The sequence below is a fragment of the Ammospiza nelsoni genome, chromosome 6 (genome assembly GCF_027579445.1).
Source record: "Ammospiza nelsoni isolate bAmmNel1 chromosome 6, bAmmNel1.pri, whole genome shotgun sequence".
Lineage (NCBI taxonomy): Eukaryota > Metazoa > Chordata > Aves > Passeriformes > Passerellidae > Ammospiza > Ammospiza nelsoni.
In genome coordinates this window covers 33,837,797-33,894,989 of record NC_080638.1, presented here as the reverse complement: position 1 = coordinate 33,894,989, position 57,193 = coordinate 33,837,797, and the positions used below count along the sequence as shown (strand labels likewise).

At 38.6% G+C, this 57,193-nt stretch overlaps 2 protein-coding genes across 3 annotated transcripts; one reads left to right on the top strand and one right to left on the bottom strand.

Annotated features, from left to right (window-relative positions):
* Positions 1–1,442: 1,442 nt before the first annotated feature.
* FAM98B (family with sequence similarity 98 member B) lies at positions 1,443–18,582 on the top strand. The gene is made up of 8 exons (XM_059474980.1): positions 1,443–1,587; positions 2,327–2,475; positions 3,253–3,387; positions 4,083–4,261; positions 10,789–10,869; positions 11,253–11,369; positions 13,734–13,901; positions 15,366–18,582. Exons 1-8 carry the CDS (start codon positions 1,523–1,525, stop codon positions 15,732–15,734), a joined length of 1,263 nt encoding a protein of 420 aa, XP_059330963.1. The 5' UTR covers positions 1,443–1,522; the 3' UTR covers positions 15,735–18,582.
* A 935-nt stretch (positions 18,583–19,517) lies between these two features.
* On the bottom strand, positions 19,518–56,779 carry RASGRP1 (RAS guanyl releasing protein 1). 2 transcript variants are annotated; one of them, XM_059474504.1, is made up of 17 exons: positions 56,576–56,779; positions 54,196–54,365; positions 41,062–41,167; positions 38,867–38,929; positions 37,652–37,783; positions 36,845–36,998; positions 33,638–33,811; positions 32,791–32,907; positions 30,833–31,108; positions 29,554–29,634; positions 28,805–28,909; positions 27,700–27,809; positions 26,906–27,050; positions 26,151–26,187; positions 25,434–25,580; positions 23,850–24,226; positions 19,518–22,504 (listed from the first exon to the last, which is right to left on the bottom strand). In XM_059474504.1, exons 1-17 carry the CDS (start codon positions 56,605–56,607, stop codon positions 22,370–22,372), a joined length of 2,361 nt encoding a protein of 786 aa, XP_059330487.1. In that variant the 5' UTR covers positions 56,608–56,779; the 3' UTR covers positions 19,518–22,369. The 2 variants fall into 2 exon arrangements, with proteins under 2 accessions (XP_059330487.1, XP_059330488.1); XM_059474505.1 differs by lacking the exon at positions 29,554–29,634.
* Between the last annotated feature and the right edge of the window lie 414 nt (positions 56,780–57,193).

Genomic DNA, 57,193 nt, shown 5'->3' with positions numbered 1-57,193 from the left:
ATAATTTCTAGATTTCTGTCTGTGCATGTGGGAGGATGTCATAGCTGTCCTGATTCCTGCTTTTTAAAGCTTTGCACTCAATAAAGCCACATCTTCTGTTAAACAGAAATAATTAAAAATAGTTACTTCTAAAATTGTAGAGATTTCACACATTAAGAACATCTATGTTATAATTACTTTCATCTGATTGTATGCTTTTCTGGTCTTCATCATAAATTTAGCAACTGGATTTTCTGAAGGTCCATATAAGAAAACACTGGTTAAAAAAGGTCAAAAGGGCTGTTGTGGTTTTACACCACCTGGCAACCAAGCAACATGCAACCATTCACTTGCTCCCTCCTTCTCTCCCTCTGGGAGAGAATCAAAAAAATGGAAACACACATAGGTTGAAAAGTAAAGAGCAAAGGCCACAAAACTTGTGGGTTGAGGTAAAAGACCATTTAATACATAAATCAGAAGTTGTGCATGCAAGCAAAGCAAAACAGGAATTAGGTCACTGCTTCCCATGAGCCCACTAGGAGTGTTCAGCCATCTCCAGGACATGAGTTACTTGGGAATGCAAATGCCATTATCTGCAACTCCAAACATCTCCCTTTATTCCCTTCCCCCCCAGCTTTATATGCTGATCATGATGCCACATGGCCTGGAATATCCCTTTGGTAGTAGAGATCTGCTGTCCTGGCTGTGTCCCTTCCCAGCACCACCACTCCCTTCACACGTGGGCTACTATGAGAGTATGAGAAGCAAAAAAAGCCTTGGCTCTGTGCAAGCACTGCTCAGCAATAACAAAAACATCTCTATATTATCAACCCTGCTTTCAGCACTGCCCCCAAGCACAGTCCCATACAAGTCACAGCGGAGAGAGTTCACTCCACCTCAGCCAAAATCAGCACAGCAGGGCTGAGGCACCACCCCACAGAGGAAAACCTGCAGGTGCCCGGCAGATACGGCCTGCACCATCTCAGGCAGAATTTCTCAATTTGAGAGGTCACAGAAATAACCCAGAAGTCCAGGCCTCGACACCTGCTTTTCTGAAGCACGTCCCAGAGGGGGCTCGGGGCAGGGTGGCAGAGCTGGCTGCCCTGGCAGGAGCCATGTCCGGAGCCCCAGGGGTGGCTGCGGTCGCTCCCGGTGCCGTGCTTCTCCAGGCGGCTGGCGCCCGGTGGAGCGGGATAAGCGACTGCAGCGGGCAGTGGGGGCTTTGGGGCCGAATGCAGAGCACAGCTGCAGGGCCAGGAGGAGACGAGCCCCGCCGGGGAAGCGTCAGGGAGCCCGGGCGCTGCCCAGCACGAGAGCAAAAGCAGGGCCGGGCTGTATAGAAGGGTCACCCCCAGACACAGGCGGGGGCCGGCTGGCCCCGAGGCGCTGAGCGGCCCCTCGGAGCGGGGCTGGCCGCCGAGGGAGGGGCGGGGGCAGCCCGGGGCCGGCCCCCGGCCGGGGCTGCCGTGCGGCGGCAGCGGAACGCGGCGGCGGGCGCGGGTTGCGGCGGGCCGGTTTGAGGCGGGCACCGCGCGGAGCCGGCATGAAGGAGCTACCGCCGGGCCCGGGGATGGAGAGCGACATCTTGGACGCGCTGGAGGCCTTGGGGTAACCGGGGAGCAGCGGCGGCTCCCCTCTGCGAGGGGCGAGGGGCCGCGGGCAGCCGCAGCCGCAGCCGCGGGCGAGAGGCCGCGCCGGAGGCGGGAGCGACGGGGAGCGCGGCATCGGCGGAGGAACGGGCCCCGCGCTGCGGCGGCGCCGGGGCTCGGGGGCTCAGGGGCCGGGCTCGGCCGGAGCGGGGTCACGGCGCGGGCGGGGGGCTCGGCCGGGCTCTGGTGCCGGGGGGCGGGGGAGCCCGGGTGCTCTGGGGGGCAGGGCCGCGCTCGGCACCGCGGCGGGCGCTGGAGGCTGGGGGCAGCGCCGCGTTCTTTGGTGCCTGCCCACCTCCCGCGATGTGCTTGGCATGGTGAGGGACGAAAACTGTGCGACATTTTCTTTTCAGTTATGTCATTCCTACTACTGCTGGTCAGTCAGTTGTTACTGTTAGGAGGAAATTCGACCAAACACTTGAGTTAACGCCTGAGTTCTGAGAGATCAAGGTGTTTTCACATACACATGTGAAAGTGCCTGTCTCATGTTTTCTGCAAACTATTTTGTATATAAATGACCGGTAACTTTTTGGTGTGTTTAAAAGAAAGAAATACGAATTGTTCCTTGACAAAAGTAATGTCAAAAGAATAATTCCTTTAAATGTAGTTACTAACCAGCTTACAGTAAAATAATTTGAAAATATGTATATTTTATGTTATGCTTACTTCTTATTACTAATGTTTATCTGTCTGTGCAGGTACACGGGTGCCCTGTTGGAGGAGGAGGCCCTGAAAAAAGCAGCAGAAAATGGATTGTCTTCACCAGAATTTTTTGAGCTTTGCATTTGGTTAGGTTCCCAGATAAAGTCACTTTGTAATATGGAAGAAAGCATCACTGCAACAGATGGTATATCGATGTTAATTTAGTATTTGTTCTGTGGATTTAGACTCATACTGTTCAGCTAATAGTGAAATTAGTGTTGAAGTTTACAAGAAAGCTGAAAGGTAGCCAAACTCAGGCTGATATTTGGACATACGTGGCTCTTAGACTAAGATTAAGGTCTTCTGTTCTGAAGACTGTTTCAAAAGGAAAAAAGAAGGTGATTTGAGGTGGTTTTAGATATACATAAATGTGAAAAGTGCATTCATGTAATCATATTTGGATGGCATAAACTGCAGTGCTGGGTGTTTTCTGGCTGTTGGTCCAGCACACTGTTCCTGTCAGCACTGTGTGTGGATACCTGGAGTGCTTGGTAGCACTGCCTGATTGTTTCTGCTGTGTGCTGGAGTTTGGATGAGATTTTATATTACTTATGTTTTCACCAAAAAAGTAGTGGAACTAAAAGCAATCACTGAAAATAATGGGCTCATGACTCCTGTCGCTTCTTCATCAGAAAATGACACTGACACACTATTTAGTGACATGAACTGTTCACTTCCTTCTGATGGTCATTTGTGCTCTTCACAGACTGCTGTAGCATTATCTCATTCAAAACATGAGTACAAGGTGCTATTAGAAGGCATACCTTCTTGTATGTAAGACTTTTTAAAGAAAAATGTTACTGGTGTGGAAGGTGGTTAATCTTTGGGCTGTTGAAATCTGCAATAGAAGTGTGCATTAAAAAATTAGATAGCATTTTGATGTTTCTGTAACAAGCCATTAATTGTGCATTTGTTTCCATAGGAGTGAAAGATGTAGAGAGCTTCCAGCTTGAAATTAGTGGCTTTCTGAGAGAAATGGCTTGTCCATATACATCACTGGTGTCTGGAGACATCAAAGACAGATTAAGAGAGAAAGAAGATTGTCTTAAACTCCTTTGTGAGTAATAATCATTTTTTCCCGTTTATAATACAGTGTTTTATGTGCATGTGTTATCATAACTGAACTATTTACACTGCTGAGTTCTTTGTGTTTTCAGTTGATGTGTACAGTCCTTACATACTAGCTCAGCCTACATCAGCTCATTTGTGCAAAGTGAAAAATAGAGCAGCATTAGAAAGCTGTTTAGCAGAAACTAAAATTTCTTTTAAAAGTATGGTGCATCCTACTGAGGCCTCTTGATCCCTCTCTTGATCCAGTTGTTCCAGCTCACCTAAACTAAGACCTTGCCCCCTGTGTTTGTGAGAGGGCAGCTTGAACAGCAGTGCTGCACAATCTGAAGGTGCTGAAAGCTGAATTGAGGGAAGCAATGTCTAAATGTAAGCTGGACTTGGACAAAGAAGTGGCAGCAGGAACCAGTGTGGTAATGTGAAACTAGCCAAGGAACTTGGGATCTGGTGGCAGAAGGGAGTTGAACAGTTAAATGCAGTGTGTAGGCTGAAGTAGGAACTCAGGTGAGAGGAAATGGAGGTAAAGAGTAAGAAACATACTGACCTATTCAGGAGAGAACTGAGAAAGTCTCTCTTTTATCATAGTTATTTTACAAATGTAAGATATTGTAGCTGTACTGACAATGTGGATGCAGAAATGCTTAAGTGTCTCAAAGTCTGCTCTTATGATGCTTTTCTCTCTAGTATTTCTAAGTACAGAACTTCAGGCTTTAAAGATACTGCAGAGCAAGAAAGTTAAAGGCTCTCATTTGGAAAAGCACAATGAAATTATTCAGGAAATGCAAACTATTTGTGAAGCACTGGGTCTGCCAAACTCCTCATCTTCTGGTATTCCTCCCTTGTTAACCAGTGTGGAACAAAAGGTATGGGCTTTTACATCTTCTCACTACTGCTAAACTGTAAGCACTGTCCCTGTGAGCACTCATCAGAGTTCAGAGCCCAGCAGTCTTACCCATAAAAACCCTGTCTGACAAGTGCAAAAGAATTTTAATTCTGAAAACCAGCTTAGTCTTTTAAGTTAAACTGTTTGAGTTATGAGGTGAAGTATTTCAGCATTTCCCTGAGGTTGCAATATACCTGATCAGACATATTTTGCCATGCAAGTTTAAGGTAGAAGTTTTCCTCTTACCCATTCAGATGTGCTGTAGCAAGCAGAAAACTTTGGGTAATAACTGTTTGTGCATTTATATACCTGTAGTTGTTTCTGGAATGTATTTACATTTAATATCCAAAACTTAAATTAGTCCTTTTTAGTTTATTAATTTCTTAATTGCAAGTGTGGATTTGTTACAGAAGAGGATGAAAATGCCTGAATTGCCGGTATTCAGTGAATAAGCCAACTTAAACCTTAGTCAGCAAGATAGTTCTTTTTGTTGTATCCCTCCAGGTTTTAACTCATTTCACTGATGTGATCCTTACTCTGATTTCCTTACTGCAGAATGTAAATAGGCTCTTGAGGTGGAATTTATCTTCTCTGTCAGACAGCTGAAAGTTTTGCTCTTCATCTCTCTCTAGTGTTTGGGGAGAGAGTGACTGATCCGCCTTGTAGGGTGGAATGAAAACTCCCTCTGCTTCTGAGTCATTGAATTTAATAATTTGACATGATTGTGCTTGTTTTTTTCATTCTTCCTCATCAACAATTGGGCAGTTGAACATTCAGAGATTTTGGGGAGAGGGCCTGTTACTTGCATGATTTTCTTACATCTGTCTTCGATGTGACAAGAAAAAACCTTATATAGGTTAATTTATAAAAGACATCACCCAGGTGCAAGTGGAACTGCCTATTCCTACACTATATCTGTGCTTGATCTGTTTAGTTCTAAGAAAATCTTTACATTCAGTAAATATTTTTGAAGGGATGAAGAAACAATTCTAGCACTGTTTCGGGAATGAAAATGTCAAAGTTACATCTGATGACTAATGGCCTGATTGTGCTGATCTCCCTCTGTGAGTGATAGCTGTGTTTGCATCCATGTGTGTTCACAGGCTGTGCCCTTCCTTGCTTCATTTCTCTGGTGCAGATTTAGTTTCATTGCGTTGTAGGGACAGGACTCCAGTTCTGCAATTGTGGAACAGCAAGACCAGACCTGGAGTACCATTCCTTCATACACACATAGTGATATAGAACGTTTTCTTTGAGTTATTGGACACCTGGTGTCTGTCACCTTTTGCAAAGTCTGGCATTTCCTATCAGATAGCATCACAGGCTTCAGTTGTGCATGGTGTTGGCATCCCAGTTTGTATAAACTGTTACACTTTCAGAAGTACTAAAAATGAGCAGACTCTGAAAAGCGTTTTATCTTTGGTTTTGGTTGGTTGTTGTTTATTTTTTTTAATAAATGCTGCCTGGACTATTCTCCACTGGTTTTGAGGTCTGTCAGTTCCACAGTGGTCATACCACTTGTACTCACTTCAGAGTGTAGAAAGGTGGCAAAACTAGTTCCTTCATCTTCTGTGACTCCACATTAATAGTGTAATTTGTTCTCTGTGTGTTTCATCCCTTATGAACAAAGGATTTTTTCTTACTTTGCAGATTTTGTAGAATTTCTGCGATGTGTTTACTTGTCCTTCATCCATTACTTTAATATAGGACAAGTTTGATAGATGATAGAGTTAGAGACCTAAACTTAGAGGTATAGCTGCTTTAGAAAGGTGGTGCCACCAATTAAAGTTCATTGGCTTTGTAAATGTTTTTTTAAGAGCACCGTTTTGTTACTTTTTTAAAATATGAACACAAATTCACTTGAAACAGTATATTTATTTTTCCAAATATTTTTTGGCTTTTGATTTCGTTAGATTCTGCATAAAATTGCAGTGTTGATGTTTAGTATTATATCATTCATAATACAGACTTACATACTGATCTAGTATTTTTATTTAGTGTATCTGCAAATGTATCTGCAGCATTTCAACATGTCTACTCTTTGTCTCTGTCTAGCATCTTCAGCATTGTCAGTAGCTGTGGGAATAGTTCTGAGAATAGTTGGGCTGTGCAGCAGCAACCTACCAAAGGCCAGATCACACACTGTATTTTGGTATGGAACATTAGAACATTTATTGTTTTTTAAGTGATTTTCCAGTTTATTTAAGAGATTATTATAACATCAGGATTGCTTTCTTCATTCAAAATGAGTTTTATAGTAGCTCAAACTTTGAGTGTACAATTGTAGCAATCTTTTGCATCTCCAGTAATTACCTAGGGTTGTGGTTATCAATATACCTAGCAAAATGAGAGATAAATGGACAGTATTACAGCCTTCTATCACTAAGCACATCTTATTATACAGTACTGAAAAACTGATAGTAATTTTTAAGTTGTTTAAGATGCTGCTCCCCTGTAAAGGGTATTTATGAAGAGGGAATCTAGGAGTCAACCTGAAATTTAGTGCCAAAACCTCCATAAATTCTAAATGAACATTGATGAAAGATTCAGAAAAGTTTGTGCCAATGTTGTGCCTTGTAACTAGTGCTTACATCTGGCTGTTTTCCAATCAAGATAGTGTGAATTTCACACCTCATTACAAAGTGACATTCTAATACTGTTTATTTGAAAAAACTTTTAATATGATATTATTCAAAAGACTTCTGAACTTTTTTGGCCCACATTATTAAAAGTACTCCGCTACTTTTCACATATCAGGGGAATGAAAAGAAACTACAAAGGGCTGCTGAACAAACTAAGTCAAAATTAAGCTAAAATAACACTTAAATGAAGTGTGAGAAGAATATTTTTTAATATATTTGGGTAGAAATCCTAGAATTTATTGTTATTTAAATTAATGTGTTTCATTTGACTGTTGATCTGTAGTAATTTTACAGATGTAATGGTGCCTGGAGAGTAAGGATTAATGTAACTGAAGGGAGCAAGACCAAAGGGTTGTCCTGTTCACCAGACATCAGGTCAAACAAAAATGTATTTAAAGTTAGATAAATACTGAATTTATCTGCAGGTATATGAAACAGGCTTAAAAATATTTTGTGCTTAAGATTTTGGGTGATCTCTATGCAACTGTACAGTATACCTTATGACTAATTAAGGCAACAGTCTTTCCTTTAAGTGTTGCTATTTTAAATTAATAATATAACACCTTTCCACAGGTCAGGTTTTTTTCAAAATCTTGAAAAACTCTGGAGGTGCATACATATATGATGTTTTTCTGTGCAAAAGGTGTTAAATGTAAAAATTACTTCTCTGTTTTGACAGAGGATGAGGATATTTAATAAATACATTGAATATGGTAATGAAATGGGAGCTAATTTTTTTCAGTTGGACAAAATTACAAAACAAATGAGAAATGTCATGTTCAATAAGGATACACTTTATTTGTTAACAGTAGAATATCTGTTTATTTTATGCAGCAGATTTGAATTTGGTTTTTTTGTCTCAAGCAGATCCAATGGCTTGTTTTCATTTTATATTTAGAGACTGTGTGAACTCCCAAAGCAATCCCATAAAATTTTAGTGTTACCAAGGTCATTGATTACATGGTATGTCAAATAGTCAAATATACTTGTCTACATCTAGTTTTAATTATTTGGTTTTATATTTAGACCTGAATGTGTAAAACCATTAGGATGATTTGGCTATCACAGTTTGGTTTATGTTTCTTTGAGTATGTTTTCACTGCTCTTTTATCAGGGCACTGCATTTGGTTTTGTTTCCATTTGTATGTGCAGACTTCTTTCTGGGTTGTGGTGGGTTTTTTAAACTCCTGCTTATCCTTCTCGGTCCAGGGCAACTATCATGTGTGGGAATACAGGTTGTAGCATAGATTCTCACATCCATTGTATTTTTGTCCTCTGGCAGACTGTTGTGTGTCAGAGTTCCTGTGCTCATAGCTCTGTCCCCAGTCCTGGCTGAGCAGTGTGTTCTGCAGCTGTAAGGCAGCTCAGCTCGTTTTGCCATTATAGCTGTAGGAGTTCCCCATGAGCCCTGCTGATGGGGGTGAGGAGTAAGCAGAGAATCTGAGTATGACTCTACAGTGTGTCAAAAACATAGACCAGTTCATGAGTATAGACCAGTTCATCAGTGAAGAGATTCCTCCTTAACTGTTACTGATTAGTAAAGCTGTGCTGGGTAAAAATTACATAGGTGTTCTCTAACTTGGAAAGAAAACATTGCAGCAATTTGGGGGCAGTTTCTCAGTCAGTAAAGGATTGTTTCATTTAGCTGCTTTTGTTTCTTCTAGTTCTGATTTTCATTGGTTATCTTCCTTAATTGTTCTCTCTAAACTCCCTTTCACTTTTCAGTTCATGGAAATCAGGAGTATGCAGCAGATTGACTTGTGATGGCAGAATGTGGCTTTCATATGTGGAGTCCAGTGTTCTGTTCACCTCTTAGTTGTCCTTGCAGCTGCAGACCTAAAATAATTCTAATCTCTAGGTAGTATTCAGCATCACTGGCTTTCACATCTTCATTCACAGTCTAACTGTAAATTACATTGAGGATTTTTCATTTTGCTGTATTGGTTTTTGTTTCAGCAGCTGGTCTCATTTTGATAGACTCTTTCTTTCAGGCTTTGAGGTAATATTTCTGACCACAGTGGTATATGAGTAGCAACCTCTTGCCCCATAGAATTTTTAATTCATCTGCTGTTCATTCCTTCTATACTCATTACTGATCTGTTCATCTCTTTTTGTCATACTGATCTTGCTCTATTGTTGATTATTAGCTTTCGATTTTTGTTTTCAAACATTTGTTTAAATACAAACATAGTTTGTGCTTGGGTGCATTTGCATTTTGGAGTGGAATATGGCACCGTGTTCATGCTTCAGTAAAAAAAACTGGCTATATGCAGAAGACAGACAACCTTGGAGTGTTTTTTGTAAAGAAAAAGGTCACAGAGAAGCAGGACTTATCAGAGAGAAGGGAGTGTTGGGATCGGTATGGTACATGGAATTGAACTTCACCCCTTATTGTAACCTCTTTTGATATGAATTGAATACAATAACAGGGGTATTACACTAATTAGATTGCCACTTTTCAGACTGCTAGGCTGTCTTTTCTGTTGGAGTCAAAACAGTGTTCTCCCTTAACTCGTTCACTGCACAATATATTTACCTCAGACCTTTTCTGGGATATTGTGTTTTTAGCCTGGCAAAGTGCTGCCCAGCAGTGATGTCAAAAGAAAGACCAAAAACCTTGGTTTTCGCAGAAAATTTGAGATCAGATGTTTTTCTTCATATACACCCAAAAAAAATTGAGATAATTATAAAAATCCTGCCATATGAGAGTTGATTTTTTAAGTATTTGTTTTAAAAATTAACTAGGTGCTCCAGAATTTGGTTTTTGACTTTTGGAATTTTTCTGTAGCAGTAATTAGCGATATTTCTGTAACATGTGAAGCTCAAAACTGAGCTTTGAACCATGCCTTTGTGACAAATGTAATGTAAATGCCTGTGTGCCTGCATGAAGTCTTATAATCCTTGCAAATGTATCTAATGGCTGTCCCCAGTTACAGGTTTTACTGTAGATCATGCATTACCTTAATCCTTCCTTTGACATATAAAAGAAAATTAATTCTAGTTTTATTAATTTTGCTTCGTTCCCCATAGTTATTTACTAAAACAAATGAAGATGTAGTTCTCTCCATCAGACTTTACAAAACTTGCAGGAACAATAATATGCATGCAGTCAACTCCAGCTGAAAAATCAGTTGGATTATGTTCAAGCTATGTACAAGTGTTGTGGACATTCATGGTCATGATTTTAGAAGAGCTTTGCCAAAGGAAGTTCACTCAAGAAGAGGTGGGAGAGATTTCTTGTAATGAGAGAGGAAAATGCAGTGGTGTTTGAAAGGTAGAGAGAGCACATTTCATCTCCAATTATTGAGGGCAAGAACTAGTGGAAAAAGTATGAGCAAATATGATTTGGGGTGAATGCAAAAGTTTTAAACATAATGTTAGCTGGATCCAGGTGTAGGATTAGAATAAAATTATTGAGAGAGAATGACTGCCTGTCATATCTTCTGCCTTTCTTCATAACACCCATCACCAGATTTTTTGTAGCCCAGTGTAATATTTGGCAACAGAGCTCTGAACTTCCAATTGTTGTCATTCATCATTTAGTAGTATCTAAAATGAGTAATTTAGCTAGTCCTACTTCCTGTATGCACTTGATAAATTTGCTATATAACTGTTGTTCTGTTAATGGTAGGACAAGTGATGTGCCATAAAATATTTTTGTATAGAGGCTGGTCATCTTACAAAAGTACTCAGGAAATCTTTCTACAGTGGATCATAAGCTAGAAGATATGTGTTTGTTTTTATGAGTCTGCTAAAACAAACGTGCTGTGTTTGATCTTCTAAGTAGTAAAGTGAGATTGTAACAAATTTTGCTGAAATAAATCTAAATATCATTTGTGTTCTGAGATGTATGTGTTTTTTTCAGGTGAAGGACATTCTCTCCAAAGTTAAAAATAACCATGTGGGGAAATCACTGCTAACAAAACCTCTGAACTCTGACCAAGTGGTAAAGAAAAGTTTCTCCATTTCTTTTCAGTATTTAACAGGATGGTCAAAATAAATGCATATGGCTTCATTTAACTTTGCCTTTTTACAGTCACTGTTCTATTGCTGAATATTAATACTAAAATTCAATTGCTAAATACTAATGGTGATAATCAGGTATACTTCCAGAACTGACATTATAAAACAGGCCTTGTGTTGATTCATCCATTGCTCATTTTCAAATCATTTTGTACACGCATAGTACTGTAGCGTTACAAAGATGCTATGCAGTTTGTAGTGGTCACCTCGGGATAGACATCTTAGTTGATGGATGGGGTTAAGTTTGAATTGACCTCTATAACTTTATATATTTGTCTGTTTGAATTTCTTACTGTAACCCTGCAGGAAAGATTGGAGAAGATCAATGATGCTCTTTGCAGTGAGTACGAGTGTCGGCGGCGGATGTTGATGAAGAGGCTCGATGTGACTGTGCAGTCTTTTGGCTGGTCTGATAGAGCAAAGGTAAACTTGATGTATCTTTCGCTTCCTGTAGGTGGGAGTCTGCTACTGTTCACCAAGTCTTCCTACAGAATATGCATGCTATGTAAATACACAAATACACTTCCATCACTGTTATCTTTTTTCCAGCCTGTTCTCATCTCAAGTTGTAATATCCAAATCCTAGGTATTGAGGAAGGGGTTGGATTGAACCAGGCATGGCACAGTCTATCCTTTGTGACTGTTTATAGCTTCACAATTAGAAATTCTAGCATCCTTTGTAGGGGTTTCTCACTTTAATTAAAGTTCCCATCTCCTTGTTTTCTGTATCTAACACCCTCCAATGAAGTAAACTAGGAGGGAACCTCTGCACCTTGTGCAGATTCAAAAGTAAGACAAGTACTGGGCCTTAACATAAATTGGGTGTAAGAAGGTAGTGTTCATAAAGTCTGAGAGGTTACAGTGACTGCCCCCTATCTTGGATTCTGCTAGATGAACAGCTGTTCAGTTGAACAGGTTATTTGAATAGTAGCTTGCGTGAGAAAATCACACAATTGCTTGTAATCTTTCCAGTCACTAAAAATTCCAAAGCACTTCTCTGTCTTTTTTTCTGCTGGTATTGTTTTAATTGTGATAATTTCATTTGTACTGTTTCTTAGAACTCTGTATATTAAAAAATAGTCATGGTATTTCTGAGCTGGAAATGTGTCTTGTTTGTATCCCAAAGAGTAGGGAGATAAGACACACAAAGTTTGTGATTTGATGAAGACACGTGGGAAGCTGGAGGCAGAGGATTTTGTTCATTAGTGACAAGATCAGCTTTTCTTCCAAAGGTTTCTTTAGAAAGCTTAAGCTGAATAAATCTTAAAACTTGAAAAGCTTATTGAAAGGATGGATTGTTACAAGTCTTTGTGATGTCACAATTTGTCATTGACACGTGCAGAATCAGCTATGTGAAATTCACTAAATATCACTGGAACTCACCAGTCAAGGTGCTACTGTGCTACATTGGAGCAGCTCACTATTTAATTTCTGAAGGGGTTGTGAATGTTTCATGCTGCAAGAAAGGAAAAGGGAGGCATTTAGCTCAGAGAAGCCAGGAGATGTCCCTACTTGTATAACTTCCTCACAGCTGTACCAGTACAATTATGTACCTTCAAATTTAAAGTATCCTTCTAAAATGTAGTTGATGTGACTGATGACTAACTTAAGCAGACTAAAACTTTGTCACTTGCTATTGTTCCATAAAAACAATGAATGCCCTTTTGAAATAGAACAATAGTTTAAAGAATTTTTTTATGAGAAAGTAGTCAGATGATTCGTTTTCCTGTCTTGTAAAGACTGTTAGTGTGAAATATATGCAGTTACAGAAATAACCAGGTTACCTACTAATTCAAAATAACATACTGTTTTAAATCTTTTTTTTCCCCTATTTCTCTTGAAGGATGTTCATAACTTCTCTGAGAAGGTTTTGGGGATTGAAAATATTTTGGCATTGATGTAATTTAGAGATTTTTGGTTTTTTAAGCTGAGAGACAAATTGTTGTCTTTTTAAAAATTGGTAGCTTACCTTTTTTTCTCCACCATAAAATAGATATTGAAAAGTTTCTTTGCTTTTGATGGTATGGCATTTTGGGGATTTTTTTTTTGTTGTTTCTTTGTAACTTGTTCAGCCTCCAAGAGGGCTAAGTTTGCAGACTGAAATGGGTTCACAAGTGATGGAGTAATTACCAAGCAGAACAGTCTTGTAAAGGTTCAGCTTGATCTGGTCTAGCCAATAACAAATGTTTTACTTCGCTCTGAAGGTCATTCTAGATTTTCCCAGAAAGTATATTTATTTTCCTTTTCTGCTAAATAAATGAAGCATCAGAGCATGCTTGGAAAATATCTAATGTTGTCTTCTTCTCAGTCTCACTTTTTCATGTCTTGCAAAAGTGTTTTGCTGCACTGATATATTTTCAGTTTTTTCCACAAATTTACTTTATGTTGAAGCTGCTCTGTTTTCATCATGTTTAGAAGCAATCTGTTGAATATGGTTATGTAAAGCTCTTGAGAAAGCAGTATGGACTCCTTAAGTTTTAGTCTGTAGACATGTTGGAAGACATTAAAGAGTGTTTGATGCCAGTGGATAGAGGAGTTTCTTTTGTACTGGTGCCAAGTTTCAGCATCAATTAAACATAATCAGCAGCACGTTCTGTGTAACAGTTCCACCAACAGGAATAGAACTGCTGATAACTGGCACTATGGTTTGTAATACAGTTTGTATTTCAGAAGCTACACCTCACCTTGTGTTCAAATTGAAACTTACTGAGACCAGCACATGGTTTACAGTAGATCTGTTGGTGTGTTTGATACCTGGCAGGTGAGCAGTGTTTGGTGTTCTTTCAGGTAAAAACAGATGAGATAGCTCGGATCTATCAGCCCAAGCGCCACGCGCTGTCTCCCAAGTCCACCATTTCCCTGGCTCACCTTCTCGCTGCTCGCGAGGATTTGTCCAAGATCATAAGAACCAGCAGTGGCTCAACACGGGAGAAGACTGCCTGTGCTATCAACAAGGTACACTGTTCTGGCAGTGAGAAATGGACATGGGCATTTGCAGACCTCTCAAAAGGGATTCTGGAGTTAAACACTGGTTTTGCTTGGTACCCTAATTTCATTTTTTCCATTTAAGAAAGGAAGGTTTGCAGTATTCTGGTGAACATTGCAGAAAGTCCTTTTTTGATCTTCTTAGACAGTCAGTCATGCAACAGGATGAAATAGAGTAGTGTAGATGAGGGAGAAAAGTAGGGGGGGTGTATGTGTATGTGTAAATAACCTCTTGAGTCCAGTGGAACTGCACACCTCAAGGATAGATATAAGTACTTGTGATATCAGTTCCTGAGCTACCTTGCCAGGATATTATTGTTTGGTTTGTAAACCTACGTCTCTCGTTCATCGGTGTGTTATAAATCACAAAAATTTCTGTAGAAATGTCATTTTGATGAAAATTACCTAGTTTGCTGCAGTATTGAATCAACCTAGTGCTGCTTTCTTGTGGGTGATAAAAGCTGAAGCTTGCAAGTCGTGACATGAGTTTCACCATTCAAGTGGTGACTAAACCTGATTATATTGATCCTGTATTTACAGATTTTTATAATGTTTTTTACCTCATTTAGATACTTTAATATGTTTTGATCCTTAACACTTGGAAATTTCTTAATTATTGTAGGATCTCAGAGAAAGGTGGGTTGTTTTTTTTTTTCTTGAGAGGACTTCAGTTGGAGTGCCTGGGGCTGATCAGGGAATGTTAACATTGATCACAGAGAGTTTAGGAAATACAAAAGAAAAAAACAAAACACCTTACTTGGATACATTTTTGTTCTTCAGAGATGTTTGTTTTGTTTAACTTTGTCCAGTGCAGTTTTTCTTTTTATACACTGAGTAATACCTACCATAGTCAAGATGCCTTTTTTTTTCCCTTTTCTTGGAAGTGCTACTGCAGCCTGTTGCATATTTTGTTCATTCTGGCTCTTTACTGAGAGTCAGTAGTTTCTAATGTTAGCCAAACTGGTGTGCCTTTGAGAACTGCACATCAGGTTGCCAGTTGGGTTTTTTTGTTGGCTGGTTAGGTTTGAACTTGAACTTTGAAATTTAAGTAGAAGAGCCACATCATAAGGAGTATTTTCTGTATGAATATATATGTGCATTTGTATATATTATATATGAAGTGTGTGTGTTGCTTATTGCAATACTAATACTTCAGGTCTGCAGTGTTCTTCATTAAAAATTCACAAAAGTAATATGAGCCAGCTAGCTGCCATTATTTCTGTTTTAGAGGTGAAAAATGGGAACATTTTCAGAGTTCTGTTGTGGTGTTACAGGGACAGGAGATAGTGATTCTGCTGTCAGGCACTGCACTGAGGGGCCAAATTTCCTGAAAACAGCAGGCAGCGTTTCTCTGTTCACAGGAGAAGATCCTGTGTCTCTTCAGGTTATTGCTGCTATTTTGTAACTCTGAAAATTGCCTGTTTTTCCATACAGGTTCTGATGGGGAGAGTCCCTGACCGTGGAGGCAGACCAACAGAGATTGAACCACCTCCTCCTGAAATGCCTCCATGGCAAAAAAGACAAGAAGGTGGTGGAAGAGGTGGCTGGGGGGGTGGTGGTGGAGGAAGGGGTAACTGGGGGGGTGGAGGGGGTAGAGGAGGAGGAGGAGGTTTCAGAGGCGGTGGAAGAGGTGGGGGTGGCTTCCAGGGTGGGGGTGGCTTCCAGGGTGGGGGTGGCTTCCAGGGTGGGGGTGGCTTCCAGGGTGGAGGTGGCTTCCAGGGTGGCAGGGGAGGTTATGGTGGCAGGGGAGGCTATGGTGATCCCTATGGTGGAAGGGGAGGGGGAGGATACCGAAGATACTGAAGTACCGTAAATCTTACCAGAGTAACTGGCAGAACATAGTGGTGGTGTTTACTGGTACTAGGAATTTAGATCTGTTGACTTGGGTTTAGGTTAGAATTAAATATGACCATATTAGTAATTTCATTAGACCAACTGATGTTCTCACTGGGTTCTTTTAGTTAACTGATGTTTTATATTAAAATCTGATGACTGAAGTCCTTGTTTTTCATACTGCTTATATGGTGGTTTTTTTATATCATTTTATTTAAAATAAGTCTCAGAAAACTGAATAAAACCCTTTCTAAACAAACAGAAATATATTAATGGTCAGACCTCTCTAATTATTGCATGTTGCATGTCTACTCTCCTGCTCCAAAATCTTGTGTAGAAAAAACAAAGTAGGCCTAAGAACTGGATGAAACCACTTTTAAAAGACTCAAGAATGCTGCTTTCAGGCTTGTTCTCTTCATGTCATTGTTCTTCATTCATAGTTTTCATGAAAATTAATTCATTAATTCATTCATGTAAATGAATTTTCATTTCAAATGTTAAAATCTTTAAGGCTTTGGTGAAATTTATTCAATTAGATTTGATTATTCTTGCAGAACTTCACATTATAGTAACACTGTGATTTAATACTCTACATAAATTAATTGAATCAGGTTGTTTTTTGTGTTCATAATGTATCAGACACTCTTTAATGGTCAGAGCATGTACTGTAAACTCATCATAGTGAGGTTTGAGTGTCTTATTTTCATTTTACCTGTTTTCCGTTGTGGGTGTTTCATAAAAAAAATTTAAATCAGATTGGGCAGAACACCTGTAGGCATCATGTCTGGTATGAATTTGTGTGTATATCGTTGTGTATCAGCTTTGAGACACAAAGTTGGAATAAGCTTAGCTTTTTAAGAACATATTTCTTCTCACCTTGTTTTTCTTTCCCCTAGTTTTTTTAAATTATTCTGTTCTCCCTTGCCTGCTCTGTGTTTGGGAATCACCAGCTGTCTGGTTAGTTAACAAGACACCTCATGCAGCAGTTGCCTTTTCTCAGTGATTTCTCTCTCTGCCAACATAAAAGAAGCCCTGTCTTGACATGGTATGGGTGCCTTCTCCCTCACATTGTTAGTCTAGAAGGAGTTAGCTGACATACCATCAGGGCTGTAAATATATGTAGACAGGAATTAGATTTAGTGCTGTCACTTAAAGAAGTCAGGTTCTGCTGCCCAGTATCTTTTAGCTCTCCCATGTTGTGAGGGTGCTCCTGAGAACAGAGGTAGGGGGGGGATGCTGCCTGAGAGTGTTCTCATGACAGTGTTTGTCAGGGTCAGGTCACTGCAGAGAGATTCAGGAAGGCAGCTGATGAACCTGGTGTGTCTGATGATTAAATAGCACAGCAGGCTTGAAGCACTTGTAATTGTAGGCATAACTGCAGGTTGAACTTCAGGGTTTGATTTTGGATTTATGTTCCTCAGTCACATGTTCTTTCTGCACAATTTTCTATTGGTGTCCATTGGTATGCTTTAAACATGTTTTTTACCTTCATAAACATACATATATCCTGTTTCACTGGCAACTTCGTGCATGAATGTAAAGTTCTGTTCCAAATCAAATTACTGTCTTTCAAAACCTTTTCTTCTGTTATTTCCTCTCTCATCAGTGTGGTTGAGAATGCTGCTTCTAATGTGATATATATGGCTTTACCCAGGCTTTAGGGTTGCGGCAGGTGCCTGACAAAAAGCAGCAGCAGTTTTGCTTGCTAGAACATGTTGGCTGGGATGTGAACTGCTGCAGCAATTCCTTAATGTCACCCAACTGCTAGCGCTGTAGTTGCTTTTCCAATTTTTTTCTATGCTTCCTACTGGCCTAAGCTCTTGGCAGCCTCTGCAGTGGTTATGGAGAGACCCCTCATGGGAGCACAGTGCTGGTTCTCTTGGTTCTGAGCTTGGTTTTTGCCTAATGCTCTGGAATAGCTCCCAAAACAATGACATACCAAATGAGACAGCTGGCCTTGGAGCAAAGTGTTGGTAAGCAAAGGAATAGAGAGCAGCTTTTTAACAACCAAAGCCTTAAGATTAAATTCTGTTTGCTCATCCCAATGTTTCTTTCTGCTACAAGTAATCAGCAGTCAAGCACGTGGCTTCATCAAGGAACTGCACTTGGAAAAACAAATTATTTACTATGCTTAAAGGTTTCATTAGTCTTAGGGTTGCAGCAAGATGGCAGCAGTTTAGTTGGATTGTTGTAACTGCAGATGTGGATGTGCCTTGGTGTTTTTACACTCATCAGTCCATCCTGTTTGTTAGTAGGCAGAACAGTTCTGAATGAAGTAAATCATCAGATGAAGCAGGTACATGTCCACTTCAATTCTAACAGTTGAATTATTTCAGTATCATATTTCAGCTATGTGTATGTAGATCATGTAAAATATGGAAATACAAATAGGCTGGAGATTTTTTTTTTAATCTGGCCAATTCAGTCTTTCTTAAATAACTTCAAAATGTGAAGCCAGTAGTTTAAAAAATAAAGTAAGCACCACCATATTTCATGGAGGTATCCTTTGCTGTCCTTTTGTCAGAGTGTATGCTTTTAATTTCTCAAACAATGCAATAACACCATGAAAGTAATTGATTTCAACCTCAAGTTTTGTTTTGAAAAAAAAGTATTTTCAAAAATGCTGTTGTAAGTAAAAGATTTTCATATGTGTTCGTGAACATTTTTGTGTTTATTCACACTTAATGAATACCTAAGTTAATATTGTTTTGTTTGTTGAAGATCTGAAAAAAAAGGTTGGGGATTTTTTTCAGGAATTGAGAGACACTTTTGTCAACAGCTGTAAACATTGAGGAATAAAGTACTGTATTTGAAATTATTTCCATCATCTGTGTGTATTGTGATTTGGATCCACTATCATATGTTCCTCCTTTGTTTGTAAGAAAGAATTCCTGCTGGTGATTTACAATAGTGGTGAAACTTACTTTTTATGGTAATGGAAATAACATGTATTTTGACTAAAATGGAGAAAGCAATAGATACCTTGCCTGTTAAAATTTTTCTATAAAGTTATATCACAAGTCTGGGATTTTGTCTGGGATTACTAAGGAATCTCAGTTAGATTTTATCTTACTGAAAAAAATTTAAAAGCATAGTGATCTATGTGATCACTTCTTTTTTCTTTACGTAAAGAAATATCCTCCAATTACCTCTCAAGTTTTATTTTATTACTTTTCTATAATTATGAAAAAACCCACGACCTGTTTTGCATAAGACCGTAGAGCAGATTTGCCATACAAACAGGAGTTTCACCTCTTGTGTCTTCCCTCTCATCACTGAAGGTAACTGAGTGGGTGCCCATTTCCCTATATAAAAACCAATTTAGGATGTGGTAGTTTGAAGTTTACTGTAAGGTAAATAGCAAGTCTTTAGGGTGCCACAGTACTGCCTGTGCAACAGCAGGCAGCATTAGCAGACACAACAGAAGCCTTGCTTAAACTTGGCTACTGTGCTGTGAAATCTTCAAAATTAACATTCTTAACAAAAGTAAGAGGATATGATAGTGAAGATGGGTGCTTTGTAATACTTGGAACAGTGAGTAACAACACAGTGTTTTCACTGTGTCAGCCAGTAAAATACCCAACAAATAATGTGCAAATACCTAGCTTCCCAAGTTTCCCAGGCACCATTCCAAGGCTCGGAGAAGGTGAAGCTGGTCTAAGACACGGGCACTAGGTTAATGCTGCAGAAGGGTCTCAGATAACAGTCAAGGAAGATGAGTATCGGTTGTATAGATTTCTTGGAGATACAAAATCAGAGGTGGCATGAAATGCAATTTTAATATTTTTCTGTTATAAATATTAAACCAAAATCTTACAATTTATATAAAATCTTTACAATCTGTACACTTCTTCAATCTTTTCGGACAGCACTGAACTTTTTCAAGTTGCCATAGAGATCAGTTACAACAAAATAACACATGCTGCTAGAACAAAAACGTATTTCCAAAACATATATGAGCTAATCTAAAAGCAATTGTATTTAACCTCAATATGAACAGTAGCCCTGCCTTGTTAATTATGATACTACTCAATCTGTGTACTTTTAACAATCAGAATTCACGCTTAAACGAACGGGAAATGGTGCTTGTTCTTTCTGCCTCCTTGTAAGCAGAGCTGGACCTAGAGAAGGAAGAGGTGAGTGTTTCTTTTTGACTTAGCCATGAGATAACTTTCAGTATCACTGTTTGATAACTTCTGAACAGCACTTCTAATTGTGTCTCTTAGTTTCCTAACATAAAGCAGCTTGAAGATTAACACAAAGGCACGTAATTTTTGTCTGGGTAGCACTGCCAGTTTTAAGAGTTTCCCTGTAGTCAGGTTCCACTGTTAAGGTGGGGTGGAAGGAGATAATTGTTAGGGGCTTTGGGCAAACAGAGAACCTGAAGGTACTTAGAGAGCTCTGAAGTTATCCAGGTATCAACTGACTTCTTTGAAGCAGGAAGTTTCAGGACACATGAAGCACTGCTCGCTTGTTCTGTAAGACATTCCTGCAAACAAAGCCCTTTTAAATCTTTCAAATTGAACAAGCAAACTTCACAGAGAAACTTTGGGTTAGCACTTAGAACTGTACAAATCTGTGGTCATAATTCAGTTTGGAGTATTAAGTAGCTAGTTACACAGTAACCTTTGGACCAGCTGCTGATATTAGAGAATTTTCCGTTTAACTATGAGGTTTTGTTCATGATCTCCAAATTCCATCACAGACAAAGTATATACACAAATTCTGTTCAAATCCAGAGTTTAGACCACCAGTGAGCACTTACATTGGCTGTACAGTAAGATTTATGAGTCTTAGCTGCTCCTCCACTTATTTTTTAAATAAGTGAAAATATATTCAACCTTTATCTTGTTTAATAGTTGTAGAAACAGACTTTTATTTGTTAAATGCCTATTAGAAATACATCTTGCTGTAGTTCCCTGAATAGAGGACAAAATCAAGAAGCTCACAGAAAATGGGTAAACCAAGTTTGCAGACATGACCTGACAGCCATTCTGATTGCTTCACTGACCAAAGTGCAATTCTATGTTACTTGTTAATAATTCAGGCTTAGTGTATGAGTTGAAAAAAGCTGCACCATCTTCAGAGCTGTTTTTTTCCTATGCATTTCAGTTATTTACAGTAATGTTACAGAAAATCTACTACTACTAGTCTTTCCTTCCATTTGTTTTTACTTACACATGGAGTTGCAAGCACAATCCAATTTCCAAGCAATTTTGAATCACTAAACTGGCAAATACTTTCAAATTAACTTTATAAATAAAGCATCCATATACTTGGTATTGACTGTAAATTGTGGATGGAATGTATATTTATGCCACTTTGAACACAAAGCACAGATGCTATTGTCATTATAAATTTCAATCTATAATGGAACTGGAAACTCAGAAGTGTTGAGCATTAAGTGGTCTTTGTCTATGATGTTTGTATGTGTGATGACAAATATACAACTCTAAGCATACAGATCCTCTTGGAATGCAAATGGAATTTTCAAATCAGCTATTCTGACAAGTAGATTTATCAGTAACTTGAAAGACTTTATTTTCTCTTAAAAATATATACACTTTGTGTCTTTAAGTTACCTCCCTCGCACCGTTTACTATACAAAATTTACAGACATAGGAGCACACTCATCTTGACTCTTAAAGTAAAGTGCATGTGAAATCCAGGAGAGAGAAAATGGAGAAATCTTGTTAGGAGCTCTGAAATACAGTAGCTATTGCACAGGGATTGCTCAGTTACAGTTTCCCTCATAATATGGCTCTAAAGATTCTGCTCAACAATGGCATCTACTTTGATGCGAGAGAAATATAATCAACCTTGTTCCATATCTACTGTATGTGGACAACAAGTTACTCCTTATGCCAAATAAGGGGAACTAAATCTTCCAAGTCATGGCATGGAAGCAGTATTCAAAGTCTCTATCGTCTCACTTCTGTTACTTTAATAAAGGTAAATGTTTGAGCAGCAGAACTTCTAAAGCTCTGAAAGATGTTTTTAAAAACTGTCAGTTTATCTTAAAGTGTGTGGATCAATCAAATATCACTAGCTTAGCTACTTAAATTTTATTGTTAATTTTTGGATTTAAATGTGACCGTTCACTTCATGTCTTTAGTTGGTTTCAGCTCCAAGAAGGAATTGTTTTTCTTAATGTAGTTTTTTCTATAGTTTTACTTACTCAGCTTTATCACACATTTGTTTCTATAAAACTGAGTTGGGCCAAATTTGAGGTGACCCAGTCTTATGAAGATCTACTTTGTCAGAACATTTGTACAGTAAGGTGTGCTGCTGGCAGCCAAGTAAGTCACTGGGAAATCAATATGGTCTTCAACATGAACAGAGACTTCAGCAACACTCTCACTTCTTTTAAAAGCAAACCCAGAAGATACTGTTTTCATTGCACAGGTAATGCTAAATTACCTTACAAGGTCAAAATTATTTTATATATTTGGGAGTGCATGTTTAAAAGAGAAATGTAGTAAAGACAACATTTCTGCTTAATATCCTTCAGATTCTCTCTCCAGTTCACTTGGTAAGCAGCTTTATCAGAGCCCCTCTTTCAGTCTTACTTTCTTCCATTCCATGGGAGATTTTCCTCTCATCTGCTAGGAGCAGTCTCTGTGTTGTAGACTGTCAACTACATGGTTTCTTTTCTGGATTGTGAGAGACTCAATTGTTTTGTGTGCCTGTTCCAGCTGGATCTTTAAGCCTTCATTGTCTGCCTTTAGAATATTCCTTTCCTAAACAAACAAGAAAAAAAAATAGAGAATTGTATTTTATTGTGCAATTGTTTGAGGACTGTCTGGTTGTATATTTAGGTTGACTGCCATAAAAATAAACTGGTGTACCTCTCATCAGAACCAGTAACCTATCTGAATATTTCCACAGTCCCTGCTCTACCCTCCTGTATACTCTGACATCTTTCCACCAGCTGGTATCTGACTCATGTCCACAACCTGCACTTATCCACCCTCCACTGCACTTCTCATAACAACAGCAGTCTGGGGAAACAACAACACAGGTCACACTTTACCACTCTACTGCTGCAGAAATTGATGTAGCAGAAGCCATTCATTCATAACATCATCTGGTGTTTAGTAATTGAGGTCAGAAGGAGGGAGCAAGGGCAAGTGTAAATTACAGGGCTCACATGAATGGGACATTTTAAAGAATACATTTTTACAAGTTACATCCATGCTTCACATCCTTGTATTGAATATACTGTTGATTGAAAGGGAAGTGGTTTGTACTGGAAGATTGTCTTAATCTTGGTCTTAATAAACCACTCATCTTTGATAAAACATGAGTTCACTTTATCAGCACCAAGGGATATTTTGAAAGTTATAGTCATCATTCTAAGATTAGACTGTGGTCCTGTGGTCATCACAGAATAGTGATAAATATTGAGAAAAAAGTCTGAAAATAAGTCTTTGTTCCTCATAATTATTGCTGGATCTGTCCATTAATTGCACCTTTGGAATTGCAACAGTCTCTTTAATCTGTCTGGAGAGGTGTTTGTACAAACCTGAACCTGGGCCCCATGTTTGAGGTGACACAGTGTTATGAATAGCTGTTGTGTCAGAGCACTTTAGAGTAAGCTGAGACACAATGGGGCTGATGCAGGTGAAATCTAGCAAGAAGCATCCTGTCCACAGCAAAATTTCTTGGTGGTCCTTACATCTGTCAGTTGAATAAAAGCAGAGCTCCCTACCCTCTCAGCCCCACATATCCTGTCACCTGGGGGAGCAGAGGCCACCAAAATCAGGAAGAAATTCAGAACAATGTTCCTCATTTTACGGAGCAACATTCTGTCCTGAGTGATTGGATTATGTTCACATTCTAGAACAGACAGGGATCAGTGTGAATGTCTTCAAAGCCCTGTACTAACACTAAAATTTATCATTTAAATAAAGCATTGCTGGAAGTTAAAGTGGCTAAGACTTTATGATGTCATTCATGGATTGTTCAACTGCAACTGGCTATCACTGGAGTGAAGTGACACCTTGCCACCCAGCCACTCCCCCACACATCAACCACTTGACCATACTGTTGTGTAAAACAGAATTTGTTCCATCATCTAAGTACCTGCTCAAGTTCCTGGTATGAAGGTTTACAGCTGTGATGCTCCTCCTTCATTTTGTGGCTGGAGTCCTTGTTCTCCCATTTAACAAATGCCCTTCGGCGGCCGAGAATTGGGCTTGGGAACGTGGAGGATGCTGGGGCTGCCTGGAGATAAGGATTCTCTGGCATCCTGTGCTCTTTCTTCTCTCTCCGCTTACGAGACACATCACCAGCCAGCAGTACAGGATCAGTCTGTGTACTTTTATGAATCACAGCTGGTTTCAGTCTCACTGAGATTTTCTGAGCTGAGGAACCCATGAGCATAATGGTTCGATCCTTGCTGTCCTCACTGTGCTCCACTACTTCTCCATTAGGAAAGGTGAATGATCCTTCTTCTTGTCCTTTAAAATATATATGGTAAATTAAGGCAAGATCTTCTCCCAGAAAAGGAGAAACAGGAGGCATGGTAATTAAACATGGTTTTAATAAATAAAGCATTTATTCCTTACTGACTTTTACATTCATTGCTCTCCAAAATAGATGTCATTAGAAGTTTCTCAATGTTGTGTCCCTTGAAACAACTCTTAGCCCTGTCTCAGTAACACAAATATGGATCAGTAAGAAGAAAACAGGTGTGGCATCAAGGTCAGCTTGAGAAAAACTCGGATCTGGGTAAGAGGTGGTTATTACGTAGTGCTGCAGTCATTTCAGACACAATCACAGAGATGCACATAGTGTCAAGAGAAATGGGCTGCACTGAGCTCTACATATATGCTAACAGGAAGCCTAAGGTGGAATCCAGCAGTATGAGTCTTAAATATAACACAAAAGATTGATAATCAAAGTGGCAGGAAGCAGATTTGAAGAACATTAAATACCGGCAAAGAACAGGAAAGAAATTCAAAGAAAGCAAATATGCAAAGAGTTGGAACATCAAATGAAAACAGAAGTAGCCTGGTGTTTTCAAGGACAACATTCCTTCTTTGGAAGACTACACAGAAAATTTTATACAGTTTGTTTGATATAAGGAGAAAAGAACAGAGAAGTGTAGATTTTTCAGTTCCAATTCTGTAGAAGATGCACAGATGGATAGGAGTTAGAGATTCAGCTACTGAAGTGGAAAAATAAAGACAATAATTAGCTGTTGCTTTTCCTAGCACACGGATACACAGGAAAACTGCCTTTATAAACTCCACATTAAAATGTGAGTCAGAATTGTAACAGTGCAGAAGTCAATATTACAACTTGCTAAAAAGCAAGACTTGCTTGTCACAAGGTGAGAGAGTTAAGGAAGTCTGTTAACTCTTCATGTCACAAGGCATCAAGTTCTCATGGGAGTCTGGCAGAAGATTTACCCCTTATTTGGTGGAATTTGTGCACCATACACTGTGTAGTGTGACAAGAGATCTCCCAGAAAGGGAGTCCATCCTTAGTCTACAGCAGGAACGGTGTTACTTGATAAAAGCTAATACACACCTGTTTCTAGTTTCTATGTAGATAGAACACTGCAGTTAACTCACAAAACCTAAAAGGATGCTGTACAACAGCTTTAAAAGAAAAAGGAGCAAAGAAAGGAAATATTATCTACATATTTGGATCTTTTCTCACCATGGAATTGCTCTTTAACTCCTACTGGGCAGAGGCTTGAAGCAAGAGCAGATGTTGGGCTGCTGTCTGCAACTGAAGTTTTGGGTCTTCTCTTGCACTCTATCACAACCAGGTCTTTGCATTGCTTGTGACAGTTCATCCCACAGTCTGTAAACAAAATAATGTTTGCATGATTCAGTGGCTCTGGTGTAGCATCTAAGCACTACTGCCCTCCTGGGAAGCAAGAAGCCTTCTTTGGTGTTCTCTACATGCATTACCTGTAACAACATACATCTGTAAAACAACATCCCTTTGCTATACATGCCTAAAACTCCTTTTCATTATGAAAGTACAAAATGGCACCATTCAGTCACATAAGGGCTCTGACTGTAGGAGCTGCAGAGAAAGTTGACACCTGTATGAGGAAGAAAACTGCAAAATAGATTTTAGGAATATGCTGCACAATATTCACAGAGTGGTGATGTTTTTGTCCAAGGGTCTGTTCCCAAACCCTCTGAATTCAGTCATGCCTTGCAAAGCATAAGAGCTGTCAGTTACAAGTCCCTTCATCTCTGCATTTCTTGTATCTGTCACACTATTCTTGAATCAGTCCTGTCCTCCCTGGGAGGTCAGATTAAATGGGTCTGTAGATACAGCCATGGATCTCAGGATGATCACAGGTTTTTGTCATTCCCTATCAATTATAGATTAAAATTAACAAAGAATAAAGTACTTTACCTTTGCATCTGTATCCTTGTTTAATGACTCCCCATAGCTGAAACAAACAAAGAAAAAGCCTACGTATTAATATATTTCTCTGCATGTTTGATACCCCCAGATAAAAACCACACTAAAAGCTCCACTCTTTTCTAAGATCTGAGCACTTGCAGAGTATCTTGTTTTTCTGCACTTCTAATCATAATGTCAAAATAGAACTATTTACCCCTTTACCATAACGTAAACAATATTTTATGTGTCTCAATGACAAACAAAATATCTTGAGCTAATCTTCTGAATTAGCTCAAGCATCAGCATCAGCAGATGTGGCAGTTCCTCAAGAAGCTGTGGAGCTGGAGTAGATGGAGAATTCTTCTGTCTCAGCACCCTTGTCTGATCTCAGCTGAATAGAAGATTGGTAGGACAACACTGGTCAGTTGTATGAAACCTTCCATGCTACAGGCAGAGGCATGTCATGTTTGTATCAGGACATGAATTCTAGCAGCCCCAAGGAGTGGAAGGCTCTGCATTTGGAAATCTTGCCTGAGACTGCTTTTGGTGACATAACCAAACCCCACAAAATATGAACCATGTTTAAACATACTGACACTGCCAAGAGGGGAGAAAAGGGTACCTTAAACATCTACAGAGGCAGAAGTCTGGTGTTCACTGATGTTTTATAAAGATCCATTTCTGTATATGACACAAGGCAATTATGAGATAAAAAGTCATAATTCCAAAGAAAGTTAACATAATTTACTAAAAAGTAAGCTTACAAATCCAGCACAGTTGTCGCAGAAAGTGGGCCTTAAGTAAGTGGTCTCTTGGAAGTTGTGAGCAAAGCCAAGTCCCAATTTGGAATAGATTGAGCTAGCCCTCATAAAGTAAGCTGTTATTTCATCCCTGCTAATCAGACCTTCCCTGGAAACAAACAAGAAAAGTTGTTTGTGAGACTTAGATTTTGCCAAATGCATAAAGAGAATTAAGTATCTTTTTCCTTCACATTTTATAATAGCAATAGTTTAATGCACAAAAAGCTAAAGTGATCTCAGTAATCTTGCCAACTGCTTCCAAAGTATACAGAAGCTGATCTACACATTTAAACTGCAGACTGACAGGATAAATGGAATGTCTGCACATGTGATGCAACCTCAAAATTACTTCATAGTAAACCTCTGAATAATCACTACTGTATTTTCCCATGCTCTAATATGTTAAGAAAAATGTTCCTGATGTTATCAAAATATACATACGCCAATTCTCTATTTTTAAGGGACAGCTTTATCATAGGAAAATTCTTTAGCAGTATATAGTGGATATAATTTGAAAAAAGTTTCTTTTTCTATCGTCTGTTTTCCATTCTAAATGAGCTTGGATACCACTGCTGTAAGGCAAATGAAGAGGTCATTCACAACATGTTTAGAAGATGCTTTTGTCATTTATGTTTTCACTTCTGTCTGTGCTTGAAGAGGATGCTTTCAACACCCTAATGATGAAGTACAACTTAAACACAAAACCCCCTAAATCTCTCCCAAAACAGATGCCATAAAGTTGATAAGCAGGCACTCACCAGTCCTTAGCCATTACACAAAACGAGAATGGGAAACTGGCAGCAATCTTTTCAAATTCTTCCTGGGAAATGTATCCGTCCTGATCATGGTCATAATTCTTGAAGACAGACTGTGCAAGGTAAGAGTGTAATAGTTTATAATGAGGATGGTCTCAATTACCACTTTAGAAAGCCTCCACATTATTCATGGATCTCATCTCCCATCTTCTCCCAGTGTATATTAAACAGTGCAACAGCCTAATTGCATTTTTTGCTTGAGACTAAAAAAGCATTACGATTTTTTGGTTTGCAGCAAAACATTGGTAAGTCACTACAGGCTGGACTAAAAGCTTCACAACACGATGACAGCTATTTTTTACTTCTGCTTTAAGACCATTCTGTCCAGGCCCACATATACAATTTGTACTAATGCTCTCAATTAGTGGTCTCCATGGTGGTTTCTGTAGCCAAATGAGTGCAGCTGCCTAGCTTATTTCATTGGGACAGCGTTATGAGAAAATCAGTTATAGGGCAGAATTTTCAGGCAGATACCTGTTTCCACTTGAGGAATGTATTACTGTTTGTCACTGCTGCAAGGCAAGGCGCACACCCAGAATAAATTTAGAAATATATTCCAAAACAGTGTGTATCAAAGGATGCCTCACAATATTAGAAGTGCTTAGACAGGAAAGCAATGAAGCAGGTAAGCAAAGACAAACTCTTTACATCTCTACCTCTATCAGCTTTGGAATCAAGAACCTTAATTGTTTCCCATAAAGCAGGGGACCCAAAAGGAAACGAAAAACAATTGCTGTGTGTAACAAAGCCACTGAGAGGCCTCTGCATCAGTAACATGATGTTGGAGGCCCTGGTAAAAATGTATTCCCTGGCTCCCTGAAAGCGTGGCTCTGCAAATGCACAAACCAGCATTCCCAGCTCCTGATGGCCCTTCACCCCCTGAAGGAATTTCCACCCCTGCCTCATGTCTGCTGCTGCTGCTATTTACAGGTAGGCAAAAGTATCTGTTTGTGAGCACAGAAGGCCCATCCCCATATTTTCTCATACCTTGAGATTAAGGCTATAAATGTTTACAATAGTATGAAGTACACTGGCCAACCTTACTTACATCTACCATCCTCTGAACGTGTTTGCTGATGGTTTTTGGATCAGGTTTTGGGGCCACTCCTGAAGCCCAGTCTGCAACTACTGGTGGTTTGGAAGGTGTCATAGGCTTAAAAAATTGAAAGGAACTTCATTATTACCACATGGAAAGATTTTCAGTATTACACTTTTTCCATTTGTGACAGTGGACTATGTGACACAAGACTGCAGAAATGACCTGTTGGACCCAACATCATTCTTTTGATAATTACATGGTGCTTAAGCTCTTCCTTGAACTGTTCAAAAGAGCAGTCATTCCTTAAATTGTCACAGTTCACTGACAGCCCTGTAAAATCACCATCTTTTCCATATTAATAAAACAGGAACAAAACTACCACATAACATTCATGGGTTTCATCATTTGAATCATATAAGATTTTCCATTTGAATAAAACAGTATCAACTGCCAAGATTAAGACTGATGTCGTGTCTCTATAGAGCAACTTCATTTGTCATTGTGTTCATATTATAAAACCTTATATAGTGTCAACTCATGCCATATATTCCATTTTAAACTTCATCATCAACCAAACAATTTGTGCTTTAATAGATTTCACTCAGTCTACAAAGCTAAAATGTTTTCAATTTAGCATATAGTAAAATAAAATACTAAATTGAATGCAAGAGATAAAATTTTCTTTTAAAAAATCCTGGTTTTAAATTACAATCACTCATAAAAGCCCTCCTTTTTTAAGAATCTGTAGAGGCCCTTACAGCAGCTCGGTGACTTCGAGGCTCTCGTGCATATGAAAGTTCATAAATTTCATCTTCTGTGTAGTAAAGATCAAGGGACAGCTGAAAACAAACACATCAGTTTAATCCCTGAACAGTCACTACTACTTTAAAAACTTGCTGCTGGAGTGCACTCATATTTTTTGGTGATTTTTTTAATGTAGATTACACTTAGAAAAAAATGAACTTGAGCTGCACAGGTGTTCACAGTGATTTGAAATGTGTCCAATTCTACATTACAGACTGTTATTGCCATTATCTGGAAATCTCTAACATGGAGTGCTGGGAGTTCAGAAGCTCCTGCATTGAAATGAAGTATTTCTTCTCATTTATATCCTGTAATATATTCCTGCATGAAATTATGACCAAAGTTCTACATATTTGTAGTAGCTGATTTTATAAAACATTTTTTAGAATAAAAAAATACTTAGAATAATTTCAAACAAAACATTTAAAACAAATAGCAGGAAGAAGTAAGCAGTTCACCACTTCACATAGCTGTATTTCAGGCTCTGAGCATGTGCGCTTAATGTTACACAAGGGTGCTCCCAGACAGAACAAATAACCTCAGGCACATAAGCATTTTTATCTATTATCTTTTTCCTGAAACAGGGCTTGTAACCAGAAAGTGGAAGTGGACTATCTGGTTTTTCCAAGGTAAGATACTTGTTAAGGCCAAACAAAACTGAGAAACAAGAAAGGAAGATTTACTCTTTTAATAGAAGGTAGTATTTTAACTTACTAGGAGAAGCCAAAACTATAGTTTTAACAATGACCTAGGTAGTATAAATTTTTCAGTAGCATGACACTGACTAGATATGACTAGGAGTGAAATACATTAGCTATATGTGACCAACGTTTATGTCAGACAGTTTCTTAAGCACCAGAAGAAACTTGGCTAGAACTGCCAAGTATCTTGAGGGACTGAACTTTTGTGTGATTTCGTTTTCAACACAAGGAATCTTCCTTACTGACAGTACAGAGAGGAATACAGTGAAGCAGAAATAAACATTTCCTTCCCTTACAGAAATAATTTGAAGCATGCTGCTGAAGTGGCACCTCTACCCTTGCTGCCACATAAATCATCACCACTATCTTCTCTTCTATTCCTGAACATTTCCCCTTTGGGGAAAAAAAGATTACAATCTTATGTATTCAATTAATTTATTCAATTAATTAACTAATGGGATTCTCTATTTAGTTATTTGATACGTGTATGACAATTTTAATTGGATGCATTTATCTCGTCTAACACACTTACTGTAAGCAAGTGAACAAGGTCCATATTAGCCTCCAGGGGAAGTGGCATTTCCTGGAGTTGTATCAGCTCATCTATGTGGTTATACAGAGAATATAGTTTGTACACATTAATCTTTTTGTCCTCCAAGTAGTCTGGCATGCCCTCATAAAGGGATATCAAGTCTTTCAGGTGGACCCCAAGGATTGGGATCTTAAAGTTACTGCACTCGTTATAGGCACGTCGGTAACTATCATAATTTCTGTAAGACGAAAGCAATTCTGTCATCTCATTAAACACCTAAAAATAAAAATAAAAGCAAAGAGTCAGCACTTCTTACTATTTCTGTTTTTGTCATACAGCCAAGAACTTCCCATATTATTGTTAAGAAATTTACTCTTGAAAAAAATTACAAAACTTCGAGTGAAATCTAGGTGTTCTAGATTTCCTACTGCCATAAATTAGGTACTAATATGTAATTATAGATGGTTAATTTATAGCCTAATCTATACTGCTGGTCTCCTTACACTCCCCATTTAGTCAAATGAAAAGAGATGATTTTCTTGAATCAGGGAGATCTGAATGCAGTCAATGTGTAAGCTCAGCACAAGCTCTCTGACATTCATAAGAGCAGCCATCTTCACATTCAAATCTGGAATGCATTCTCTGACTTCCAGGACACCAGTTGGAATTGCTGGAGAGGTCCTGGCATTGAAATCCTGTGCTGTGCCATGATCCCATCATGATGTGATCAGAACAGTTCAATGTGTTACACCTGTCTTTTCAAGAAAATTTTTTCCATGGAAATGAATTAGAAACAGAATCTTGTGTTTTTTATGAAGGCCAAATTAATCTTCAGTCTAGCAATATAAATATTTCCCTTATTTAAAATTATACAGGTACAAAATTGACTCATTAACATAATAAAATTCATGGACTAATGTCTTCTCTGGGAAATTCCTGTCAAAGTTCTCCATTTGTAACCTTTGCAAACTGTTTGACGTAGTTAAACCTCGAAGTGTGAGGTTTACAAGTCATTAATTACCAGACTTTTATTACCTGTTTTCTATTAGCACCTGTATACAATTTCTTGAAACAAGAAGTTATTCAAATGATGTGCACACATGCAGACCTTAAAATGACAAACTTTGAAAAATATGTTTCTAAAATAAGCTTTCTAACTGATTTTATAGATTCTGATAGCTGTAAACATTTCCACTGGGAGGTTACACTTCAGGTCCAGGTATGCACTGTTTATTTAGGCTGATCATACTGTGATCAAAACAGGCTCATTAGATACCTTCATGGATTCTTTCAGGCCCCAAAAGAAGAAAGTATCTTATTGTCTTAAGAAGTCTCTTAGGAAGCCACATGAATGCTTAAGAAGCATTGATAAAAAATATGCCTTCCTTCCCTTTTCAATAGCTTTCAATGGTATTTCACAAGAATTTAACTGGAAATTAAAACAGATTCCTAACAGTCCACCATACCATGTGTGCATTAGGGCTAAATTTGTTCAAGTCTAAATTAAATAAAACCTGTCAAATGGAAAGATCAGATGAACAAAATCAGTCCTTTCACTCAAAGTGAGAGCTCTGTGCTAGCATTTTACAGATTAAGGATGATCAATGTTACTACGGAAGACAATAGTTTGGTTTTCAAGTGTTCACTTTGTTTTCATATGTGAATATTATTTTGTACTACTGCATGTAAATGAAAGTGCAGCTCATGACATCTGAGGCTAAAGGAGAAACTGTAGAAAATCTCTACAAGTCTTGAAGAAAGATGGGGTTGCAAGAAGTATAGGAGTAACTGGTGATGTAGAGATGAAATAATCAATAGAAACCCTTCAAAACCAAAGAAATTTTTGTTCTTTGTTTCCATCTTATCCAACAAACTTTAGTGTGTGTTACTTTTAGTGTGTGCAGTGACAAAAAAAGTTAAAGGTTCTCGTATTTGTAAAATTTAGAAGCAATACCAACCTTAATTACATCATGAGGAACACATGAGCTTGTTTCCTTGAGCCTGGAAATGGAACTGTGACAGAGACCTCCTATCACTGCCATTAATGTGTTAAAATTCTGCAGCTGGTGAAGCTTCTGTGTTCACATTAAAAAAAAAAAAAAAACAAAAAAACAGTATAAATGAAAGGTTCAGGTTGTTCAATGTGCACATCCAAATTTTAATTTCCTCTGTTGTCTTCCTCCAAAGTCTTACAAGTTTGTGCCATTTGACTTCATGTATTTTGGTGATGAGCTATGATTTTACTAGGTGTAACATGAACTTTACTGTTGTTAAATCAAATATTAAATTTTCAGATACAGTAAGTCTTCAAAGTACCTCCTCAGTATTTCCCCCTTTTCCCACAATCTACCACAAATAGGAAACACTGCCTATTATCTTTGTTATGACTGCAGTTGAATTAGTATGCAAAGAATACAAATAGGACCCTAGCTCTCTTTTTATCCAGAAAGGTGTTTCTGGTGGAATGCCTCTAATTACAGCCAAAGCCATCAGGGTCTCTCATGCTTTGTTAAGCTTCACAGCCACAGCTGGGAATCTCACATGCTGATTCAAAAGCAAGTCCAGTTTTACAGTGAAAATAATTTCTTCAGAATGAAATGAGAAAGTCCTGGTGCCACGACACTAATATCTGAACACTTCGTAAGACAGCACCACACACAGAAATGCACATGTGGTGTGCATGAACCACCAGAGCAGTGCCAACACTCCCAGCTCACCCTACAGTAGTGGCATGGGAAGAGCAGAAAAAAGGGCTGCATCAGAGAAAGACAAAATAAACAGCAAACATGCTAGATTTTAACTGACCTGTGCAACATGGATAAACTTGATGAACACTTCAGCCCGAAGCTGTGGTGTTGGTCTGCTCAGAACCATTAGCTGCACCCACTGAGAGATACCATTGCAAAGAGAAATTGATCTTTCCATTGTTGGGTTCTCTTTCACACAACTATTCACAATGTAGTTCTGATAATCTGAGAACTTAAACAAAAGAAGCGTAAATGAAAATTAATGTAGTTTCATATGCCTCATGATCTGTGTGTGGACAGAGGTCTGCTTTGCAAATGAAATATACACCATATCTTTTACACCTGAACTATCCATAAAACTGAAATATTTCCTTTGTTAAAGCTTGGTCAAGTTCAAAGCAGGGGCTTCCACTAATTGAATTAACTGAAAGCTTCTATTGGCCATATCTCAGAAGTCTTGGCTCTTATAAATCCCAGGATGAATAGCACTGGGGCTTTCCTCCCAGCCTCAGTGGCTTCACAGATTCATTGACTTCTATTGGGAAGGTTAAACAGAACTTAAATTGTAATCTAATAACTCAGTTTAAGGGAATTCAGTGTTCAGTTCATGTATTCTGTAGCTGGGGCACACTTCTGAACTAAGCTACACTAATGCAAAAAGCAAGTTCAATGGGATTAATACAAAACTGAGATAAGACTATTAAGAGTGAGGGCTGTCAAAACTCACAAGTTTTGATACAACTTGTGAGATTCTCTTATTTAATCAAGACAATCTAAAATTGTTCAGTAGATACCTGTAACACACTTTTTTTTTAAGCCATTCTTACATTAAAATTAAAGAGAAGAAATAATTTGCTTTTGTTAAACAGAATTTTTATTCATTCTGTTGATTTATCCATTAACAAAAATACACAAGAATTTGAATAATCAGAAAACATTACATGGGATTTTTATATCCATTCTTTAATATAACCACTAATATCTTACCAAAACCACTCATAGCTGTAGGAGATATACATTCCTCTCCACAGGAATATGTGGAATAGCACTGATCTTTAAGCAAAGGTCAGGCTGTTGTTTGTTTCTTACACTCACTCTCTCATCTTCTTGCAACTTTTTAAATTTTTTCCATCCGTTTAATAAGAACTACTAGCACTGTCAAAGCGGATGACAGCAGACACCTCTAGATTTGTCCTTATTAAATTAAAAATGGAAGAAATATTAGTAATAAGTAGAGCTATCTCTGAGATTACACAGTACTTACATTACAATTATTCTTTGAATTTTGAACTCCAGCCAGGTTTGGCTGGATCTGAAAATTTAAACAACTACTCTATAAGATAGATAATTTTTCAATTTTTGACTACATAATTATGAACTTTATAGCAGTTTCAGTACAACTACGAATCAGTATATATTTTTTTCTCATCAGTAATCTCCTTCAGAAAAGTTTGGGGGTTTTTTTAAATCCTGAAGAAATTAATCTCTAAAATGCTACTTGAAAGTTTTGAATTAATTGTGGTACACAAATAATTTGAAGTCAACTATAAGAAGCTTGTTAGTGGCAGATACACTAAAGTAGTTTAGGTATTTAAATATTGCTCGAGTCTGTTATTGCGATGATTAACAAGAGCCTCAACAAGAATCCAGAATCCAGATTCTTACAAAAGACTGTGGCCTCCCTGTACTTTATGACTAGTGATTAAAATACTTTCCAAGCACCAGCATGCCTCCAGCCCTTACTCTGTGAGCACCACTCCTTGCATTCTAATTTGCTGCAAGATGGATGGTATCTCATGCAAGATTTTGCTGTATGCTGTGTATGTGATCAAATATTCCCTTCTGACTTTCAAATGCCCAGGCCTTTAAATAGTTATTCCAGGGATTAATAACACAGCTGGTCATTTTCAATCTTTCTCCTGGTGTATGATGCCACATTAGAACAACGAAAGAATTCTGCAGCTTAGCACATCTAAGGTTTAGATATATACTCTGCAAAGGTTTAATTAATATAACTAATTATTAATTACATATAATTTTCTGACCCAAAGTCTTGGTCTCAATTTATACAAAAACATATGCAGGTACCCTGTATACAAAATATATACATGCATGTAACTGTTGGAACTCCATGACACATCTGACACTGACTAAAATCATACTTGTTATACTCATTAATTACCTTACATCTGCACAGAGGTTTTGAAAATGGTAAGTTATATAAGCTTTGCATATTATTACTGCCTACAGGCAGCAATCTGTGCATGACTTCAGTTCTACAGCTTTTTGAGTTTAACGCAAAACACAGAGTCATGTACTGTCAGCTCAAAACAAAGTACATGAAAACACGACTGTGAAATCTTCCACCACCTAGTGAGAGCCCCTTTTCTTGCACAGATTCAGCTTCATATTGTAGTGGTACCAAAAAAACCCACTGAAACCAACTAAATAACAAGAAACAGCAAAAAAAACAACACACTAAAAAAATAACTTTGCTTTCAGTCTTATTTTCACACAGACTTTGCAACCCTTCTAGATTTTGGTCCCTAACATTCACTTTTCCATGTGTAAACTGTATCAGGTTTGAAAAGAGGCAATGTTGTACCATACCGTGATGCAAGTGAAGCCAAGGTGCATAGGGAAGTTTGCATCTTATCAGCTACACACATGACTGAGCAAAAAATATCTTGGATAAATCCTTAAAAATTGTTTCTGTATATGACAGCATAATAAAATATGTTTAACCTCCTTATTTTAAAAATGGCATTTTCTAAAGTGCTTTCTTATCTCTGGTCTTTATTTTGTTATGCACAATCAAAAAAGGCAAGCAGAGTCCAGCACTAATCACTGCACAGGACTGCTGCACTGATCACATCAGCCACAGAAGGTTGGCATTCTAGGAGAATATTCCAAGTTTTCCTGTTCTTGTGTCCAATGGCATCCCTTGTTCTAACAAAACAAGCTTCTTTGGAAGGTTTTCTCCTCTTCCTTCCAACTGATCTTGCCCCAGCTCTCCCACAGTTGAGATTCATTCTCTCACTCTCATATGGTTGTAGCAGAAGAGTATTTACTCAGAATCTAAGTTACACTGGCCACCTTCAATACTAGTAAAGTAAAAGAGTCTGAAAACAGACTCAGCATGTCCAACATCTCGTATGGCAGAGTTAATCCTGTGCTGTTTGTTACCTCTGCCGTTTCTCCTATGTCTTTCCCATATTTGCTTAATATAAATAAATAATTACATAAATAAATAAAAATAACTTACTGATATTCTTCGGAAAGACTTAAACTCAAGATAGGTAAGATGGTCTGACAGCTCCTCTGGCTCAAGGTGATCAAAAAGAAGTGAGACTTTCCGTTTCTTACTGGTGTTGGCCTTTACACGCTGTGTCAGCTTTCTAGACCAATCCCTAGAATTTCTTTTAAAACACAATTACTCCAAGTTATTTACTGAAGAGCAAAATTTTCCTTTTTCCTTAAGTCAGAGGTAACATTGTTTTCATGCCTTACTGCAGTAAAAACTGAGTTATTTGAATTTCAAAACAGCAAACTCCTTTCATGCATTAGAGATTATATGACAAAATATTATTGTTAGTCTTTATTGTATTGATGTAGCACTTGAAGTACAATAGAACTGTCTTACTGAACAGCATGAGAGTCTATATAATTTCTGCAATCAGCTCTACATTTTCAGAATAGCTATCTGTAACTTTGTCTTCACTGAACACATCCAGACCTCGTCCATTTAATAATCCTTAGATTTCCTTCATCAGCCTCTATGAACTGTCTCCATTTGCTATTGACCCACAGAGTAAATTTTCTAAGTTCCCTGGACAGGGTAAAACCTGGCTGTCATAGAGAATCAGCCCAAAGTCTACACTGCAGCTAAATTCAACCTAAGCCATTCTTGAAAGGCATTCTGTTCTACTGCATAACATATATTTCATCTGTAATGAAGTATAAACTCTTGTAAGGACAGCTAACATATGACTTATGAGAGACATTATAATCAAATAAAGGAAATTCAGAGCAGAAGTTTGTTTTCTGAGTATATTGAGACTTTGACACTCACATTTGAGATGTGTCAATTAGACGACAATGTAACTCCTCACCATTAGCTCGAACCACTTCTTGAAATTCCTCCATAGCTGTGGATAGTTTAGAGTCCATTTTGAACATAATCCAAAATTCTGTAATCCAATACCTATTAAAATTAAAACCCACACACACCAAAAAAAAAAAAAAAAAAAGGTTTTGATTTAGTTAGGCTGAAATTTAGTATGAGCCTCTATGGGTTGAAATGTTCCTTTGGTCAATTCAGGTCAGCTGTTCCAGCTGTGTCCCCTCCCAGCCTCAAGCTCACCCCCAGCCCACTTTTGGCAGGGAGAGATGTGAAACAGAAGGCATTGATGCTGTGCAATCACTCTTCAGCAAGAGGTAAAATAATGCTGGGTTTTACTCAGAGATTCAACACACAGCATTATAGAGGCTGCTATAAAGAAAATTAATTCCATCCCAGACAGACATAGTACCCAGCACTATACATGTAAAAACTTGTGCTTGTGGGAAAAATGGAAATGCACATTTTTAGGTATGCATGTAAGTATGAATTTGCCTGGAAGCAAAAATGTTACCAGATCTCGCACAGTACTAAAGCATGCTGACATAACCAATGAGAATCAGCTCTGAGATAATAAAATCATCACAATTTAAAACAAATTCTACTGCCCTGTTACTAATAATTTCCCCCTTCCTGTAAAAAAGACATATCCTCAATCTATTAGAGCTGAATATTCTCCCTCTCTTCTGTTTTCTCTAAACTGAGATATCAAACTTTATTATACTTAATAGGTAAAAATTAGAGTGTTCCAGGACCACTGCAAGTAGAAGTACTAAGGAGAATTACCTCCCAAATGCACTAGAGCTTTGCTTAGTATAGAAGTATCTGCAATATCCCACTTCATTTTAATAGACCTATATAATAATATTAGACACACTTCTACAATTTCCTGAGCTCTGTCAATTTTCACAGATGTTTAAGATACAGATTCATATAGACTCAGTTCAAAACTGTGACCCGAGAACTCTTGCACTGATTTAAGCAGATCTGCTAAATGCCAGTTGGACCTTTCTGTGTAGAGCTGCTAAAGTGAACCTTGAAAAGCTGAAGCAGAATACCTGTTTCTCTTTTTTATGTGAATTTCAGACATGCAAAAACATATTTATATTCGTCACATAGATAACTGCAAGCTAACAACTAATAGCTAGCAACCAGGAACATACTTACCTCACAAAATAGCATATCTTCACACACAGCATGGAAGAGTTATTTTCTAAAGCATTAAGATAGGTAGAAAACTGTTAAGGAAAACCACATCCATTCACATAAGATGTAAAATAAAACAAGCTTGATACTTCCCAATCTTATTCTTATTGCTGTAAGCAATAAGAATCATCCTGCTGATGGCAAATGTTATATCAGATTAGGGTTTTACATAAGTAAGTATATACAAAGTATATCCCCAGGTTGCTACCGAAGTTTATTGCAACTATGACTACTATGAGTAATACCGGTGCTGTTGCCAGAGTACTGAGTAGTGTCAACCAGCAAAAGGACTCTGTTTTCTACATGTTTCTTTGCAACATGCCTCAAAATTTCTCACAAAACTCGTGCAATGACAGATGTCATTAAAAATTGAAATATTCATACCAAATTTATCAATCCATTTATGAAGCAATCCTTTTCAGCTAATTCACTGGAGACTTAAAAAAAAAAAAAGGCATTTTTCTTTTAAACATAACCAGTTGTTGACAATGGCAGAGCAAAATGTAACATGCCTCTCCATAGTAACCTCACCTTTCTAGCTACACAACAGTTTTCACTTTATTTGCTCTGGCAACTGAACGGAACAACCATATTTTTAGTCTATTAGCTCTTTAAAACATGTTTTGATATCACAGGCAATGTCTGTGGATGTCATGGAAAATCCACTTTGAAAAATGTATTAAGCATTTCTTGATTCTTCTGATGGAGGTGATGACATACATATTTTCAGGCATGAAAAACACAATGTAATGAAAATACCTTGTGGATCCACTCAAAATCCGATTGCAATTAACTGCAGCCTAAATCTACCACAGCTGAGGGGACATGCCATCTCCCCTTTCAGCAGGCTTACACTATGCTGACTACAGGACTGGCGAAGTCTGATTAAGTTCCCAAGTATTTTTAAGGGCTCCTCTCTGAATGACTAGAATTAGATGACTTACAAAGAACTTGTAACCACCTGAAATCTCTCCCTTAATTTAGAGGATGGGAAACAGTGTAACTGGAACACTTGCAAGGTTTTGCAAAATACAAGAGCTCCGAATACCTGATCCATTCAAAACTGTCTTTAACTTTCAATGTCTTTACAGGGAGCTACATACAGAGTTAAGAACCAAGCTTCCAAAATATGCAAGTCTAATAAAAGTTTGAACTGTTTTTCTGGTTGTAGAAAATGTTACACCTCAGAAAGAAGATGCAAGCACTGGCTTTGCTGCATTTTCCAAGAGCCCAGGAGCCTAAGTGAAACACAACACTACACCACAGCTGTAGCTTAGCACACTTGATCCAACACCTGCCATTAGAGAAGCAGCAAGACAGTCCTGCTACAGACAGACAGTCAGTGTTCCAGTAATGCTCTGTTGTAAGGATGCTGCTTGTAAATGCCTGGAAGATACAGAGTTCGAGGAAAGAAAAGATTATTAAATTGAATTGTACCAAAATTGGATGGAGATTCTTAGCATGACAGGTGTCCATCCTGTACTGTGCTCATCTAATTAGGAGTAAACGTTTTGTAAAGCTAAGAAGACAGTAACATATTCCACAAATAAAAATTCCAAAGAAAGGCTAGTATTGTGAATATGATCTAGTAGTTACATTGTGAAAAACCTAATGAGCCAGAAACACACACATATGCGTCCAGGCAGTCAACTCAAATGAGAACAAATAGAAAGGAAAAGCTTATGATTTATTTCAGCAATTTTGAGTGCGTGTGAGAGAAATAATTTTCATCAAAAATTTTCACACCTTGATGATACAGTTTTGTTCTTTACTCTTTGACTTGATAGTGAACAGAGAGAGACACAAATCCAAAACTTAGATCCAGGTTCACAGTACCTAATGGAAGTGCCTACATTCATCTAACACCTGCTAGATATTCCCTCCCCAGCCAACAGAGGGTGATTTATCCTACTTAAAACCTGACTTGGAGTTTCCCTTTTTCCTCTCTGTATAACAAGCTAAACCTGACAAACAAAAAACGCCAACCCTAAACCAAACAAAAGCACACCATACAACCAAAAACTGTGAAGAACAAGTATACAGAATAACTAATAGAATACTAATACACCCATAGATTAAATATCCTCTACTTACCCATTTTAAACTTGTCTGGCTATCAAGCTACCTTAAAAGCAGGTGAAGATTACAAAGGATATAGATCAACGAGTTTCTGAAGCATGTCTGCAGAGGAGATGAAAAACTGATGCATGGCCAGAATTATTTTTAGCAGCTGGTTGTTTTGACATGCATTTCCTTCTAAATCTAAAAAACAAAAAGGATTATTCATATTGAAATCTTGCTATACCTTCATAAACAATTTTCAACAAGCTTTCTCAGAATCCTAATTCTAATCAGGTCTGTTCACATATGCTATTTCAAAGATAGCAGCAACTCACTAATTTAGGGAGTGCATACTTTTTCTGGTGAGAGCCATATAACAACTACTATATTTCACTGCTGCTGTGTTTGGAAGACCCTTAAAAATAAGGAAAAAAAAGGCAAACAAAAAAGCATATGTGTCTCAAAAGTAATCAGAACCAGAATACCCAGAATACATGATGATCTAAGCCCAGCAATGCACTTAAAATCTTAGCTTTCGGCATATGAATATAAACTTGGAAACAAATCATTGAACTGCAGAGCAAAATAGTTCAGTTACTGATCCATCTCAGCCAGCCATTGGTATGACTACAGTTAACAAACAGAAGAGCAATATTCTCAATTGTTTGTGAGCCTTTTTGTACAGATGACACACAACACCAGAGTGCACACACAGCATAGGATCACAGATGTGCATAGATGCACATGGAATGAGATACAACATATGCTAGAAACCCTGTTAGAGATTAACCTGTGCACACTCCCTGTCCTGGACTTAATTGTACTGCACATCAATTTGAACTATGCAGTACAGAGATTTCAGCAGAAGGACTTTAGACTACATCTGTCTTCTGGGTTTTTCCATACGTCAAAAAGATGAAGGACAAGAAATGTAGCAGAACACTTTAAAAAGTTTCCATTACTGCAACAAACAGTAGTGAAAGTGTTTGTAAATATTAACTGACAATGCTCTCCCACAGCCAGGCATAAGAGAACCTAAGTAGCTTGAATGGAAATTTGACACCCTTTCAAATACAAAAGAAAATTAATCTTCCTGAATAATTTTAAATAGATTAACCTCTATGGGAATAAATGTAGTTCTCTCTTTAAAAAGCAGCAGCAGGAACAAGATAGAGAAGCAAAGCACAATACAGCAAAATGGAAGAGGGATGTGAAACAGCAGATTTCCAGCATATGAAATGACATCTACTGCTAGGGAAGGCAGGGAGAAGGCACTTTAACTTGCACATCACCAAAATGGAACTTGAAACAGCCCATTTGCAAAACAAGATAATCCACATTAGTTACTGGGTAACAATTTCCATGCCCTTCTACAGGAAAATACCAAATGTATCTACCTTCAGTGGTATGCGCAAAGGAAAAATCTGCCTGTCCTACTGCACCATGAATGAGAGCAGGAGCGTGAAACAGACCTCAAGTAACAGGAAGTTCTTGATCTGACTTTTGACTTATGCTATGAGTTCTGTTGTACAGCATGAACCAAAGTTTATGTGTTCCTTGTTTGTGTTCACACAAAATTTCATTCCTTACTGAAAGAACCCTTCTGAGATATAAACTGCTTAGGCATTACAGCATGAGCTCTGAGGGCAAACCAGCAAATTATTCAGCTAGAGAAGCGGGAAATTTGAAGAGGGAGGCTGGAACATTAAGAATAAATACTTAATCAGGCCTTTAGTATTTGGCATTTTGTACCCTTTGAGTGTCTTCATGAAGAGTAAAATTATTTTAGGCATTGCACACAGAGGCCTGTATCAGTTTTCTCCCTTTGGCAAAACTTGGTGTTCTGCCAGAGGCTCCATCCACTACCTCCTGTTTAATCAGGAAAACAGTTCAGTACATGCTTAACTTGGAAGCCAAATGGATGTGTGCGCACATACTCTTAAGAATATACAGCTTCCTGTAAGTGCTCAATATAGATCATTTCCAGACAACAAAGACAAAAAATAACACTCTCTCTCCCTTAGCACTTTCATTGTGTGCAAAATCCTCTGCTGTGACATAACACAGGTATCACTTGGCCACAGGTTCCCATTTGAATTTTTGTTTTCTAGAAGGTCTCTCTTCCATTTAGCTTTATCATGTCACAAAGGTACAGAGAAAAACAGTATGTTCTGCCTACTATGAGTACTTCAGCCAACACATTTATGGTGTTTTCCTGCATAATGAAAGTGTATTTATGCTTCACCACATCCAGACCTAATTGTCTTGCAACACAGATACACTTCATTACGATGGCATGCAACCATTTTGCACACATTAAAGCAATACGAAGTTTGGGGCTATCTGTTCTCTCATCCAAGTAAAAGGCTCACCTTCACAAAAAACACCCATTGTATTTGTGGTGGCTTAAAAAACAAAATAAACACTCTGCAAAAATAAATTTAAATGTTCCCAGTACAGTTGAGCACTGAACAGAAGCCTGCATGAACTGTACCAGCACACAATTTACAATGGTAAAGCATCTTGCCCAAATGGTGAAGCCAGCAAGAGGGCTGGCCTGACTGTGCTGCAATTGTGCCTCTGAGTGCCTCTGCAGCACTCTCCTGAACCCCCAGCAGTTTGTTTAAAACTCCTTTTCATTTCCGTTTGTATACCTGCTTCTAACCACACAGCCTACTGAGCAAAACCACCAAGTGAACACTAACTAAAGTGCAATGGGTGTGTTTCAGTTAGTCAATTTACATGAAAGAAAGCTGAAAATTACTGCAAAAGCCTTAACTCTGTCTCACTAGAGCAAAATACAAATAACCAACTAGTTATTCGTTGCATGTTATTCTCCTGTAAATTCCCTTATTGTATTAAGATTTTTAATAAATATACTCTGAAACAAAAAAATAAAGCAGAAGTTGAATATACTTTTCCAGCATTTAACTCCATAAGTGAAAGCACAATGACAGTTAATGATTAGTATTTTACGATCCACGTAGTAGCACAAAGTCACTAAAAACTACAATTACAGAAGTTTCATTTCTTATGTGAGACTCAGAACACACAAGGTAAGAACCCTCTAATTTAGGCCCATCAGCCACTCTATTGCATGATCCAATGAGTGACTCCTCGCAGTCTGTGATTTAGAAATAGCTTAAGTCTCTCTAGGTCCTTGAATGCTTCAGAGAAACAAATTGCTCAAAAGTCTGTAAGCAAGGCTTTAAGAGCAAACTCCCTGCTTTTCACCAGGTCCTGATGGCCACGAGCCTGTGGTAAATACACTTAGCAGAAAGAATCTGTTCAGCAGAGAAGATCGCTGTATTGAGACCTTCCCTCTGATGCATGAAGGCAATGAGAAGGCAGTAGTAAGAATGCCAAGGATGTCCTAACCAAACTGAATTTTGTAGGAAAGAAAAGCTAGCTTTTCTAGGTCTAAGAGGCCCTTATTTCATAAGCACCATCTTTATTTCATAAGCAGGTTCCAACTGTATCACCTAGAGTACAATTTGAAATGAATCAGAAGTGAATCACAGAGCACTGACATCACATGATCAGTGACTAAGCTACGAAGAACACGAATAACTTCTTGTAAACTCCCTTAAGTCTTTCAGTGGTTATCAAAATGCAGAAAACAATGCAGTGCAAGAAAGTATCAAGCAATTGCCAGAAGATAAGTGCAAAGCTGAAAGTCGTGGGTTGCTATTCTGATGTGCCACATAGAATTCTTCAAGACTTCTGCATTTTTTTTCCAGCAGTTTAAAGAACACAGCGTGAGAATGGTGCTATAAATGTCTGCAAAGATTACTAAGTCAACCTGGCATCTGAAAACTGAGGGAACTTGTGTTCTTAAGGTCTCAAGGTTTCAAAGACCTTGAGAAATCACACAGACATAAGAAATATGCAGATACATGTGGGAGTACATGGTAGAGTTTAGTGACTGAAATGAAACAGCCAAAGTCAATGCATCTGCCCCACACGTGAGGTGCAGTACTGCAAGAAAATTTTAAAATGGCTAGAAACTACCAAAACTAAATAAAATAGTTCATAAGTATTTTACAGATACTCCCTGGAAATTCCCTTTACAAACAGGAAACAGTCTTTTCCCCTTCATCTTAAAAGTTAAGCAACCCATAGTAGCCTTCTTACTCCATGCTTACTACTTCTTTGTTGGAATTTGATACCCTGTAACAGAGCTAGTCATTTAACTACCTTCATTAAATTGAAGGTAGAATTTGGCCAGAATCAGATTCATAAGAAGCCACCATTCTCCAAATCAGTTATGACACCATTATTGAGGGTCAGCAAGCAGATTTAACTTAAACTAATTTTTTAATGACAGCCGAATGCTCAGTTGATGGCACATATCAGGGCTAGGAACCAATATATTGTATTCTGCTGCTCCAATACAGAAACAGCTTTCTCAAAATCTCACTTCAGAACCAGTTTAATTTGTTCTCAAAATTCTACAGTAATGAGCACTTCACAGCTTTTGTAGGTGACTAATGCCAATGCTTGAGTTTCTCTATCATTTAAGAGTTCTCCTTTCGATCTAATCAAATATTGCATAATACCTTTCTATACACCTACATTTTAATGTAAGCAAATGTATAATGTATATACAAAAAATATGAAAGTACACACATCCCTCCATGTACACAGAGTTTCTGCAGTGATACAATATCATTATTGTAATTAATACCATTTTCAGTTTTAAAGTCCATCTTCACAATGAGATCCTTTTCTGCAGAAATGCTGTATTTGAAGGACTTCACCATACCATTTTTACAGCTGATTACTCTAAGTAGAACTTTGTACTCATCCTTAGTGATTTTTTCTTTGTTTCAAATCATTAAGTACTTAATATCTTTCAGAAATAATATAACTTAATAAGAATGTTCTTGCAAAGGTGACACAGTAATAAGGTAATAGAATGCTTTTTTTAGTTTTAGCTGCAGCAGAAAGCTGGTGGAATATTGAGCTCTCCAGCTTCCATTTAATTCTGTACAGGATGATGGAATTCCCCCTCATGCCACAAGAGTTACATGATGTTTAGCAGACAACATCAAAAAGCTCAGGGAATTGCACCAAAGTTTTGGATTCATTTGTGTCTTTTTAAATTAGCTTATTGCCCATACATGTCTGCAACTATTGAGTTTTACATACATTTATTTACACAAGTAATCGATCTTAGGAAGAAACGCTCCAAAACTAAACTTAGAAGAAATCAGTATTTTCCTGAGAGGAAAAACTCCACTACTTTGTGATCAATCCTGCACCAACAGCTCTATAAACAAAACAAGTTAACAAAAATGTTAGAAGCAACCCCATAAAGTTGCTGTTTCTTCAAGTCTATTCCATTTTAACTCCCTACAGAATAGAGGAGGGGGGAACCCACTCCTGTTCCTCCAAATACTCATAAACAATGCAGATATATCCAAGACAAAATGGGGATAATATGTATCCAAAAAGAATAATGAGACTGTTTTGTGTGAGGGTAGGGAACATTAGGGGAGAGAAATCTCCAGGGGAAATCATTACCCTCTCTCAGAAACAGCTTTTGGAAAGCTACATCTTGCAGAAAGAGCTCTAGGTGGGTAATTCTTTGAAATGAAAAACAAGGAGATAAAAGCTCTTGTCAAAGGGAAATGGGATGATTTTCCGAAATTAAAATGTACTTTGAGAGAAACCAAAAGCAATGTGGGTGGAAAGCATTCCATTAGCCTTGGAAATTCAGATGAGGTACACAGAAGAAGACAAAAAGTTTGCACACACGGATGCACACGACACATCCTTCTACAGCATATTTAAAATATTGATTTTAGCAAATTTAGATGCAAACTTTTTAATAAAATAGTCTTTTTCTCCAAAGCCTACAAAACATAATTTGAGTACTCAAGACTTTTTCCAAAGCTTTAAGTCATGATGCTGGAGCCATGTGAATTTTTTGAGCTGCAGGCAACTCCTGAATAATTCAAGTGTAATGCTTGGCAACACAGCTGTGCCAGCACAGGCACTGATGGATAGGAGAAAAACAGGCTCCCAGAACAGAACCAGAAACTGCTGAGGCCAGTGTCCCTGTCTGACCACTGAGCCCAGATGTGTGCTTTAACCCTTACTCTGCAGTGTTCTACAAGAAGCTTCCCTCTGAGGGCATGACTGATCCTGGGCAGTCAGTCACCCCATCCAGGGAAGCAGGAAGCCTGTCCCACCAAAGGGTCAAACTGCAACACACTAGCAGACACCAAGCTGCTTGCCTCTCAGGGGCTTGAAGGAGAACAGATCCCTTGGATCCCACTTCCTGACCTTGATTTTCATTAGTGCTGCATGCTCCAGCTCTAATATTCCTCACTGACCATGTCACTCACATACCTAAGCTTCCTAGTCTTGGCATTAACTTCTAGGTATACTTCTGGAACTGGTGTTTACAGACTATGGCAAACCAAGCCCTAACCCAGGAGCTGGGGATGCCTTCTCACACTGCCCCAGCAGCAAGGAGGCTGCAGAGACAGCCCGAGCAGCTGAGCAATGGATATTTTGTGTCATACCATGTAATGCTTAGCATTTAGAAACAGGCTGCAACTTTGTCAGGGCGGCTGTTGCTTGGGAACTGTCTGCGTATCAGCTGGCTGGTGATGGGCAATTAGAATATCTTGCATTGCTAAATAATAGTTATACTGATTTTTCCTGAAGTTATATTGAGATGCATGAAGACAGAATTTGCAGTCATATCCCAGTAGTAAATATAAGTAAATAAGAGACTGCATTATAAAGAAGAAAGTCTAAGTTTTCTTCATTTTGATTTATTACTTACTTCTTGGCTTTGGAAAATTACATTGAAAAAGTGAAGTCAAATTTGCTAAATAGAACTCTCTAATATACATATAAAGAAATCTAAAAGTTCCTTTTCTTTGGGAAAATTTTTTCACAGACATCAGGTTAAAAAAGAAATCATTTTCATTTTGGTACAACCACAATTAACTTCAATAGTTAGCTAAACAGCACTTAGAATTCTCCAGAGCAGTAACTACTTTTCTCTTCCCACAATGTCATGCATTCTACAGAGCAGTAATGACTCTTCTGTTCCCACAATGTCATTAATTGATCATTAACATAGTTTCTGTTGCCAAGCAATAGTAAGGTTTCTGCACTGTATTTGACCAAATAGCACTCAGATTACTTAACACACAATGATCAACAGCATTTTCTCACAGAACCGCATCGTGGATAAAACTTAACACCTTGGGGGGAACTGGAGACCTCAACATTCAGCTCAGGCATCAAGAGAAGGGATAGAACTCTGCAAGTTTGTGCAGCATGAGAAAAAACCAGGTGATTGTTCAGGGAAACCTGAGAGGAAAAAAGCAAATGGCAATAGTTGCATTCTGTGGGTGTGCATATGCGTTGAAAGAATTTATTGCCTTTGAATCAGAATTCTATGTAAGAATTTTTTATATAGTAAATTTGATAAATAGATAAACACAGTAATTGACCTGTGATTGTTTTAGTAGTTAATTGTATGCTTGAACCAGAGTGGAAGAACATATTTGTGTTCAAAATAGAGTGAGTTTTTTGCAGATAACTGATATGGAAAAATGGGATAGTTTTCATTTTTTTCTGTATTTTAGAGGAGAAAATGTCTACAGCTCTAAGGAGGGAACTCTAACTTGCCTGGTTTGTTGTTTGTAAGATGGATGCAATATATATCTGACTCTCAAAGAATTCCTAAGTCTCAATATGTTTTTTGCATGATATTGAGATGAGCAATATAAAGACATTATCAGTTCACATAACTACACAACTCAATAATACAGTTATTTTTCATTCCAGAAAATGAGAACCATGTTAACCTTTTGGCAGCTTGCACCTAAGAAGCGACCAGCATCAGCACCTTTGTGAGATTTTTTTGGTTTCTATCAAAACACTTCTGTGGCATCTTTCATCCAAATTAGTCTGAATGTAGTTTCCAGTGTTTATAAGGTTTGTGTACAAACATGTCAGTTTATCACACATTGAGGCAACAAGCTAGTTTAGCACAGATCAAACACTGCAGAACAACTTCACATCACAACCTACTCCTAGACCTAGCTTTCCAAGGCTTTTATGACTGTTAGAAGTTGCAAATTGCATTAGGTTCACATAAATCCTATTAAGAACGTTGCTAATCTTTGAAGTTGTAATTTTCCACTTCCTTTAAGTCCTCCATGGGTTAAAACTGACATATATGTATAAACAAGTAGCTCCATTGCAAAGAGTTTATCATGGATGAGATTTTACATGGAATTATGCTACGTGGTCTCAGAAATATTTTTGTTGCTTTCCTAAAGCCCTTTACTTACACCTCTTTAAATAAACCAAACACAGGGACACTGCACTGTGACATGCATTTGAAGATGATACTTCTTGATCTCTTTTTAACTGAAGTGTCTGAGTTGTAGGATAAGCATATGTCATCCATATGCTACAGTAAACATACTTCCAGCACTCAAATGTAAGAGGCAAAGAGTAAGATCTTGTACTCAGAGGTTAAGGACAAAAACTCCTTCATAACAATTGAGCTCTTACAGAATTCTCAGCTTTTAAATGATCCTCAGATTTTTTTAGCAAGACGTATTTGAGTAAACGATGGCTTTCAAGTGCACTCTTGGAATTGTTTGTTAGGTAATTCTAGGTAACATTTCAGGACTTTACTACAGGCAAAAGAAGGAGATATCAAATTGGCACTATGCTGAAGACACACGTTGTCCTGATTGCAATACAGTCTTTAAACACTTGTAAAAACAATTTAAACAAATATTCTGTGTGGGCAAGGAGAAGGCTCTCTGACCCTACATGGTTTATAAGCTTGAATGCATGTTAAAACAGCTCACTGGATCTTTGAAAGGTATGTTTGTTTAAAAAATAGGCACCCTTAAACTTTACTCTAGATTAAAAAAGTAGATTTATAAGATAAAAATAGACATAGTCGAAGAAAACAAACAGGGACCTCTTACCATGCACTAACATATTGTGAAGTTACAAAACAAAAGTAATTTCTAGATTAGAAATTGACTTCAAAACACATATTCAGAATTTCAAGTTCACAGTAGCATGAAGATACCCTAGGGTATCATGATAAATGTCACGAACATTTAGCAGATATAAAATTAACATATTAGGTATCCAGTGAAGGGAACACTGCTAATACATTTTTCCTCTCTGACCTGTAACACTTTCTGAACTAAATATATGTTATTCATTTATGTAGTGTCACAAAGATTGCTACAAGAACTAGACATAAAAGTATGGCTGTGCTACTAAGCAGATGCTTCCTGTGTTCTACTGACCTGCCAGCAAACTAGACCTAACTCTGCTGGCTTCAACAACAAAGCTGATAGACTTAAATGCCTTCACAACTAGCAACAAAATAAGAGTCAAAGCCATACTGACTTTCAGAGACCTGTCTGCCAGTCAAAAGTACATTTCCTGTGGCATTTCATGTGCTACATAATGGGAAAATAAATGGATGCAGGGGGTTAAAGTCACTGTTCTATGTAAAATTCCACTCCAGAATCACAGTCACTAATGAAGATTTCCTCCAGAATAAATTATCTCCCTCTTGAAGCTGTCATATTCTGGGCCAAGATCTATTAACTACTTCTTTGCTTCCCTGAACTTACAACTTAAGCCATTTTGTTGCCAATGGAAAATCTACTTTTAGTTATCTCTCTATGAGCTTTTTGTTCAGGATTAGTAGTGAAGTTAGATTCAGTGCAACCTCTCTGATGTAGAGGTTGCACTGAATCTAACCTTTCTGCAGTTACTGTCTTTTCTAGTTTTTAAAATCATTTTACCCTACCTCCTGCTCTTCCTTTCTTTCTTCCTTCCTTTCTCTTTTCCTCCCCTTCTTTTCTAGGCAACCAGGTGTGATGCATTTATTTGTGCTCTACAATTCTTGTCAATCCAGATCATAGCAGTAACACCATCCTGTAGCTACTCATAATGTTGGAAGGTCTTCTGAGACACATTTTGGAACATGTTTTGAATCACTCTCCTGTATAACCAAATATCTTCTCTTAAAACTGGTGAGAGTGGTTTCAAGTCTCCACAGATCTTCTCCTAAGAAAGGACCAATATTCCTTTCTAAGACACTTCCAACATTCAATATCTCATCATGCTATTTTTTCCCAAACTCCTGCCTTCACTTACATCCTTGCTTTTTTGTTGCCTTTACTTTTGGCAATTCATTTGCAGGATGATTCATCTTCATCATCCTGATTCAAATTTCCATGGAACTTGAAGAAACCTCTACTTTTAGCATCTCCTCATCATGATGTTGAATAAACACTGGCCTGATGTACTCTTTCAGATGTAGTGACCACCTACATGACTTCAAATTACCTCTTAAGCCCCTCATTGTTTCTGTCACTAAGGCACACGCCTGTCATTCATCAGTCCAAGCTAAAGAAGACCAAGTTTGAGAGAGGTGAAAGAGCACACATACTACTCACCCCAAAGCAGGATTTTAAGTTAACTGCACTGACTAAGCTTTTGGATTAACTTGGCTTTCCTAAAAAAGTCTTTCCTCTTGGAACCCATTTATAATACTGCAGCAAAGTCGTCTCACTCTTAACTTCAATTTGGCAAATTCCCATCCTCCTTTCTTCTCCCAAATCATGTTGTAAGATGAACTACAACAATCAATACAACAAGAATCAATACAAACTTGCAGTCTGTGTTCTCCACAGCTGTAAGTATGTACTGATACTTAATACCTTCTTGGTTAGACCTTCTTGTGATATTCTCTGCATATACATTAAAAGGCTGCCAACTTCTCCTTACACACCATTGTTGATCGCAGCCTCTCTTACACACTGTTTGCTTTCTCCAAACTTCTATAATTGAGTCCAGGAGTATAAACTCAGCTGCATCCATTACAGAGGAATTGTGTTTGTACACATAGCATGTGTAGCAAGTGCAGCATAATTCTAACAAGATGCAGTACATATTCTGAAACATGACACATCATCGTCACTATCTACTGCCTCTTGTTCTCCTTAAGACTAGACAGCAAATAAACCAATGGCTTTTTTCAGAAAGTAAACTCCAAATGTACAATGTCTTGGGAGGGATTCTGTACTTTAAACATTTAAATAAAACTTACTCAAATCACAATAATGACTTTATAGAATAATATACAAAATATTATAGGTCAGCATATCCAAGACTGAAGATAAAATCTCAGCCTAAACAGAACTATCAGCATAGACGTTATAAGATTTCAGTATATCCATATATGCATGGAAAGAAATTTGCTCAATCATTCAGATTCCTTGTAATCATTCTGCAGTTATGCTTTTTTTCCCACCATTTTGCTCCTTGCCCCCAACCCTCTTCAAAATCTCAGATTAAAGACTTTTTATCTCTTCCTTTATTGGCACAATAATGTGAATGAATTTTGCACTGGTTTTGCTGATAGAACAAGAGCCTTCTTTAATGAACTTTATTATGCAAGTTACCTAGTGTTGTAGCAGTTGTATTTTTATTTAAATATCTTAATGGGAATTTCCAACATAGCATAAGAACATGCATAGTTTCATGGAAGATGTATAAATACAGACACTACTATGAATTGTCCAATTAAGGGTCTAAGCCTCTGCAGCACACAACATGATTTCAGCAGTCCTTAGTGAGTTATAATGACGTTTGCTGATGCACTACAATTCACCTTGCTCAACTTATGTAAAGCTTGTCAAGGGTCAGGAAAACCCTACCTAGTGGATTACAGTAAATTTCCTAGCTGAAGTGTGAAACCCTTAAGAAAGATTCACACGCATGTGCTGCTGAACTGCAAAGGTACTTTTCTTCATTACCTCAGTCCTTTCAATGTACTGATGCTCAGCAATTTGAGAACACCTAAGCATGTCTATATTGCTATACAGAGTATTAGCCAAAAATAATCTCCTACTTTAAATCAATCACTTTAATAACTATTCTATAATTTTATGATGTTACATTTATATTACTGTTTTTTCATTAAAATGTGGAGATATTAATATTGGTCAAGTAGTCATTACAGCTACCTGAAAGCCTTATGTTTTAGATATCTTATCCCCCTGCTACTGAACTGAAATTTATTTATATATATCAATCAACACTTGTTGAGGAATTAGGGCTTTACAGAAATTCAGAGTTTTCACAATAATGAATTGGAGAAGAAAAGAAGCAAAAAAGAGACAAGATTTACTGACAATTACATGTTTCTCCAGCTTTTCTCAGACATGCATTTCTCTGCTCATGCTGATTAGAAGGCTTTAAAGTTAAAAAAAACCTCGTTTTAAACAAATGTGAAAGATTAGTCATTGTTTACACAGTATTTATGCACTGTACCAGTAGATCAGCACGATGTGTTACTATTTAACTATATAGATAATTATTTTAGAGCTGAGTGGGTGTTCAACTACATTTATCTTCTAAGGACTACTTTTGAAACTAAGACTTTCCCCCATATACTTTGGGAGTAGCTCAAAGCCCTGAAAGACTCAGCATTAACAAACAGATGCGCTACTCATAAGCAAATTATTCAGAATCACTTTGTCTTCAGTAATAACATTTTAATAATATTGAATATAAACACGCTTACTAATGAAAAAGCTAGAAAGGGAAACTAGGGGTACACAGCTCAGGCAATGGTTACACTTATCCATACTTCAATTCTTATTGTAAAAAGACAAATAGATAATTGATACATTTAAAAAATGCAGTTGTGATTTCTGTTTGGACTCTTTCCTCTTATAAAGAAACAACTTGAAATCTATACTGATAATGCAAAAAGCAATCCAGTGTTATCTCACCTAGCTTAAAAATAACCCTTCTTCTTTAAAAATGTTTAATATTAACATGTTGCTTACACACATTATGAGAATGTTATTGTAATATACAAAAATATATTGATAACTTGCTGAAGTTTACAAAATTGGTACTTAACAAAAGTACTCTCAGAAGTGTAGATGATTGCAATTTGTCCGATTCCCTGAAGAACGAGCAGTAGTTACTCTAATCTCTCAGCATATATTACACACAGCTGCATAAACACATCCATCAACTAACAATACAATCACCTGTAGCACAAACAATTCTCAGTGAACACCATTTGACTTCCCCAATAAATGTATTTAATTCCCTATAGGAAACACAGCCAACAGAAACATAACCATAGGCATAGAAACAAATTAATTTGATTCTAAAAACCTCCAGGCACTCACCAAAAGACTGAATGCAGGTTTCAAGAAGGTCTTCCAAAGTGGCTCCTTTGGCTAGGTGCCCCAAGGGCACCATCATGACCTGAGTATGGTTTGAGAGGCTGTGACAGTGGCTGGTCTGCTGCAGCTCCAGCGCTGATTCAGGGGCAGTGCTGCATGCTTGGGCAGGCTGCCTAGGAGAAAGCACAGTAGTGAAGTAAATACACGATAGAGTGCCAAATTTTACATTGCACGGGAAAGGAGGAAAGATTTAAAGGACAATTAACTCTTTCTAGTTGGGTTGCTGAAATACATCACCCTCCCACTTGATATGTACACCAAATGGACTGCTCAATAAGTGACTTTTTTTCTGCTAAATGTGAGTGGCAGAGCACATGGTCACAGAGCTCCCTGAATGATCTGTCAGGATTATCAGCAGTCTTGTCTGTTTGTTGGAGAGTATGTAATAACCTACCATCAGATGTCTGTGTCCACCAAAAGTAAAGGAGCAAAAAAATACTAAACACATTGGAAAACACCTGACTAGCTTTATTAATTTAATCTGAGAAGTCACTGTTAAGTAAACAAAATATCAGCACAACCTAATAGTGGAGTATTTCACAACCAAAACAATTATATTAATTTGCATCTATTCAATACTATTATTTCCTAGGTTGCTTTAAAATAGTATACATGAGCAAATAAATGTATTTAACAACAACGGTAAATAAGACCAAAATAAAGCACATATCTAATTTTAGTCTTGTGTTTTACTTGTATAATACCTTTTACTGCAAGAACATGTATGTTTATAGATAATATTAAAGGCTATTCATTGCTTGCACACAAGTTCATATTTCTGTATCAAATAGTAAATTGGAACAATATTGTATTAATGAAAAGTGATTTAATATATTTGCCTGCAAATACCAGGAACCACTGGAAGATCTGACTTAAGAGTATAACCATACCGCTTGCAAAATAACAACAAGCACTGCCATTTCATTGAAACTTCAGTTTATTTCAGGGACTCCTGAAATTTCAGGGATCCTCTGGGTTTATTTCAGACACTCCACAGCCTTCCTAAACAAGTGATTCCGGTGTCTTTAAGGTGCTATCACATAACTTTTCTTGGAACACCATGCAAGACTCTAATAGTCCCAGGAAGAAACGGCATAGAATTTCCTCCAGTGTGTTTTACATAGAGATAGTGGAAATAAATTCACAGATATCCCTGAATAGGCACTCCTGCATGAAGTTAAAAAAATACATGCCTTATGAAGAAAGACAAGACCCTACCTCATCCCTGTCAGAGTCCAGCCTCATCCTTACCTCTCCATCTCACTTGAATGCTGGGGAAGCCACAAAACTGATCACAGTGTCATTTACAACCCAACACTGATCCCAGCCTCCATAATTTCAAATTCAGGAAAACACACACCTGACCCTTCAGAGGCAATACTCATCACTGAGCTCCTACGTAGTTAGGCTGACAGTAGCTGACACACAAATATTCTCTACCCTTCCCCCTTTCTCTCAATTTCCCTCTTAGCTTTGTGATCGGACTTCCTGTTCTCATATAAAAAGAACAAGGGCCTGATCAGCTTTCAGTGTTTTCTTTTCACAAGCTTAAGCCCCTCTCCTAGCTTTATTCATAGCTTTATTCGTGCCTCTTCAACATAGGGCAGAGGATCCCAGCAAGTAGCAAAAAAGTAAGAGTTAAAGCAGAAGATATTTCAGGCTTTGACAACACCCAGGAAAAAACCTGAAGTTTCCACACCTGAAAGCAGTTTACAGTTACACTGTGGCCGACCTGGCCATGCTGGACAGGCAAAGCTCAGCCGGTGGCACCTCTGGTTATTCCTCAGAACAGATCCTCTCGCAGCAGCCACCCGACATGACAGACGAAAGGGGGACTGAGGTGCAGCGCGGGGACGCCTGCCCTGCATTTCCACTTACACCCTTGGCGGTGGGGCGGACATCACAAACAAGTGACCGTGCCAGGCTGACTGACCCCGGAGCAGGTGCCGCCTGCCCGGCGGGCCGGTGCCAACGGCGTTCCCGGCCGCGCCGCGCCGCAGGTAACCGAGCCCGGGCGGCGCTCAGCCGGCACCGTAACGTGAGGCTCCTCCACTCGCGCTGACCCGCCTGCTCGGCCACACCGGCATCCCAAAGGGCGAAACAAAATCCTCCCCCGCACACTCCCTCCCGCGCTTCTTTCCCCTCCCTGTCCCGCTCGGGAGGACCCGGCCGGCCCCGCAGTGCCACCCCCGTGCCCCACGGAAGCCCCCGCTCGCCCCACCGCCCCGGTGGGCACCGCACGCTCTCAGGCGTGACACCGACCCCGGTGCCCTCCGCCGCGGGGAGCGGAGCGACGGGGGTAAAAGCAGCACGGCAAACTCACTGGTTTTCTCTCCTCTTGCCTAAGGTCCCCATGCCTGTCCCAGCGGCAGCTCCGCCGCCCGGCAGGCTCTGCCGGCAGCGCAGGGAGCGGGGCTGCGCGGGGCGGAGGAGGCCGGGCGGAGCGGCGCGGCCCCCAGCATCGCCTCCTCCCTCCCGCCTCGCCGCGCTCCCGTCTCGCCTCGGGAGGAGTCTGAAACCAATTCAAGTAGGGCAGCGACGGCGGCGGCCGCCACCCGTGACGAGCGCTGGCGGAGATCTTATCGGCAGGAGGAAGTACTGAGCTGGGGCTGCTCTTCTCTGAAGCCGCCGGCTTTACTAGGTACCCGCACGCGCTCGCACCGCCCAGCTCTGAAGCCGCCACAACTTTTTTCCACGGCACCATCTCGGCCCGGCCCGGCCCGGCAGGGCAGGAGCTGCCCTGCCTTCCCCTCCCCTCGCGGCTCCCAGAGCAGGCTGCTCCGAGCCGCCGGGCTCCCGCGTGGCTGGGCCCGGGCGCGGCTGCAGCGAGGGACGATGCCGGCCCGGCCCCTCCGCCGCCGGCCGCGGTGTGCGGGCGGGGGGCCCGGCTCGGGCCCGGCTCACCGCGAGGGGCCCGGCTCATGCAGCTCGCCCGTGGGAC

Excerpts from the sequence above, each read along its gene's own strand:
- RASGRP1 (XM_059474504.1), bottom strand. The coding sequence starts at position 56,607 with ATGGGGACCTTAGGCAAGAGGAGAGAAAACCA. Across the intron at positions 54,366-56,575 it reads GGCAAGAGGAGAGAAAACCA|GCAGCCTGCCCAAGCATGCA; the intron begins GTGAGTTTGCCG and ends GCTTTCTCCTAG. Across the intron at positions 29,635-30,832 it reads ACCTTGTTCACTTGCTTACA|CTGTCCCTTGATCTTTACTA; the intron begins GTAAGTGTGTTA and ends GTTTGTTTTCAG.
- FAM98B (XM_059474980.1), top strand. The coding sequence starts at position 1,523 with ATGAAGGAGCTACCGCCGGGCCCGGGGATGGAGAGCGACATCTTGGAC. Across the intron at positions 4,262-10,788 it reads TAACCAGTGTGGAACAAAAG|GTGAAGGACATTCTCTCCAA; the intron begins GTATGGGCTTTT and ends TGTTTTTTTCAG. Across the intron at positions 11,370-13,733 it reads GCTGGTCTGATAGAGCAAAG|GTAAAAACAGATGAGATAGC; the intron begins GTAAACTTGATG and ends GTGTTCTTTCAG.